At 45.8% G+C, this 71,064-nt stretch overlaps 4 protein-coding genes across 4 annotated transcripts; 1 reads left to right on the top strand and 3 right to left on the bottom strand.

Annotated features, from left to right (window-relative positions):
• Positions 1–14,920: 14,920 nt before the first annotated feature.
• LOC100846375 (acetyl-CoA carboxylase 2) lies at positions 14,921–29,180 on the bottom strand. Its single transcript, XM_003581327.4, has 34 exons — positions 29,023–29,180; positions 27,793–28,098; positions 27,223–27,286; positions 26,100–26,457; positions 25,806–26,012; positions 25,562–25,723; positions 25,362–25,454; positions 25,104–25,199; positions 24,821–24,994; positions 24,652–24,745; positions 24,391–24,578; positions 24,259–24,309; positions 24,081–24,120; positions 23,874–23,998; positions 23,639–23,755; positions 23,466–23,540; positions 23,334–23,390; positions 23,144–23,248; positions 22,934–23,020; positions 22,172–22,363; positions 21,894–22,082; positions 21,412–21,522; positions 20,850–20,939; positions 20,600–20,776; positions 20,306–20,383; positions 20,101–20,223; positions 19,742–20,011; positions 19,278–19,558; positions 18,950–19,187; positions 18,491–18,843; positions 18,194–18,407; positions 17,883–18,062; positions 15,656–17,800; positions 14,921–15,520 (listed from the first exon to the last, which is right to left on the bottom strand). The coding sequence occupies exons 2-34, from the start codon at positions 28,007–28,009 to the stop codon at positions 15,464–15,466; spliced, it is 7,008 nt and encodes a 2,335-aa protein (XP_003581375.1). The 5' UTR covers positions 28,010–28,098; positions 29,023–29,180; the 3' UTR covers positions 14,921–15,463.
• Positions 29,181–42,676: 13,496 nt separating this feature from the next.
• Positions 42,677–47,133, top strand: LOC100844240 (INO80 complex subunit C). The gene is made up of 3 exons (XM_003581323.4): positions 42,677–43,172; positions 43,845–43,912; positions 46,776–47,133. The coding sequence occupies exons 1-3, from the start codon at positions 42,998–43,000 to the stop codon at positions 46,905–46,907; spliced, it is 375 nt and encodes a 124-aa protein (XP_003581371.1). The 5' UTR covers positions 42,677–42,997; the 3' UTR covers positions 46,908–47,133.
• A 2,416-nt stretch (positions 47,134–49,549) lies between these two features.
• LOC100843025 lies at positions 49,550–52,718 on the bottom strand. The gene is made up of 2 exons (XM_003581321.4): positions 50,797–52,718; positions 49,550–49,927 (listed from the first exon to the last, which is right to left on the bottom strand). Exon 1 carries the CDS (start codon positions 51,946–51,948, stop codon positions 50,821–50,823), a length of 1,128 nt encoding a protein of 375 aa, XP_003581369.1. The 5' UTR covers positions 51,949–52,718; the 3' UTR covers positions 49,550–49,927; positions 50,797–50,820.
• A 12,236-nt stretch (positions 52,719–64,954) lies between these two features.
• Positions 64,955–67,600, bottom strand: LOC104585521 (skin secretory protein xP2-like). The gene is made up of 5 exons (XM_010242443.1): positions 67,320–67,600; positions 66,174–66,590; positions 65,917–66,095; positions 65,346–65,692; positions 64,955–65,239 (listed from the first exon to the last, which is right to left on the bottom strand). The coding sequence occupies exons 1-5, from the start codon at positions 67,598–67,600 to the stop codon at positions 64,955–64,957; spliced, it is 1,509 nt and encodes a 502-aa protein (XP_010240745.1).
• Positions 67,601–71,064: the final 3,464 nt, after the last annotated feature.

Genomic DNA, 71,064 nt, shown 5'->3' with positions numbered 1-71,064 from the left:
TTTGTTGTAACAAGTATTGGTTCAGTTCTTATGAGTCTGTGCAGACTGGAGATTTTGTGCGTGTGGGCAATGATAATCCTTGTCATATTGTTGGTGTTGGGTCCGTTCAGATCAAGACCCATGATGGCATGACACGCACGTTGAAAGAGGTGAAGCACATACCAAGCATGGCAAGAAATTTGATCTCGCTGAGTACCATGGACTGTGACGGGTACAAGTACGCCGGTGGGCGTAGACTTCTGAAGGTATCTAGAGGTTCTCTCATTCATATGATAGGTGATATGAATTCTGCCAAATTATATGTTCTTAGAGGTAGCACTTTGCCTGGTTTTGCTGCTGCCGTTACACCTAATGATTCTGATGACTGTGCAAAAACGAATCTGTGGCATGGGCGTCTTGGGCATATGAGTGAACATGGGATGGCTGAGTTGGTCAAGAGAGAGCTCATCGATGGCTGCAACTTGAGTAAGCTTGAGTTTTGTGAGCACTGCGTTTATGGTAAGCACAAAAGGGTTAAGTTCATTTTTTTTCCATTCATACCACCAAAGGCATATTAGATTATGTGCATGCTGATGTTTGGGGACCCTCCCGTAAGACTTCTATTGGTGGTGCTAATTACATGCTTACCATTATTGATGATTACTCAAGAAAAGTTTGGCCTTATTTTCTGAAACATAAATCTGATGTTTTTGGTGCATTCAAGAAGTGGAAAACTATGGTAGAAAAGCAAACTGAAAGGAAGGTGAAAATTTTGCGTACTGATAATGGTGGTGAATTTATTTCTAATGAATTTAAGGAGTTTTGCAGCAATGATGGTGTGGTTAGGCACTACACGGTTGCCCGTACTCCACAGCAAAATGGCGTGGCTGAGCGCATGAACAGAACCATCATATCGAGGGCCCGTTGCATGTTGTCCAATGCAGGTTTGGGTAGGCGTTTTTGGGCCGAGGCAGCTTCCACCGCATGCTACGTCATAAACAGGTCACCTTCTAATCCACTTGACAAGAAAACTCCCATTGAGGTATGGTCTGGTAAACCTGCTGATTATTCACAGTTGAGAGTTTTTGGTTGCACCGCTTATACTCACGTTAATAATGGAAAGCTAGAGCCTAGAGCTGTTAAGTGCAATTTTCTTGTCTATGGTTCATGAGAGTGAACCGGCCACATATAATGATGCTTTGGTTTCCGGCGACCGTGTGAAGTGGTTGTCTGCCATGCAAGAGGAGATGCAATCTCTTGAGAAAAATGGCACATGGGATGTTGTGCCCTTACCTAAACAGAAGAAGGCCGTTCGCTGCAAATGGATTTTCAAGAGAAAGGAGGGTCTGTCTCCTAATGAGCCTATGAGGTTTAAGGCATGGTTAGTGGCAAAAGGTTTCAGTCAAATACCAGGTATTGATTACAATGATGTGTTATCTCTAGTGGTAAAGCATAGTTCCATCCGTACTTTCTTTGGTATTGTTGCTATGCATGATCTTGAGATTGAGCAGTTAGATGTGAAGACTGCATTTTTGCATGGAGAGCTTGAGGAGGAAATATACATGGACCAACCTGAAGGGTTCATAGTTCCTGGTAAAGATGAGTTTGTGTGTAAATTGAAGAAGTCCTTTATGTTTTGAAGCAATCTCCTAGACAGTGGTATAAAAGGTTTGATTCATTTATGATCTCACGTGGCTTTAGTAGATCTCAGTACGACAGTTGTGTCTACATTAAATTTATTGATGGATTACCTATATACTTGCTGTTATATGTTGATGATATGTTAATTGCTGCCAAGTGCTTGAAAGTAATCACTACTTTGAAGGCACAGGCACATCATGCGCATCCTCTGTCTCCACAAGATTTCCCATTCTTGGAGCGAGGTCCTTTAGTTTTTCCGCGCCGATGTGTGAGCTCACATCTCCGCTGGGTGCTTTCACTGTTGGAAGGTTAAAGACCAGAATTCCTTGCGCCAGAGATTCCGTACTTGTGCCAGGTCTCAATTGGCTCCCCTCACTCTCTCGGGGCTTTTTAGTAACCAAGTGTGATAAATCACCCTTGTCCTTTTTCGCCGGGTGTCCCTGAGTACTTGGGATTTGAGGAACCAGATTTCTCGTCCTTTTAGGCCTTTGGACTCGAACAGGTAGACCCACAGGATCCTTGGGTATCTCTACCCTTTCCGGTACATTGCGCGCAGGCACATGTGATTTTGTCACACTTCTCAAGTCACTAAAGTGATGATGCAGTTGATTCGCTAAAGCATGCAAATCTATTATCTATGTGTCTCACTTGTGCGTGGGTCATTTGCGTGGATCCCCGTGGCTTGCCACGTCAATTCTCGACTTTTCTCATCAAGAGGTCGATTTCCTCCCCCTAAAGTCGGGAAGAGATCCTCGTCAAAAATGCAGTCAGCAAAGCGGGCCGTATGACAGTCTCCTGTCATGGGGTCCAGATACCTGATTATGGACACAGTCTCATAACCAACGTATATCCCCGACTTATGGAACGGTCCCATTGCTGATCGCTGAGGGGGTGGTATCAGTACATATACGTGGCAACCGAACCTACGAAGGTGGGAAATTTTCGGTGCCGACCCTTGCGCTAGTTGGACATGTGAATGGACGTTGTAGGCCGTGGGTCTATAGTGGATGAGATTTGCGGCGTGCAACACTGCATGCCCCCAACACATGGTTGGTAAATTACAACCCCGAAGGAGTGGTCTGGCAATGAATTTAATCCGCTTAATCAATACCTCTGCTAGTCCATTTTGCGTGTGGACATGCAGTACAGAGTGCTCAACCTTAATGTCAAGTGCCATACAATAATCATCGAACGCTTTTGAAGAAAATTTTCCAGCGTTGTCCATTCGAATAGACTTTATACGATGATCCGGGAAATTATTCCTCATTTGTATGATTTGCGACATCAACTTGGCAAAGGCATGGTTCCGTGTAGACAACAAGTTAAGACAGGACCATTTAGACGAAGCATCTATGAGCACCATGAAGTATCGAAAGGGCCCCGAAAGGGGCTGAATCGGACCACATATATCCCCTTGGATGCGTTTCAAAAACGCAGGGATTTCATCCCTCACTTTCAATGGTGATGGTCGAATGATTAATTTCCCCGTCGCGCATGCCGAGCACACGAAATCATCATTATTCGGGAAATTTTTAACATTCACCCCATGCCCATTTGAGTTGTTAATTATATTTCTCATCATTCTAATACCCGGGTGGCCTAATCTATCATGCCATAAGCAAAATAGTTCAGAACTTCTAAATATAGTCTTTAAGGTAGTGTACACGGGCGGCGCTACAATCTTAGTGTAGTAAAGCCTCGTGTCAAATGAAGGGAATTTTTCAACAATATGCTTACCGTGGGCATCGCGCTTTGTGATAAGTAGGCACTCTTTGCCATTATCATCATCGGTCTCCACATGGAGGCCGTTTGCACGGATGTCCCTAAAACTCAAGAGAGTTCGAGTCGACTCTAGGTACAATAATGCTTCCTCAACGAGCAAAGTTGTTCCCATGGGGAGTATGATAGTAGCTCGTCCAGAGCCTACTATTTTTGACTCGCCCCCTGCGATAGTCATGATACTCCCCGGAGTCTTTTTAATGGACTCGAAATAACGAGTTTCTCTCAAGATGGTGTTTGTGGTACAACTATCCACAAGGCACGTTTCCTCCATTTGAGCGCCACGTGTTCTAAAATATAGCATCTAATTAATTAATGAAGTGAGGAAGTAGCAACATAATTAAGTAAATGCGACATACATTTCAGAACATAACAAGCCATCAATATTAATAAAGAAATTAATGAATGAATTTAACATCCAATAGCCATAAAACAAATATGTTTTGCTCTCGTAGAGCTTACAATAAACCAATTATTCAAATGTATCAAATGTATGGAAACACACCACCATGCAAATATAAAGGAATAAAGCAAGCTAGGTAGACTCTTCCATGAGACCGTTGACCTCAAGCGCAATGTCATTTGCGGTCACGTCATCCATGGTGAAAAGTGCTGCAGCGTCCCCCAAGTCCAGACCAGATGGAGGATTCCTCGAAGGCTCAACATCCATCGATGTGGTGGTGTCAGTAGTGGATGCCTGTAACATTGCCAAGGATGGTGGCGTAGGGATCATCTGTGGCGGCGCCACTTGGGGTGCCACAGATCCCCCCCTCCGTAGATGGTGAGGTTGGCCTCATGTGCCTTCCTCGCCTTATAAGCATCCGCTACGTGCTGAGGTGCACGAGGTTCGCGGGAATAATGAGACTTCCCGCCGCACCTGAAACACACTTGGGGCCCCTTTGGCACCTTGGCCTCCTTCTTGTCCTTCCCTACCTTCTTCCCCTCTTCTTCTTGAGGGGCTTGCGGATTTTGAAAGCGTTGGCCTGCACTATTGGACATGCACTAGCCCCCAGTGGTTGCACGACAAAGTTCTTTTTGAGAACCTCGTCATGCGCCTCAGCCACTTGGAGGATGTCGATCAGCTCAGAATATTCCTTGTAGTTCGCCTGCCGGTAGCTCCGGGAGGACTGCACGTCATCCGGATGAAAGGTTGAGAGAGTCTTCTCAATCTTCTGGCTATCGGTGACTGTAACACCGCATAGCTAAAGACGAGTACGAATTCGGTGTAAAGCCGAGTTGTACTCACCAACGGACCGGAAATCCGCAAACCTCAACCGGGCCCATTCCGCCTCTGCCTGGGGCTGGGTGGAGTACTTCAGTCATTCGAACCGGCGTTTGAGGGCGGTCCATAAGGCTAAGGCACTCCGCTCAGCCATGTACTCAATCTTGAGTGTGGCGCAGAGGTGGTGGCGTAGGAAGTGCAAAGCCTGGGCATTCTCAGCCGACGTGGCGGCAGGGGCACCCTTGCCGCCCAAGCCAATCAGGCTCAAGAGTTGTTTACCCTCGAGCCAGATTTCCAGATCAGTTGCCCATGCAAGGTAGTTACCACCATGCTATGCAAGTTCGTCAAACTCGTGCTTGGTGATTGCCAACGTCTGCAAATATGCATGATTCCATTTAGATTCCAATGCATAATTGCGATGAAAAATACATTTGTGATTTAATGTGGCGTTCCAATATTAAAAACATGTGATTCTATGCTTCATAATACGATTAAAAATGTTTGAACAATTAATCTACAGCATCAAAAAGCACTAAATCAAAACATGCTAATATTAATGGCATGTTAAGCAAGTGAACTGATGGAGAGGTTGTATGAATGGAACTTGGATAGGAAAATCTGTTGTCTTGTCCTTGATAATTGCTCAGTTAATGATGTTGTCATTCGGGAAGTTCAGAAAGTTCTAAAGCCTAAGAAAGCACTTTTGCTGAATGGTGATATGCCATTGTGTTCCTAGTTGTTTTAAACACCCTTTTTCTGCTCTATTATGTTCCTAGTTGATTTAAACATCCAAGGATATGATTCTCAAGCTGAACTCCCACCTCCACTTAACTGAACTTTGCGAAGAACCCCTCCTACCCAGGCTTCTCTTTTGTGAAAACCCACTGCCATCGATCGGTCTTCTTCTCCAAACAGATCGTGTCTTCTCTGTGTCGATCTTCCTGACAACTAATTTGTCTCTTCTTCTCCATTGATGCATCTAAGAGAAGAACGATTTCTTTTTCTTTTTTGCAAAAAGAGAAGAACGATTTCAGATGCAAGCAACAAGTTTGAAGCTCTAATTCAAATGGCTAAGAACTCTGACGAAGGCATGAACTTCCTGACAACTAATTTGTCTCTGGAACAAGTGCACCAGAGGAACCGTGATCCTCTTAACTACTGTTCTATGCACTGGAAAGTACTACTACTACTGACACTGTTCGGCAACAAGCCAAAATAGTGAAACAGTTGATTTATAATGCGTGTTCAGCCATGATAATCTGAAAATTTTGTTCTTTGATATGTAGAGAGAGAAAGGGAGGTAATTTTTTAACTGAAACAAAAGAAGAACATGAGCTTCAGAGACGTCAGAAGTGTCATAATCTTGAAGTTAGTCTCGTAGTACTTGTTGGTGATCAGTTCCTACAATTTCTTATGAACCTTGATCAGTCAGCTGAACCATGTCAGTTCAGATCATTCCAAGGCCTACTTTGGAACATATTTCTTATCTTAAAGTCTGCATGCACTGATCATTGTATTGCTCATCCCTATGGAGAGAGAGAGATATATATAGACAGAGGGAGAGTTTTTGTGTTAATTCAAAGTACTGTAGTGCACAGTTTTGAAGTACTGTAGTGCACAGTTTTTTGCCTTTGTGTTGTTTTGAAATCTCTCTCCCAACTATTGAAATATATTTTACTTGTTACTGGAGGACAGAGCCAAATGGGACTTAACCATTGATTTGCTAGACTGCTAGAACCACATTTATCAGTTTTGTAGCACACAATCATTATTGGTAGGCCTGCTTATGCCAGAACCTTTTATTTCTTAAGTCTGCCTTCTTTGTTAATTCCTCATGATAAAACATGATTTTCTTTGGCAGGTTTAATGTGCGAGACCCATGATCGTTTTTGCGGAAGTGTTATGGAGCCTTCAGAGTAGCAAAACCCAGACCAAGATGTTACTGGATGTTCGTTCGTTTGGAGGCCAGACCTGAAATAGTGTATTTTGAGAGCTTTTGTGTTAATTATGTGACTCGCCTAGCTAGCGGCTAGCCTACGTACTGAGAGCTTTTGTGTTAATTCGTACTGTCCTGAATTTCTGAAACTACTGAGAGCATCTTATTGCTCTTTTTGTTGCATCTCTCTCCAGGATCCATAGTGTATTTTGAGGAGATTGTTTCACTGTCAAGTATCGGACTGAACTTAGCTTGTTCATTGTGTTACTTCAGTTGAGCAAATTGTAAAGCTCAATTGCATTTTTTTTAACGATATGAGATTGTTGTTTGGTTGCTTTTAATGTTCCATCGTTGACAATGAAAGAGATCTGATGTATAGTTGTTTGGGAGATAACTGTTTCTTTAGTACACAATGAAAAATAGGCTTTTGCCCAATATTGCCCAATTACCCAATGGATATGGGTAAAATGGTTAATGGGCAATATGGGGAGGGCAGACATGGACAAATTGTTTTATGGGTATGGGGAGGGTAACAGGCGGGTAAACCCATACCCTCCCCAACGGCATGCTGACCTTGACGTGAGTCCGCGGCCGACTTGCCTGCTGGCGCAGATCGTCGAGATGGTGCCGGCAGATCGTGGCACCATCTCGACGCCTAGAGGTTCCCTGCCTACTCCCCTTTCTGTGCTGTCCTCCTTCCCCATTACAGCTCTTGTGCTCTTCCTCCGCCGCTGACGTCCGCTGTCTCGTGACGCGCACCGTCTGCTGTCGACCTCTGTCCCACGAAACTGCCACCACCTGCAGATCACCGTGCTCTCACACACGACATCTGCCGACCCTGGTTATACCTCGTGTGATCGGTAACACCACATCAACGATGATTATGCGCCGGCAAACATGAAAAGGCAAGCAGTCAACGGCAACCCAGGGGACAGGACCGGCATGAAGCGACCAAGGGCAGCCATGTTGATTTTTTTTCTTCGACAGAATCCTGTCAGGCCCCAATCTTCAGCAAGTTCAGTTAACAATGTCAAGCTTTTCAGTTCATATCGACAGCTCAAGCCACTTCAAGACTGAAGCGGTATCTGCACTTATCGACCATCTGATGGCCATTGTACAGTCTACATTCAATTACCGAAGCGGGATATCACGGTCGCAATAACCTTTCGCCGGATCTACCTTATAGCTACTGTTGCTTTTACCTTCTTCCTTTTTACCAGCTCCTAGGCTATATAAGCCTTGTAATCGCTCGAGATCGAGCATCCAATTCCTGTGTAAACCTAGCCGCCAAGATTGCGAGCTAAGACATATTCATAAAATACCAAAAACATCAGAAAATCCCCAAAATACCAAAAATAGTCCATGTGTGTTGTTGTTGTTGTTCTCAATCTATTGTTGGGCATCTTGATTTGATCTTGAGTCCGAACAGTGGTATCAGAGCCACACGAATCCGTGGCCTTGGATCCGTTCTTGCGGTTGAATTCAGTAGGGGTTTGGGGCACGAGTTCCTGTAAAATTCTGGAGCCCCTTCAATGCAAGGAAGATTTAAGGGTGTTTGGCCTGGAAAACCAAACTTCGGGTTGGTCTAGCTCTCTGCTTTTCCGGTAAAATCCCCAAATTTTGTAACCCACCCTCCCTCCTCTATGACGAACACTAGCAATCCCAAGGAGGTGGTGACTGAAGCATTGGAAAATCTGAACAAATCCATCGATATGGTGAAGACTCAACAAGACAAAGTGATCAACGTTATGAGGCGAATCTTCAGGTACAACAGCCATTCAATCACTTAATCACTGATACTTTCAAGCATCATCAGGAGAATTTTAACATGATTACTGCTAGACTTGATAACCTTACTGTCAATCCTATTGAGACTTAAATCCTACTGCCCAACCCCAACCCCAATCCCATGATCAACCCAGCCACTCCACCACCAAACCAAAACCCCAACCCACTACACCCAAAAAAAACCACACCACCACCACCAAAAAAAAATAGCACCCGTTGATACATCTACCCTACAGGATAGCCAAGGCCAATTCATCAATCTTGATGGTACACCCATTCCCATCAAACCAACCAACCAACAACTCACTGCCAAAGCACAGGCGCACAGCCCTTTTTCCCTCGAAATTATGTCACTGTGGATAATGCCTCATTAGATGGTGAACTAGAACACAATCCATACCAGCACTATGGCAAAAATACTAGGAATTATCATCATCAGCAGGATGTATCTAGACTGCAGACAGTGCTGAAGGCCCCTAAGTTGAATGTGCCAGAATTTGAAGGTGATGATGTTGATAACTGGATTCAGATCTTAGAGCAGTACTTTGATGCAGCTAATCTTCCTATAGGCCAAAGAACTGAGCTTGCCACTACCTACCTCAATGGCAGAGCAGCTCAATGGTGGAGAGGATCTGGATTTAGAGCACATAGACTCCCCTAGCACAGATTTTGTTGACTCTTAGGTGACAGATTTGCATAAGCATACATCTATGACAATGTCAGAAGTTTTCATGGACTTCGTCAGACCACCACAGTAACTGCTTACATTGATCACTTTGAAGCAGTCATGGGACTCATGAGAAGGGACAACCCTGCACTGCCAGATGATTATTATGTTAGCACTTTTGTAGCTGGCCTGCAGGATTATAATCAATACATCTCTTTTTTTCGAAAATGGAAGCTTTTATTGATCTCGACGGCATATCGATTCAATCAATACATCTCTAGTGCCACAAGCCACAAAACATGCAGGAGGCCATGTGGATGACAAGGAGAATTGAGCAATCAAACCCCATTAAAAGAATTCCTTATGGCAACCCACAATACCAGCAGAGGAGAGCTCCACAAAATCCTACAGACAGTACCACACATACTGCACAAAATCCTCTAGTCAATCAACAGTTTCAAAAATCTAAACTAAAAGGGGTTTGTTACAAGTGCCAATTACCCTGAGAACCTGGTCACAAGAAAGTGTGCAAGTTCCAAAAACAGATACATGCTCTTGTCATTGGTGAAGATGATCTGGGCAATGCAGAAGTGATATATACTGATGAATAGTTTGAGCATCTGCACCAGGATCCTAAACCAGAACAAGAACTTCAGCTATATATGTATGCTACAGCAGGAGTTAATGTGGCTAATGACACATTCACACTTATAGTCAAGATTGGAACATGTTTCTTTACTACCCTAGTTGACATCGGCAGTTGTGGTATTTTCCTTCATACAAAAGCAGCAAAGAAAGCTAGATGCAAATTGAGCAGCTATAAACCTGCTAAAGTGAAAGTGACTAATGGTGATATTTTATGGAGTACTAACAAAGCCTTAAACTGTCCATATACCATCCAAGGAACTTCTTTCACAGAAGACTTCAGAATACCCACACCCACTGGGCATGATATTAGATTGGGTGCTGACTGGTTGAAGAGGACAATCCCATTTGAATGGATTACAACATCGGACAGATGACAGTTACTGTGCCAAATGGAGAATTTGTGAAATTCAATGATGAAACCACTCCTGGCAAGAATTGTCTGATACTTGCAGTAAGTTACTAAAAATGCTTCAGAAAGGAGCAAATGGAGCATTGTTCTATGTTCAATCTGTTGCCACTAATGCAGCTCTACTGCCACCAGTACCACCTGCATTAACTGAACTCCTTCAAAAGTTCAAATCATTGTTTGAGAAAACAACTGACTTACCGCCTGCTAGAGCTATTGATCCCACTATTCCACTAGTCCTAATCATAAAGTGGTTAATCAGAGGGGGTACAGATTACCACATCATCAAAAGAATGCCATGGAGACTATTGTTGAACAACTTCTGCACTCCAAACTCATCAGACCAAGTGTCGGTCAATTTTCTTCACCTACAATTTTGGTGAAAAAGGAAGATGGGACATGGAGGATGTGTATTGATTACAGACAACTCAACAATCAAACAATCAAGAACAAATATCCTATACCAGTTATTGAAGATCTCTTGGATGAGCTACATGGAGCAAAAAAAAATCTGCAAAATTAACTCAAGGTCAGGTTATCATCAGATCAGGATGTTCAATGATGATATACAGAAAACTGCTTCCAATACTCACAAGGGACATTATGAGTTTGCTGTCATGCCTTTTGGTCTCACAAATGCTCCTGCCACATTTCAAGCGTTGATGAACACTATGTTGGAGTCTTTCCTAAAAAAATGTGCTTTAGTGTTCTTTGATGACATCTTGATCTACAACACTTCCATGGAAGATCACATTATTCATCTTCAGAGCATATTCACTTTATTACTGCAGAAAAAGCTTTTTGCTAAGGAGATCAAATGTATTTTTGGTCAAACACAAATTGAGTATTTGGGCCATATCATTTCAATAAAGGAGTCTCCACAGATCCTCTGAAAATACAGGCAATTAGTCAGTGGCCAACTCCAACAAATCAAACTGAATTAAGGAGTTTCTTGGGTCTCTCTAATTATTATAAGAGGTTCATCAAGAATTATGGTGTCATTTGCAGAGAAATGTTTGATGCTCTCAAAAAGGATGGATTTCTCAGGCAACAACCCAAGCAACAAGCTTTTGATCACATTAAACTCACCATAAGCACTGCACCAGTGCTAGCCCTGCCTGACTACACCAAACCTTTGGTACTAGAGGCTAATGCACCAGGCTATGGAATTGGAGCTGTGTTAATGCAACAAGGGCAACCTCTCTCTTTCATGAGTAAAGCTATTGGTCCCAAAGCTGCTGCTATGTCTACTTATTACAAAGAGGCTTTAGCTATTTTGGAAGCTTTAAATAAATGCAAACACTATTTTGTTGCTAGCACCTTGAACATCAGGACACATCAACAAAGTTTGAAATACATTGATGAACAAAGGGTGACACGGGGCATTCAGCAGAAACTACTCATCAAGTTATTTGGGTTTGATTATACAATTGAGTACAAGAAGGGCAAAGATAACAGAGTAGCTGATGCATTATCTAGAGTAGTTCCACACCAAAATCTCTCTGCAATTACAATGGTTGTTCCTACATGGATCACCACAGTTACAACTATTTATGCTACTGACACTAAGTGCCAAACTCATATTGTTGTACTCACAGTGGACAGTACAACACACCCTGATTATACTTATACAAATGGCATACTCAGATACAAGGGCAGAGTTTATATTGGCCAAGATTATGCACTTCAAACCAAGCTTATTACAGCATTCCATCGATCAGAATTAGGTGGCCATTCCTGGGGGGGGGGGGGGGGGGGGCAACCTATCAGAGAATGCACCTTCTGTTCCACTAGCCCAACATGAAACTGACAGTTCCAGAATTAATTAAAGTGCCAACTGAACAAAGCAGAGCATTGCCAATATCCTGGTCTGCTGCAACCCCTTCCGATTCCCACCACCCACCACTCCCTGGAAAGAAATCCCAATGGACTTTATTGAAGGACTGCCCAATTCTGAAAACAGAAACATGACCTTGGTGGTAGTTGACAGAAGAACCAAATATGCTCATTTTATTTCCATGAAGCATCCCATCACTGTCAAACAGGTTGTTCAAGCTTTTGCTTACAACATCATCAAACTACATGGACTTCCAAATGTCATTGTCACTGACACGGAAAGAATTTTCACAAGTCATCTTTCGCAAGATCTGTTCAAAGCTCTGGGCATCACTCTCAGCCTCAGCACATCCTACCACCCACAAACAGATGGTCAAACTGAGAGAGTTAACCGATGTTTGGAAAAATTACTTGAGATGCATGGCTTTCACTTCTCCTAAGAAATGGCATCACTATATGTCAGACGGTGAGTGGTGGTACAATACTAGTTTCCACACTTCAATGGGCATGACACCATTCCAAGCATTAAATGGAATTCCACCACCTATGGTTGCTGAAGCAGCACTTCCTAACCGTCCTAATGAAGAGGTTCAAGGCATGCTAAAGAGGAAACAAGCTACCTTGCAACTGCTCAAAGACAATCTGCTGAGAGCACATGAGCGTATGAAGCACTTTGCTGACAAGAAGAACTGAGGAGCACTTCAATGTGGGCACCATGGTTTACTTGAAACTTCAACCTTACAGACACACTTCTCTCAGTATCCACCACTCCTTGAAGTTACACTCCAAATTCTATGGTCCTTTTCGCATAGCGGAATGAATTGGTGTTGTGGCTTACAGGTTACTCGTTCCTGATGGTTGTCAATTACATCCGGTGTTTCATGTCAATCAACTGAAGCAGCAGATTGGCAAGAAGGCAGTACCAACTCCACATCTTCCTCTTGTGGACACTCACGGCAATATCCAAGTAGCGCCAGAAGCTGTCCTGTAGCGACGCATGGTACCTCGTCCATCCCCAGGAAACATTAATGTTGCAGTCGTCCAATGGTTTGTTAAATGGATCAATTTACCAATCGAACCAGCTAAGCCTTCATCAAGAAGATCTTCCCATCTTTCAATCCTTGAGGTCAAGAATTGTCTTCAGTGCAGGGTATTGTCAGGCCCCGATCTTCAATAAGTTCAATTAACACTGTCAAGTTCTTAAGTTCAGATCGATAGCTCAAGCCACTTAAAGACTGAAGCGGTATCTGCACTTATCGACCGTCCGATGGCCATCGTTCGGTCTACATTCCCGTCCAATTCCTGTGTAAACCCTAGCCGCCAAGATCATAGCAGTCGGGAACGCGGAACGACGCGACATTCCTCGAATCGAAAACGGCGTCTGAATCGAAGGCCGGGGTCGACGGGCGGGACGGAAGGATCGATGGCCGGGACGCTGACTCGTGACAACCTGGCAATTAAGCCCGTTTCCTAATCTTAGACCTAGAAATAAAGGCCCGTTTTAAATCGTAGATGGAATCATGCTACATAAATTAGACAACTAAAATTTAGGCCCGATTTCCAATTGTAGTTGTAATCAATCCAATCAATGAAATTAGGCAACTATATCAATTAAGGCCCGAGCAATGTAATTTGGCAATCGCTAATTAGTGCTTGTTTCCTAATCGTTCTTGAGTCATCGTCCCCAAATTATATGGATCGCGTCCCCCTATCGAACGGTCCATCCACAGATGTGTACGTACCCTGATCGATCCCTAGTTTTGGCCAACATCGATTCTCATTCCTCGTTCCCGTTCCTCGACCCATTCAACTAGGAAACTTGGCAGCTATGGCCAAGATTGCGAGCCAAGACATATTCATAGAATACCAAAAACATCCAAAAATCCCCGAAATACCAAAAATAGTCCATGTGTGTCGTTGTTCTGAATCTATTGCTGGGCCTTTCGATTTGATCTTGAGTCCTACCAGATCCACGGTCCAGTGAGCCGGAGATAAAGGCTGGGGCTTCCATGGATTGGAAAAATTGTTTCATAGTTCCGCTTCTGCAGGAAGGTTGCCCCCCTTTATATTTGAATAAACTCTGCTCAATTTTAAGAGGCGTATGAGATTAGCAATTCTTTAGAGCAAACAATGGGGTCGGCCAACAGCTTGAAGAATTCAGAATGCGCTAAGTGTGCGGTTCATAACACTCATTTCTTTATTTCTATACTGATACTAGTAGATTTCATGGATCTTTTTGTAATCTCAAACTTAAAGCATTTACGGATATTTTCCCTAAAACAGCACGTTAGAATTACGGTCTTGTCTATTCATGGAACATGTTGTCTTCTTATTTTCTACTACTCTTTCCGACCCATATTACTTGTCGAAATATTACATGTATCTAAACGCTTTTAAAACATCAATATTTGGGTAAATTTGATACAAGTAATATGCGAACATGGGTCGGAGTCTCGGAGAGAGTGGCACAACTATTTCGAGGTTGTCCAGTCCATGTCGTAAACGGTCCCTCTCCCGGAGTTGTGCCCCACAAAAGACGACACACTAATAAATCTAAATTTGCGACTCTCACCACACAGACAGAGATCTCGTGTAACAGAAGCATAAACTCAACAAATGTAACCCCATAACAGCACTGGTCACACGTAAATCTCAGCTGAATTGGCTCAGGGTGGACTCAAGGCGTGATACCAGGAAAGTCTGCAGAACTCCAAGCATTCCACCAATACCACCACGCCACATGAAGCACCTCAAATGCAGAGCAGCGAATAAACTAAGGCCTTACGTTGGATCCTACTGTTCTCCACGTCATGGTCGAGGCTATCCCCCTGCCAGTTCTGCTGCGTGAACGGCGATCTGTCGCCCAGGAGCCTCACAACAGAGAAAAAAAAAACACTTAGTTTCGAAATCAAATCTCAGAAATTCTTTCAACTCACATGATGCACTGGCCTGGCAAAACCTGGGTTGATTACAAACTTGAACTACAAAATGAAATTTTGGTCGACAGAAGAATAGATGGGCCACTTGAGCTTGCTTAATTACAGTTGGAATTAAACTAGTCTCATCAAAAGTTCATGTTCAACACTAACTCAGCAAACATTTTATTTCACGTAGCGATACACATCAGCCTACAAAACATATTATTCAAGTTCAAAATTGAAGGAACGCCTAAATCCATACTCCACGACTCCATAAAATTACAGCATCGAACCAGGGATAGTACATCACACAACTACAGCAAATCAAGATTCCAACACAGGTGAAACTGGACCACCGCGGAACAAGAACCTAGATCACCAATGCTCTCGCCAGCGCTAACCAACTGCCTGTATGCTTCTCAGCAGAACTAACACATCCAGTTACACTAATCAACCATGGGAGTGGTTCCAAAAGCAAGTTGTGCCTCAAATAATAGAGAAGACCGCCAACAGGTTTTACAAAATAATGGTTGACTCAGATCAGCTGCGATCAGTTACAACCAAGCAGTATCGTTCTATATATGTACTTCAAGAAAAACAGGTATCACGCACATTCTGTGTTGGATGTGTTGGTATCATTAAATCAACCAAGGACCTTCCTGATTTCCTCAACAAAGTCGGCTCTCCTTGAGGGATCCATCTAGTACCAAGAGAAAAGCACCTCAGACATTATTTAATACAATAATATGCATATATAAGGGAGCAACATTATACCTACCCTCAATAAATTAATTACAGATGGAAAAGACGCAAGCAAAATGTTTAGTATGCTTACCTTATCTAGTAGCATGGAAAGACCTAGTGGCAAGGCTTGTAAATCCGAACTGGAGTCTCCGAGATCCAAGAGCACCTGAGATACCTTTTGAGCTCTAAGTTCTTTGATATACGCCTTATAATTTTCAGGGTTGTCCTTCCAGGCAACAAAAGCATCGTCATCATCCCATTCAGTGTTTCCTACCTCAGCTACCTGAGAAGCTAAATACCATTTCTTAATCAGCTCGAGTGCTGATTGGTGAGAAAACTGCTCACCAGTTACACCTCTAATTTCTTTTGCAATAACATCCTCAGATATCCTCCTTTGTAATCTCTTGTAGAAGAAAGACCGTGAATCTTCCCAGTCAACAACTTTCTTAATCACGCCTTTAGCAGCCATTCTGAGTGAAGTGTCATGCAATTCAGCGAACCTTATCGCGATTTGAGTGTACAAAGGCAGCAACTGTTTCTTCCGAGCTTCAATGCTCTTCTGAAGGGATTCTACATCAGGTAGAGTTCCATTTTCATGCTTTGCTGCTTGGAGTTTTGCTTTCAGATTAATCAATTCTGGGTCAAGCCTACCCATGCAGTCTTGGAGTTCCTCAGATCTGAACTTGATCTCAATCAACCCTTGAGGCTCAAGAACATTGCCTTTTGCAGTCCTCTCAGCATAGCACTCGATGCGGTCGGGATTTATCTTGCTATCAACCACGACCCAAGCCCCTCCCCGTAACTCTGCAGCCTTGGGAATATATACAAAGGCAGGCTGATTGTATGTCCTAAGGTTCTCAACGATTGTTGACCCAGCCTGAAGGATTCCTTCAAAAAGATCTCTTTGACCGCCAGAGAAGCCTCTCCAGTTAGCAAGGATGAACAGAGGTAATCCTTCACGGTTGAAGTCCAACAACGCCTGAGCTGTCTTAGTGGCAGAATCTGGAAACCAGACTTGCCCAGCACGAGGAACAGATCGCTCATGGGAATCAAGTTGGCCTGGATCAGCAGGGATGAGCTGCATCATGGTCTGTGTCTCCACAGCTATAACACCCACAGGAATCCCTCCAAGTTTTGCTCTGCCAGTAACAACTGTCTTAGCCCATCCTTCAAATGTCTCCACAAAACTGTCTTTGTCAAACATGCCACCCAACCATTTCCCGTGGCTATCTTCAATACCACTGATGGCCGCACGAGGATCACATGCATTTTCAGGAACGTATTCAACGGGTCTGTCTGGTGGGTCCAAAGGTTTTGTAATAGGAAGAGGTCCACCAATCTTGGCAGGAACAAAGCTGAGCCACCTCAATATGTTAGAAACTCCTTCAAGATCATCTGGAACAGTCAGATGGACAACACCATTTGTTGCCATGATTTTGGGACCACCCAACTGCATATGGGAACTGTACACTTCCCTCCCAAGAAGCTTGTTCAGGGCAGAAAACCCTGTTAGAATAATGGGCTGGTCGGTACGCTGTATACACCGTATGCCAAGTCGAGCAAGATAAGCTCCTATTCCAACAGTCCGTCCAGTCACAAATGTAAGCGTAAATGTCTCCTTGTACGCCCTAGAATAAGCACTGGCAATAGCAGCACTTCCATGTATATTCTCCACACCTAGCCCATCCTCCTTGCCCACAACAGAATCAATAACCCACCTACTTTCACCACTAGTTAGCTGTGTCTTGTGCGCTATAACAGAAGAGCTAATCCGAGCATAGTCTTCTTCAGTCAGATAAATGTACTGAAACCCTCGTTCCGGGCTGCCATCGTCAGACCAGCCAACACGGAAGCAAGATTTCACTTCATCTGCTATGCCAATCCGAGCACCAGAGTTTGCTGCCAAGTAGATAAGAGGAAGTTTCCTTTCACAAGCTAGGTTCGTAACAGATTCAAAAAATGCATCTTCCCTTGGGCCAAACGATCCTGCTCTAAAAGTAATATCATTTGCGATAACAATAATCTGCCTGCCATTGGGAAATTCAGGAGTGGACATGTCCAAGATCCAAGCTACCATAGCAATGTCATTGAGCCCAGCAGGACGATCCATAGGAATTAATGGAGTGCCCCACGACCCATTCTTGTCAGCAAATACCAGCTCCGTTGCTTTAACATAACACTGTTTATTTTCAGTGTTAATGTTATACCATGATTTTCGCACCGCAGTTTCAAATGCCTACAGTTTTGAGTTTTTGTCAGCTTTATGACGCATAATACAACTAGGAATCTACTAACACAATACATATATAGATACTCACCAGTGGAAAATCATAGCAGTATGTAGTTCTGTTGTTCCTAGCAGAGCAACGTTTTAGATCAATTACACTCAAAGGCTGATATGGATTATTCAGTGCCACACCATGCAAAGGAGCAGATAAAGATGTGGCAGAATGGTATACTAGTTTCTGTGCTTCTGTATCTTCAGCCTCCCGGTAGATCTAAAAGCAGGTGAAAATGACAATAAAACAAATAAAGATCAATAGTTCTATGTATAGGTACCATATGTTAACTTGTAGTTTTCCTTACTGTCACACAGAAACACAAGACGTCATGGGAAAAAAATACTTACATCCACAGTACATGTATGACTAGTAACATTAGTTGTTACGACTCTCCAGGTACCACTGGCAGGCCCATCGCTGTCCAATTTGAGTTTCACTTCCCATTGGCATACAGAAAGATGATGCATTCTTGCACCAACAAGTTCATGTATCTTTAGAGCCATTTCTTTCAAGAGCGAGCATGCAGTAGCTTCATCTTGGCCAACGTCCACAACAGTGCTCCTGTGTAAGATGAAAGGCTTATTAAGAAGGCCAAACACGATCAAGGCATATATGTTCCACAAAAGAATTATGTGCGGGCTTACCCTGAAACAGGAACAAGGTCAAGAAGCTTTTGTTCTCTCAATATGCACAAATACATATGGGAATGGCCAGTCCTAATCGCATGAAGCTCCAATTCTTCTATAGCAGTCATCAATGATCTTAATATGCTGCTCGATGTAAATGAAAGAGATTCCTCAGCATGTCCGGCTTCAATATCACTGGTACGGCCTGATGTAAACTTGTTGCCGGCAGTAGGCTGCCTGACAAGAGTTCGGAAAAATACCCTATGCAACATTTTGGGGTTTTCGGTATTTCTCAACGTATAAATATGCCACTGACGATCGCGAGATGGTGTATACTTCATCTCGTTGTATCCTTTCACTTTCAACTTATCCTGTATCCACACCAGGCCAAGTAAATACAAATAGCAGATAAAATTATCAAAGCATAAGAGGAAGTGAATAAAAACAACATGCGGTCATTTTGATGGAGTTGCATACCAACTCAAGGAGCGCAGAAAGGGGAGGCTCCACATGCCGGAGAATCGGCTCTTCCTCAAAACAAAGTTTTTCATCTGACAAAAGGAAGGTACGGCGCATAGGCATTCGTGCTCCATCTCTTTGAACAATGCAACTAACAACCTTTACACCAGCAGCACGGAGATCAGCTGTGACAATATTCTGCTTCAGTATCACGGAAAGCTTGTCTATCCTGTCTTGAGCTTGATCATTATCACCACTGAAAGAAATGGGTAAGGTTGATAAAGATTTACACCAAATACTGAATATAAGATATAAATCCTTGGCAGAAATGTTGCAATGAGCATACCTGTCTTCAGATTTATTAATTTGATTATCATCACCCAACAAAGCAATATGCATTATGTTACCCTCAGAGCTGGAATAGTGTGATGCATCTTTTAGCGCAACTCCAATGGCTGTTGACACAGATTCAAGTGACTTCAGAATAACCATGGCACCCCATCTCTTCTCAGGAAGAGTGGGCTTTTGTCCATTTCTTATATTAGCGTGCTCTTCAGCAAATTCCCATATGCCAATAACACCAGATTCCTTATATTTCAGCTGGACGCTATCCTTCACAAGATGAGGCTGAAAATATTATCGGCAAGTTAGCAAACGTATCAAGCGGCAACATATACCACTAGGAAGTTCTAAAACCAATTACACAGCAACAATATCCAGTTTTAAGGAAACACTTGCATTAGGAACCTTAGTGCATACTTCCCAGAATTGCCGAGCGAGAGCATAAAAAGTCCAAGGAGTGATTCATACCTGGTACAATCGAGATATGTATGTCTCAATCACTCTTTGCTGAAGAGTTTGATCAGTACAATCAAACAAAGAAATAAGTGCATCTTCAACTGGCAGTGGGGCAGTGACTAAATCCCCCATGCTCTCATCAATGGCCAATGTTCTCTCTTGCAGGGAGAGACCCACCCTTTCTTCAGTAAACATCTCCAGCTCTGAAAGGCTCCTTGCAATGCTAGTGCGGAGTTCACCAAGCTTGGTTTGTTCCAGAAGTTCGCTAGCTTTAAGTGCCAACTGCATTTATTAAGAAGTAATTCATTAGCCTAAGTTGTCAGAGGAAGAAGAAAACAAAAGGCTTTGCTTATTCACGATGGCATTGTCACCTTATAATATCTTTTATGATTGAGGGAAGAAAAGCGAATCAACTGATCCCTGTAGGCAGACGGGTTTGGATAAACCAGTTTCTCCATGAGTGTTAATATCAGCTTAGTTTTGTTTCTCACACCCTAGAACAAAATCAAACTATCAATAAAAGAGATTGCTTCAGTAATCAAGTGCAGTAAGTTAACAGGCCATAAAGAAATTTACCTGGTGAGACAGCACAATGTCTACAACCTTCTGGAGGTCTTTACTATGTTGTAGGCGCAGGCGTTCAATCACGTCAGACTACAAAATGGCACAGTTGTAGAAAAAAAATGAGTAGAGTGTTTTAAGGGAAAATCAGACTGAAGCCATGCAAAAATAAATTGCTAATCAATTAACCAAAATGTCCTGATGCAAACTAAAAGATGTGCATGACATCAGTTGATACATGTTTTGGAACTAAAGTAAGTTAAAACTGATGAGCCGGTAGATCTGCTCAGTTTTGAAATTTGAGATAACCTGAATGTCATCACTGAAAAGTTCCTCGACAGAGAGATACTCCTCGAAAAGGGACTTGACAATAAAGTGGGCATGGTTTTCTCTCCCACCCTCATAGGACTTCAGCAGACTCATAAGAGGCTCAACAAGCCTCTCATTTGTAGCCTTTTCCTTCTCAGAACAACATGCAAGATTTTCCTACAAGAAGATGTGTTACAAAGAATAGTAAACGATTTACACATGGAAATCTTAATATAAACCTAAAACTGACCTCGATTATCCCTCTTAGCGTCTTGGTAGGGAAATCCTTGTTCTTTCCATGGTCAACAGTTAACTTATAGTCACTGTATTTACCCTCTAGCTGGATCCATAAAAAGTAGAAACAGTTGAGATAGAAAGCAAAAAATGCAACAAAGGATCAACACTCGACAAAAAAATAGGTTAAATACAAAGCAGAACTTCTTGAAAGATTCCATTAGAGTGGCATATCAACTGAAGCAATTGTAAAATGCAAAGTACCAAAGTTTTGAGCTAACAAGAGTTAAAGTGAAATATTCTGAGTTTATATGTATTAGAATAAAGTAAGTTTAAAATTTACACAATATCAGCTATATACAGTAAATTACCAAGGTGATTGAACACTGTGCAATGCAAATTAGCAAGATGAAGTCATTATGTGTTTAGTCGAGTGATAAGACCCTTCTATCAAGAAGCCCACATCAGCAAATTAAAAAGTCTATCTTGTACAATGGATCAATATTCCTTTAAGCCACTGGTAAAAAAAAACCGTTCCTTTAAGCCAGACTCTACATACCACATCAGTTATCACATACCTCACTTTTAAGGTCTCTTGGAAGTCTAGTTGCTAAAACAGACATGAGCTCTTCCCATTGTAGGAAAGGAAGCTCAGGAGTATCTAGACAGCAAACCAAATCTTGTACAACCTGGAAAGGAAGCAGAGTAAAATGAAAAAAAAAAGAGTAATCAAATGCGATGCAGATACACTATGAACTGCAACAAATTAAAATGTATGATTGGAAATCATCAGGCTAAAGCATAGAAAGGCTGAAAGATTGAAAAATAGCACAAAGGTATATATGATCAATGAGTGAGCACAATTAACTTAAGAAACCGGCATCAGAATCAAGACTTTGCAAAGAAGAGCATCCGAACCATTTGGACGTGAAAAACAACCAAACCTCAATGAGGGGCTCAGGATTATCTAGAACTCATAGCAGACAAAAATGGTATTTGAAAACCAAAAAACATGAGACAAAAAGCAGAAATCCAATACTGTAGGAGTCTTGATGTTTACTTTGTTGATTGGGTGCTCATATCCTGCAAGGACCATGCGAGCAGCATTCAGGCTTGCAGCGCATCTTTTGTGAACTTGGCAAGAAGCAGCAATAGGAAGGCTCATTTCCGGAAAAAATCCGTCAAATGGCTCTGCTCTCTTCACAGCAGAAGGATCGTCAAGATCAAGCCTTGCTATCAGATCACCAGCCTAGAAAAAAAAAATCAAGTTCAAAACTTTACATGCAGTGGTTATGTGCAGCCTGTACAGCATAAATCATGGAAATGTAGCAATCTAACCTGCATCGCCTGGCCCTCAGACAACAAAACATGAATGACACCAGCAGCAGGGGACAAGAGGGGCATGCACATCTTCATAACCTCGACTTCCGCATATGGTACATCCGCATCAACATGAGCACCATCGGCAACCAAGAAACGAAGAAGTTTGCACGGTGTCTCAGCTAACAACCTTGACGGATCGTGATCATTCTGCAAGAAAACGCTGTATTATTTATTTGTTTGTTTGAGGATGCAATAAAGTGTGGTCAAGAAAGTATTAAATTTCCTTTTTATATCGCTAAAGGTGGTTTGCTCGCAAGCTGTCTAGGATGTTTGATAACAGTGTTAAGACGCCATCTAACTTCTCTATGCACCTTGATTACTTATGATAAAAGTAATTGTTAGAAACACCAAGGATCTAAAGTTGAGAAAAAGAAGAAGCAATATAACAGTACTGAAACCCTATTAGTTATATTACAGCACTGTAAGACTACATCACAAGATCAGTATGAACTGGTGTGTTTGGCTGCAATGGCACTCATATCTACACAGGATAAATATCGACCACTAGCATGGATTAATTGTCAGTTTAACAAGGATTTAGTTACCACTTTCTAATGGCACATCCCTTGTACAAGTAGACATCATAATTCATCTTTTCAAAATAAAAAAGATAATTGCCAACAAGTTAATGCAGTAACAAGTCACAAATAGGACTGTAAAAGTGTCCAAATCAAACGCAATGATTAAAAATGAAAGGAAAAAACAGACTATTCTTACCTGTAACAAACAGGTCTTTCCATCAATAAGAAGCCGTGTACCACCTGCCTCTTCTTCAGCATAAATTACATGGCTGTTTCCATCCAGCTGGAGACATTATAACTAAAGAATCAGAACATTTTTCACCTACTTCACAACCTTACAGAATCTTTATGAGCTAGTATAAAAGCAAGAACTTTTCTCAAAAAAATAAAAGCAAGAACATATTACCTGCATTAACAGGCCACCATCACAGAGTGTTTGTACATTTGCTTCAATAACTGATCCATTCATCCGCAATCTGTAGCTACCATGTCCACTCCTTATAGTCTCAATCTGCAACATGATGTAGATGAGCCTCACGGATAGCTATTATTTCACCAGAACAGCTACATTTTTTCTTTAGGAATGTGACACTTACTGCATATTTGCTTTCCTCTATATTCAAAGAAACAGTTGAATTGACAAGGGATATATGCTGCAGAGAAAAAATATTGGTCAATAATTTTCACCTTTAAGCAATATCAGGAGTTTAAACCCATCACAACACTACCTTTGGTGGAATCTGGCCCTTGATGAGATAGCTAACATAATCAGAAACAGTGGCTGTATTGGTAGTTATTGTTTTCTGCAGCACAAAACAATGATTTAAATGACACACTGATTATGATGATCACCATAATTTACTTAACAAAAGCTGCAGTAAGAGTGCCAATAGTTTCTTACATATAGAGCACCTCCAACCACTGAAATATACCAAGGAGGTCTCTCAGCTTGAACACGCATGGCTATTCTGGTATCCAGCCAACCAGTATGAATCTTATTTTCTCTGAAATCCGAGGCCTGAATTAAAGACACGAGATTATTTTAAAGGAGCCAGATGTATTGACACGGGATTATTTGCATGGTTACATCATATCAAAACAAAAGTAGGATTCTGCAAGCAGGTAATGTATCTTACATTCAAGAGATCAACTGTATAATCAACATTTGAATGAATTTCTCCACGAATTTGAATCTCTTTTAATGCAAGAGCCATGCTAGTTATTGCTGCTGATCTAGACACTCCATAAGCAAATACATGCCCTGTGATGAAAGGAGCAATATTTCAAACATTGCAACCAAATAAAATAAGAAAGGGATATTCACTGGGACAAATTTTACATACCAAACTGAGAGTCAGCAAATTCATGAATGCCTCCACCGGACTGAAAATGTATGTTGATTGGGTTAATACTTGACCGAATTCCAAATGAGAACAAGTTCTAATAACAAAGTCTTGCAGCCCAAATTTCCAAGCAACTAAAAATAATGTGATGCCGTAACAAGCTTTGAACAACTTATACCTTGACTGAGAAATAGGCCCAAACATTTGGCTTGCTTTTAAAACTTATCTCCTGAAACATTAGAAAATCAATATACAGCCAGTTTTAACTGTAATGTGTTTGAACCACAGATATGACATCAAGAAATCACACCTTTACTTTTCCACCAGTAGGCTTGAATCCATCATCTGGATCCTCACTAGTTATCCTAACAGCTACACAATGACCCTTGGGCCATTGAGAATCTACTTCATCAAAGTTAAACGGAGTAGCAAGAGCTGCTGTTTTCCTCCAAATATCATAGCCACCTCCATGGTCCATTCCATAAAAGCGTCTGATCTCTGTATAGGGATACAGTTAGATACAGAAATAATAAGAACCATAATCTAAAACTTACTATAGTATAATTATTACCTGGAACCTGCCAAAGTGGTATACCCATTCCAACTGCAACTTGAGCAGCAGGCAAATTTACTTCCGCTATCCACTCAGTGACTGGATGCTCAACCTGAATGAAGGCCATTTAACAATGTAAACGGTTGCCCGTAACAAAAAGTCCTGAGGATAGTTGGAAAGAGCAAACCTGCAACCGTGGATTAAGCTCCAGAAAATAGTATTCGCCAGTGTCCATGCTGTACAGATATTCAACCGTAGCAGCACCAACATAACCCACAGCCTTAGCAAGCCTCCTTGCAGCCTGCTCTAGCTCTTTTACTGTCTCACGAGGAGCCACTGTAACTGGACCTTCCTCAATAATCTGTTACAAACACACACCAAAAAACCGCAATTAATCCTTTTGATCAAAACTGCATGCATGACATAGACCCTGTATTACAAGAAATCATTTTAGATCTGGAGTGGCATACCTTTTGGTGTCGCCGTTGTACACTGCAATCACGACTATGAAGTGCTGCAACATTTCCATATTGATCGCAAAGCAATTGAACTTCAAGATGTCGACTCTAAAAAAGGGATGGGGGTTAAAATGAAATATACCATACAAATGCAGATTACAGAATAAATTTCTAACCTGTCAGGAAAAGCAAAAAGAGCTTCAGCCATATTATAATATATTGCTCAGAAACAACATGCTTGGAAAAATACAACTTCCAGGAAAGTCTAACCTGAGATGCAAGCCGCATGATAAATATTGGGGAGCCGGGAACTTCTCCTTGGACTTGCTTAAACAAGGCTCTGACCTCATCGTCATTATTAACCTGGAAAAAAATTGAGTTAATATGTCAAAAAAGGTTGGAGATAACTCCAAATATCACAACAGCCTGCAAAATCTCTCGAAGATAGTGTAATCAAATGAATAATGTACCTTTCTTATCCCTTTACCACCACCACCCCAGGATGCCTTAATCATGGCAGGATAACCAATCATCTGACAACTTGAAACTGCTTCCTCTGCGGTAGTAACGCAAGCTTTCCTATACATCTCCTCAGGTATCGAGTCCAAGCAAAGTTCTAATGGAATTTCCACCTATATAATTTTAGTGCCATTAGGTCACTACATCCACCGAAAAGATCATACAAGAAGTTGTCACTGGGAATGTGAGGCTCACCTGTGATCCACTCCAAGGAAGAGTAGGAACACCTGCTGCTTGAGCAATGAGAGCTGAACCGACCTTGTCACCTAGTGCATTCATTGATGATGCTGGTGGCCCAAGAAAAACAATTCCTTTTGCAGTTAGTGCATCTGGAAGTTCGGGATTCTCAGATGCATGGCCCCAACCCGGCCAAACAGCAGAAACACCTGTTCTCTCTGCTATCTGCAATACCAAAGTTGTCATATTATGCTAAAAGAACAAACAGTAGCTAGTGCATCAATTGCAGACGAAGGGATGAAAAGTACTAACCTCCACTATGAGTTGAACATTTGCATAGTTGTTATTGTTTGTTCCACCAGGTACTTCAACAAATTGATCAGCAATTCTAATGTGTTCTGCATTGATCCTCATGTCTTCCGGCGTAGCCATAGCTATCAACTGAATCGCTTTCTCTGATCCAAATGTGTCATTAGCCCATGTTCGGATACTGCGCATGAACTTCGCTGCTGCCATTCCATTGTTGGCAACTAATACACTGTGAATTGGTGTTTTGCCACCCAATGCCATACAAAAGTCGACAACCTTAGACAGTGAAGCATGCCTCCCATTGTGTGCTTCATTCAATATTCCATTCATTTGGTAGGAGCCCCTGGGGTCTTCAGACCCACTATAAAAATAAAAATAAATCATTACCCTGGTAACCAAAACATGTATGACAGAACAAATGCCTAGTATGGATCAGAAACTTCAAATGCACATTTCATCCAGCATACAGGTACAGGTTTCAGTGTGCAGTTAAACTTTAACAAGTTTATATACAAAACGATTTCTAGTGAAAGAAATCCGTGGCTAAAGCCAAAGCATTTTCTAAGTGCCCAACAATACGCCAAACAGTGCAATGGCAATGTCCAATGTGTCATTGTGTCTGAGCTGTAACCACTTAGATGAGGAAAACATACGCACAAGCAGCAGAGTATTCCTAATTCCTATCTTGTGTTCGTGGTAGCATTAAAAGAAAACAAGTAACAATGTGGTAACATATTTTGGAGGAAGTTTCTTTTATAAAGTTGAACAAAGGAGCTGCAAGTTATCTAGGAACCGATTTTACCCGATAAAATCACTATATATTATCAGAACAGGAGTGAATAATGCTATAAAAGGACATAGGTTGTACACAATGTGTAACTGAAGTAAATTAAAAAAACTTACAGTAACATCGTGTACCACATGGCAATGATTCAAGTGTATAATTGTGATGTATTCTAATATAAATCTAAGGAAAATAACAAATTACCACTTTCAACATTTCAGCATACGCCAATAGTAAGACAAGTGAAATCCAGGAATAGCTATAATGAGCTATACGATCTTTTCCCAAACTCTTTTTTGAATAAGAGATGTCACTGTAATTTTAAAATGCTCAAGTACTCACTGTGAAATATCCACTTCTGGAGCTGATGTCCCCTCCTTTGGCAAGTCAATGATGCCAGCAATACCTATATCAAGATACACATTTGGAACTGAGCAAGCCTATATGATAGGTAAGACAAAATAATGGTTTGCTAAATTTTCAAAAGCAATCGTTCTTCATACAACTGAAATGATTAGAAAACGTATCTACACATCCTTTTATATATGGAAAATCATCCAATCATATATACTTGCAATGCGACACAAATGTAAAGCTTATATATACAGGTGTACTATCATGTTCTTTTCCATTAAGAAAGCATAATAATATGGATATTAACATGGCAACCCAACCACTAAAGCCATGTAACCAAAAACAATTAGGCATTCTTCATTACACAAATGTACAAGTATATCAAATAAAAATTAATATGTGAAGATTTATGCAGTTGTGTGCCTAGATAAGTTCATTAACTCACAATTTGTGATACAGTATTAAGATATCCTACACTAAAACAAATATGCTCTCCATCAAAACAAAGTATGTACAAAAGTTTCAGTACAAATGAAAGGAAATGGTTCTCAGGTTTACCTTGGCGAATAGACTTGTTATGTCCTGCGGGATCTGACACGCCTCCATCACCATCCTCCCTTATTGACTGAACACGACGACTTTTCTTCTTCGGGGAGGTTCTTGAAGGGGCAGATGACTGGAATGCAGTGCCAGCCGAATTTAGCTGGCGAAGGGTGGATAGTGATGGCGTTGTCGACGCATTAAATCCAACGATGGGCAGATGTGTGGACCCCATTTTCCACCCTTTGGACAGACAGCACAGTTGCAGTGCTTTTCAAAGGCAAAGTGCCATAAAAGGAGAGTGTAAACCCCAGGTTGGGAAACCTGACAGATGTGTATGAATAGGAATCATTAGTTCATAGACATGGCAAAAGAAATTTATGAACTAATTCGTGACCTCTCATAGTAAGTTCAAACATCCAAAATTGAAATGTTCATAGAGACATAGCACAAGAAATGTATGAAATAATGCACGACCTAATCCAGGATTCCATGTTGTGATACACCAGTTAGTAGCATCAATAGGGTCCCGACAGAAACCAAAGGACCGGCACCTAACATTCAGAGTGCAATATCACAGTAGGTAGTACCAACAGTTCAACACCATCTAGACGACAGGAGAATTCCCCTAGCATTAACACAATCCAAACGACACACAGCCATTCACTCACACAAAGAACTGGAGATTAATTAAAGGGCAGAAGGAGAGGGAAAAAAAACATGCGTAATCACTGCAATACCAGCCATCCACCATCCTGGCACGATGCAACGACGCCGCACCTTACACACTTAGCATGAGCATGTTCGACGGAAGCACAGTCAATGCTAAGCGCCGAACACCTTCAAAGCGCCACAACGGCGATAATCACTACCGTGCGTGCATACAGTACCTTGCTACATTGCAGCATTATCATGGCCAGCGGAAGCTCCGAGCAATTGAAGCCCAAGCTCAACCCAGTTTCAATCAAACCCCAGCAACAGTAACCATGTCGCGCTCAGTATTAGTAGTACCACCCTTAAACCCTCTCTGTCCCACCACCCGACGACGAACTAGCCGTGAGGAACGAACCGCCCAACTTCCCCGAACTAAGCCCGCACAAAACAAAGCCCAGAAGCAGCTGCTGCGGCGAGCGAGCGAGCGAGAGGCCTCACCTCCCGGAGCGCAGGCAGATCGGCGGCGGATCTGGGGGCGCGACAGAGGAGCGGAGGACAGGGGAGGGCATAAATAACGAGGAGGAGGGGGCGCACCTCGGGAGGCGGACAGGTCGACGATGCCGCGGCTTCGAGAGTGACGGGCTGGGGGTTGGATCTTGCGGCGGCGTTGCCGGAGGCGGGCGGCGAGAGTGTGGAGCGCGGGGCGGATATCCCGAGGGGGTGAGGCGAGGCGAGGCGAGATTGGGGCTGTGCGGCCTAAAATAATAAATTTCCCGGCTTTGGGGACTCCGCCCGTGCGCTGCTGTGTGCTGCTGAATTGGGGCCGGGCTCGGGCTCGGGCACGTGACAGGCGAGCGTGATGGACGACCCAGATTGGATCCACCGGGATCGCGTCGCCGTGCCGTGGACGGTCCGGATTTAGCTTCCCGAGTCCGTTTGCTGCAGGAGGTGGTTTTGCGATGGGATGTGAATCCCAGTTCCTTGTCCTGCTCGGTTCGCTCTCTCTTGGCGTGTCCCTGTTTTGGGCGGTTGACTGCGCGTACACGGATTGAGAATGAATGAAAGTTCTCTGATTCAAACTGCGCAACTGTTCGATTAAGTCTAGTGGTTGGGCCGACCATGCTGCCCCCGATTGTGACCTTCACGTCCCTCGTGTAAAATGAAAATACATAAACTTGTTCCAAGAGAAAATTATACACATATTTTAATCCTTGTAATGCATTAGGTGAGTAGCTAGAGGTCATATTCACGCCACTCTCAGCTATGACTACTTGCCGATGTTTCCATGGTTGTCATGTTTACATGGGTATGTTTGTAACCATCAACTAAAGAGAGCAAATAGGAATTATTTTTTTACCTTTCCATGTACTCCCTATGTCCATGTTTACCAAGTGCACATTTTTCTGCATGCAGTCCGGCAGCATTAGGCGTATTTCTCATGCGAACCCACATCAATCCACCCATGCCCAAACAAACGAAGCCAGCATGCAGCCGCTCCAGGATAAACACAAACCTAGAAAACTTCCTTGATACGTGAGCTAGCAAGTTTCACGCCCAGAAAGAAAGGACGGAGGGAGTATGAGTTAACGGGGCATTAAAGTATTAATCGTTTTATTTTTTATAGTGTATATCAATCTCTATGAAACAATCATAAACCTTACGATATGAATTTGTAAAATTCCAAGAATTAAGTATAGAGGTAAAGCATGTAAACAAGTAACAATAACTTGGAAATGAGTTGCCAAAATTTGGACCCTTCGGTGGGTCTTGCTCCGACAGGAAAATTGGATCCAAAAGGTAGCCAACACTGATGTGCTCTTCACCACACGACACGCGATATCTAGCTTTACACCATCATACGAAAGACCCTTTTGTTGGTAGGTCTTCACTTGGCGATAGGCAAACTATCGCTTTACACCATCATCTGAGATAGCATGTGATGTACTTATCGTCACGGTTTCACAAACTACGACCCCAATATCGGAGAAAGCTTTTGGAGTAGGAGTCTAACTAAGTGTGGCATTTTTCAAGTCCTGTGTGTGACTTAGGATGTCACTTTTAGAAAAAGTTTAAACACTTTGTAGAGGTTTTGCAGCTTTTCCCAACAAATGAGAAAGCCTTTTTGTTGTCTGGGCTCAATTGGCACACTTTGAGGCACGGCATCCTAACGATATTTTCACCCCAATCCTAAAGAGTCATAATTCCATGGCTAACTTTATCCAAAATATAGTATAGTGGAAGCAAGCCCCGGCACCCTCACACCCCATATTTTGTGTAGGGCTCTTTTGATCTACTTGCAGATGCTAGTCCTAAACACGGAGTAATACGTCAAGCCCTTTCCATTATAGCAGGTCTACGTGTGGTTGGATCTTGGTTCAACAACAAGGAAAAATGTAATTAGCTGACTTATAGGCAAGACTATCATTCTCCACACCAACGTGTAAATATAGTTTTTTTTTTATGTAGATCAAAGGTTATCTTTCTTTCCATCGTCCACCGCTTCAATGAGGTTTCCACAACACCTTATTTCATTTGAAAACAACCATCTTGGGATCATAAATGTCCTCCAAACAGTCATGATTCGATAATAGCAATAAAAGCTCTTGGAATTACTTCGACCACATGGAACAAAAGTAAAATCTTTGGAGGACATTTTCACAAATTGCTTTAATAACAACAGGTAAGTGGTCTTATGATGATGAAAGTAACAAGTGAGATTTACGAAGGGCCCACAAAAGAGTTGGGCCTACACCTCCCAAATGTGACTTGACTAGTTTGTACATCTACATATTCACTTACTCCCTCCTTCCACTACTACACAAACCCTTACCAATGGCGGTTAAAAAAAGAGGTTGGTGGCGGGTTTCTCACCCGCCACCAACCTTGCGCCACTGGTGCTCCGACCAGCACTAGCGGTGTTTTAACCCGCCATTGGTGCTCCGACCAGCACTAGCCGTTATTGTACCACCGTCACTAGTAACCATTTTCGGTATTAAAAAAAACAGGCTACGGGACTGCTTTTTTCACATTTTCATCGCCGTCAAACAAATCATAGATCCATAGAGAGGTAAAACATGCCTGATTGATCAATTAATTAGGGAGAACCAGAGAGAGGCAACGAAACAACACATCAAACCGAGTTACAATGCACAGAACCAAACTAGATTTAACAAGCACAAACACATCTGTCTGAATACAACACATAAAGGAAACTTCATCTGCAGCAGAATGTGTTCCCCTCGCCCATGATCTTGAGGTGCAGCAGGGAGAACACCTGCATCTGCAGCACGGAGAAGAAGACAACAACTTCATCAGCACGGAGGGAGGGTGAGGGAAATAGTGAGAGAAAGGGAAACGAGGGTGAGCGAGAGAGACAGTACCAGAGAGATGGAGACCGGATTCTCTGAGCTCCTCCATGTCACCGGCGTGGCCGGATCTGCAGCGGCCGAGGTTGCCCTTCTCCCGTCAGTGGCAATGGAGGAGGAGCCGAATCCACGGCCGGAGGAACCAGATCTGTGGTGCCCAAGGCCGTCCTCCTCCATAGCGGTGGTGACTCGGGGAGGAGAGGAGGGCATGCTAGGTGAGGAGGGAAGAAGGCTGACGGCTCGAGGAAGGGAGGAGGGGACGAGCAGGGGCGGAGGGCGCGCGGGGAGAGTAGCCGGAGGGGAAGGGAGAGAACAGATGGCCAGCGGCCAAAGGGGAGAGGAGACTGGATCGGGGAGAGAGGAGAGTATCAAGGAAAGCTGGAAAGGAGATAAGGGAGAAGAAGGGGATCGGGAGAGAGATGGAGAAAAGAGAGAGGGTGTCACAGGCTAGGGCCGAGGGGGAGATGGAGTCATGGGTAAGGAATGAAGGGCTGGGAGCAGGCCACCTCATCGATCCATGCCCCCCAGCTTCAGCCAATCAGGTGCGGCGGGAGCACATGGGCTGGATCGTGTGTTTTCTGGGCGCAAAAAAACCTGGGATCTCTCAAGTGGCGGGTATTAATACAAAACCATCACTGGAGGGTCTAAAATTTTGTGTGATTATTAGTATAATATAATTGCTTTATGGGTTATAACTAAATAGATTTATAAGCTTATAGAAATGGCCCATTTGTGTGAAATCTAGGTGCCATTTTGAGATATATTTGAACTACTTGCTTCACAAAATACTTTATTTTTTGCGTTTAGAAAATGAAAAACATTTTAGTAAAATTAAGAATTTGTAAGCTCTTTGGCAATATTGTTTGGCATGCAAAGACGCATCTCTGTGCCAAAATTGGATTCATTATCACGAACTATGATATAGAAATGGCCGTGCCTTTGGTCATTTGGCTTGAAACTCATAAACATTCATACTTGATAGTCCATTTTGTGAAGAATTTTTTTGAACATTTGTCAAATTTAAAATTTATCATTTTTCATGGCAACTAGTACACATAAAAGGACTCCATGCCAAAGAATTTACTTTTTTAACACTTTCTTTATATTACTAGAATTTTTGCTAGATAGAGTGAAAATTGTCGACACATATTTCCATAGAAAGGTGTTGCATATTTCAACATCCTTTATGAATCTTACAAAATTCTTACTTGTATACCTTAAAATGATTTTTAATTTTTTTTAGGAACAAACTATCATCATTTTCTAGTTCAAATTTGAATTACTTTTGGGAAATCGCACATTCATTTAAATGGGGAAAAGTATCAATATAGCTATAAAATTTAAAGGCTTTGGACACAGCCATTTAACTACGTTCTACTTTGTGTGAAAATTGTATAGGTGCCATTTTGAACCATAAATATTGTACTTGCTTCACAAAATACTTCATTTTTGCATTGAAAAAATGGAAAATCATTTATTTTGAGAAAGACCGTGTTATATTATTGTTTAAACATGTTAAGGAATAAAAATGAAGACTAGAGAAAAAAGAATCACATTGTTTGGATTTGTTTTGAATTAGTTATGATTTTTGCAGGTGCCAGCGGTCTCCGGGGGGTCACCAGTTACTACTAGAAATCACAGGTTTTCCTAGTACCAAATACTCTAGGGGAAAGCATAAAAACACTAGGTAAAGGCTTTACCTAGTGACCGCACTAAGGAAAGAACCCTAGGTATAGTATGGTGGGGAAAGAGGGCTTTACCTAGGGGCATTTGTGTTGGAGATATGCCCTAGAGGCAATCATGTGATGATGTTATTTCCTATGTATTCATGAGTTATTGTTATTGTCCTTGAACATCATCACTGATATGTATCAATAAATACGTAATTTGTTTATGAGACTATGTATTCTATGATGTTGTTCTAATGGTCCCTAGTCATTGAGGTTATGCGGACACATAATCTAGACTAGCAATGTGAATCAGTATGATGACTATGTTTCACAAGTCATAGGGCAAGGTGTTGCCGACTGATAGCATGGACTCGACAATGAGATTGTTGAGTCGGACAGACCCGCACTGAGACACAACGAGATGATTGTCATTTGTTAGTCTCAAGTACGATGTATATGCCAGTCCTAGACCTGAGGTCATATCATGAGCTTGGGATGTGAATCGGCCTACTTAGGGGTTGCCAAACGCTACTCCGTAACTGGGTGGTTATAAAGGTAGTTTTCGGGTTTGCTGAGAAGCATGCTGCGAGTCATGGTTGATCAAGATGGGATTTGCCCCTCCTGTTCGGAGAGATATCTCTGGGCCCTCTTGAGTGATCAGATTCGGAAAGCATGGCCATGCGACTTGGGTTAAGTGTTAACCCGTTCGGGAATCTGTATCACAGGAACGAGAAGAGACTCGAGCTATCCACAAGGATGACAAGCACTCGCCTTGAGCTCGACACACATATCGTGAGGCAAGAGGAATGTTGCATATGACACATTGTATGGTTCGTCAATATACCTTGTGGTTACTTGGGAGTTGGCATGTGCTGCTAGGCGCCGCTACCAACTATCGACTTGAGTCGGTGCCAGTGGACGAGTAAGGTGTTACTCGGGCCCGCAGTCCGAGCTCGTAGTCGTGTCCGACTGACCGCGAACCTGAAGGGTCACACGCTTAAGGGGTGGGAACCGAGTTGGATCGGATCCAACTCGTATCGGGCTTAGACTCCTAACGGGCCTCAAGTGTTGAGCCCACTAGGGACGTCTATATAAGTGGAGGAGACCAACCCGTCTAGGGTTACACCAATCGAGACGCGAGTTAGACTCGGCCGTCACACCTCCACGCCCAAAGCCTTGCGATCGGATCTAGCAGTCCGCCGCACGGAGTTTCTCCCTGTACGTGTGGATACCTCGGAGGCGTTGCACCTGCGGCGCTTGGACGAACTGTTCGTGGGATCGGCGAGGAGGAGCAGGCTGTTCGACTACTCGGCATCGACGCGCTACATCGACTCTACTTCCGCTACAGGTCTGCGCGTCTAGTGGTAATCTCGTGATCCATTATCTACAGCATTGATCCGGGCGGAAGCGGTAGAAATTTTATTTTGGGCTAGCGTAGCATACCGCGTTCCCCAACAATTTGTACAACTCTAGGTGAATATTTCTTTCCCTAGTGGCTGGAACTTTAGGTAAAGAGATCACATGGCAGCTATGTGCCAACGTGGAAAGTTATGATCCCTAGGGTCAATTTACCTCTAGGGAAAGGTGTGGGACCAATATTTGAATCAGATTTGCCACGTCATCATCTTTCCTTAGAGGACTTTACCTAGTAAGATCTAAACTACACTCTAGGAAACCATATGGAATTCATATTGACCATATATAAATTCATATTGACAATATTTGAATTTGAAATGACCGTAATTCAAATATATTCGAATGGGGCAGAAATTAATAACCAACAGAAACTTCACAAGACACATTATATTCACTCATTCTCAGTCTTCGTTCAAATAACATGTCTAATCAGATTACAGCCGTGATAGATCAGTACAGCAGATCAGTACATGCATGCTAGAGTTAGCTATGGCCAAAAAATATGACACGATATGTCTACTATTGTCCCATATCAACTATTGTCACATATCTATAAGTAGCTAGATTTTGCTACTCCAAAAAACTACATAAGCAAGACCTATTCAGTTGCTATGGCTACTCATGAGCAGCGATGAGAACGTAATTGCTGTTGGGTCCGTTGCATAGGAAACAAAAAATTTCCTACGAGAAGTGCGGAAGAAAACCCAAGAATATATATACTAGATGTATGTAACGAGAGGGATCATGAACACCATACCCTCGTAGACCGCTAAGCGTTACAATCACGAGATCGTTGTTGGTGTAGTGGAACTTTCAATGAGATCAATCTCAGTGCCGAACGGACAGCACCTCTTTGGTATCCACACGTTCAGCTTCACGTTGTCTCCTCCTTCCTCGATCCAGCAAGCGAGAGGGAGAGGTAGACGAGATCCCGGCAGCACGACGGCGTGGTGACTATGGTGAATATTCTCACGGGCAGGGCTACGCCGTGCACGTGAGAAGAGGAGGAGAGGAGGGCTCAGGGGAGAGAGATCCAACTGAAAGCTTGGGGTGTCTCTCTCCCTTGCCCCCCCTTCTATTTATATAAGGGTAGAGGAGGCGTGGCCGGCCAGGACTATCCCGTGGCCAGGACTCTCCGGCGGCCAGGACTCTCATGCGGCCAGGACTCTCCTCCTGGCCGCATGGGCCCTGTGGGCTAGCCCCTCGGCCCATTAAGGCCAGGGTGCTCCCTCACAGGCCCATTTAGCCCAGGGATAGGTGGGCCTCAAGGTGGAACCCTCCGGAACCTTCTAGAAGCTTCCCGGTCAAAACCGGGAAATATTCCAAACTTTCCAGAACCCTGAAAACAACTTTCCATATATAAATCTTTATCTCCAGAACATTCCGGAGCTCCTCGTTGCGTCTAGGATCCCATCCAAGACTCCGAATCATAATTCGATATCATCATCATTTATCTCATCTAACCCAAGCAACATGAAACGTTAAGTGTGTGACCCTACGGGTTCGAGAACATGTGGACATGATCAAATATCAATAACCAATAGCGGGAGCTGGATGTCCATAATAGTTCCCACATATTCCACGAAGATCTCATCGGTTGAACCACTATGTCGAGGATTCAATTAATCTAGTATCCAATTCTCTTTGTCTCGCGATATATTACTTGCCCGAGATTTGATCGTCGGTATCGCCATACCTAGTTTAATCTCGTTACCGGCAAGTTCTCTTTACTCGTTCCGTAATATAATACCCCCGCAACTAAACACATTAGTCGCATGCTTGCAAGCTCATTAGGATGTTATATTACCGAGAGGGCCCAGAGATATCTCTCCGTCACAAGGAGTGACAAATCCCAGTCTTGATCCATACAACCCAACAAGCACCTTCTGGGATACCTGAAAAACACCTTTATGATCACCCAGTTACGAGATGACGGTTGATGCCCACAAAGTATTCTTCCGGTACTAGGGAGTGGCATGATCTCATGGTTTAAAGAAATAATACTTGACATAATAAAACATAAGCAACTTAAACTTAAGTGACACGATCAAAAGCTATGTTTAGGTTTGGGTCTGTCCATCACATCATTCTCCTAATGATATGACCTCGTTATTAAATGACAACACATGTCTATGGTTAGGAAACCTTAACCATCTTTAATCAACGAGCTAATCTAGTAAAGGCGTATTAGGGACACGGTATTTGTTTATTTATCCACACATGTATTTGAGTTTCCAATCAATACAATTATAGCATGGGCAATAAACATTTATCAAGAACAATGAAATATGATAATAACAAATTTATTATTGCCTCTAGGGCATATTTCCAACAATTGCACCTGTTGCAATCTCATTGAAGAAACCTCCAAACGCATCTTGATCTGCAGCATGCGCAGGCTCGTCGGCAGAAACATTTGAGCTGGCATTGTGCTCCTGAAAATAAGACGACAATCATGTGGTAGCATCAATATATACAATGGTAGTAATTAACAACATCTCATTAGATATCTAGTCAGTATGTACCTTTAACTTAAAAGCAACTCTACATGTACTCACTCTGTTCATATGTTCGGATGCATTGGAGTAATTATATGGTAGCATCAATATATTCAGCATGCTCGTACTAAACTTATGTTCACATGAATTGGAGTAATTATGCTAAAAGGGATGCAATCTCTCAAGCTGTGCACACAGTTAATATGACATCCTAAAAAAGATAATAGCATTTCTCTATTGTGAGAAGAAAGCACAGGACAGTGTGTCGATCAGTGTATTGACAAACAAAACTCACGAGTGCAGATCTGGAAGAAGCCATCAAATTACATGACAACGAGATTCTAGTCTTTTGGGGGAGAAAAAGGAACAACCAGGATGGAATGTGTGTCCAATTGTGTGTGACATTATAACCAGCAAAGTTATTTTCCTTACATTCATTCATGTAAGCAAAGACTTGTTCCCCGTTAACTTATGTGGAGCTACATCATGTACTGTTGTATCTTTGAAAAAGGCATGTCTCTGGGTTCGAAACATGTGGTCAGATGGCAGAAATCTGCGATGGCTATCAAACCATGTCCATTTGTGTCCATCATCAAGCCAAGTTGTTTGTGGATCTGCCCCACATTCATAACAAGCCAAACCACCATGGGTAGACCACCCGACAAACATTCCAAATGCAGGACGGTCATGCACAGATGTATGGAAGGCTGCCCTCATATTGAAATTTTCCTTGCGAAAACTATCCCAGGTTTGTACCCCCCCCCCCCTCCACGCCTTTTTCATCTCATCAACTAGAGGCCGCATGTACACATTGAAGTTTTTGCCAGGACCCTTTGGTCCAGGGATCATCATGCTAAGAAATATGTTTTCCGTTTTCAAGCAAAGACTGGGGGGTTAAGTTAAGAGGAGCAACAAATACAGGCCAGCAAGAGTATGTTGTTGCCCCGAAACTAAATGGATTGAAGCCATCCATACACATTACCAACCTCACATTCCTGGGATCATCTGCAAATCCATCCTCATTGAAACCTTTCCATGATTCACTATCCGCTGGGTGAACCATGATGTTAGCATTTTCCCTCATGCCTTCCATGTGCCACCTCATATGCTTTGCAGTTTCTGGCTCCATGAACAATCTTTGCAATCTTGGAATCAATGGAAGGTAACGAAAGACAGCCCTTGGGATTGGTTTACGCTTCCTTTGAGTGACATCAGATGGAACTACTTTATACCTTGGTTCCTTACAGAAATCACACGCTACCTTTTTCTCATCTTCTTTTCTTTTTAGTATAACATACAATGGTTAATGCATGCATCTATTTTAACATACGGCATTTTCAGACCACTTAACAAAGACTTGCAATCATACAAAGAAGATGGCAATGTGTGGCCCTCGGGCAGAATGCCCCCTACTAGGTTTAGTATTCTATTGATGCATTCTCCTGAAAGGTTGAAGTCTGACTTGATGCCCATCAATTCTGTTACTGCTCTAAAGCGTGATAGTTTTGTTACATTATGCAGGGGGTCTTGAACAGCAGCTAACATTGCATAAAAGGCTTTGGCATCAGGTGTAGGCTCGGCTTCTACATTATCATCATTATCGACATGCATAGAATCCCCAAAGTCACACAACATTTCCTCTAAAGTGTTCGCAGGGTCTGTATTGTGATTTAAAGGTTCACTTCTAGGCTACTCCCCATGAGATGTCCATCTATAGTAGTTGGGCATAAAACCCCATTGGCAGAGGTGAGAGGTCATCGAAGTTTTTGTTCTTCTAATATCATTGCAACATTTTGCACAAGGACAGCGAATTCCATACTTGGCACTAAGAACCCCATCAAAAGCATGATTCACAAATTCATTGGTGTTTCTAATCCATTCCTGAGAATGCCTTCCACTTTCATCCCAACCATTGTACATCCAGTCACGAAAATGTTCAGAAGACATGGAATGCTTACTTGATTGCTTTGTAGAACAGAAGACCAGTTTGTTATTTATTCCTTCAATCTGGCCAGCAAAAACTTGTATTTCTCTGAAAAGAATCGATGTACAAATTAATTAGACAAAGCAAAATAATGCTATAATTAGTACTGCACTTGGTCGTATCTATATTATACATACCTCTGAACAGCAAGCTTCAGAAACACCAACCTTTCAAAACATTTACTTCTGAACAGCAGGCTTCACACAATTGCTCCTTCAAAATACATACAAGAACATCAATAAATTAGTTATATACTTTAACCATTGAAATTTTGCCCCCGTCATGACCAAATTCTAGGTCTGCCACTGAGCATGTGCCACACAAACAACGCTCCTTCAATTTATAGGATATTTAGATAACACATGTAGCAGACGGAACTATATCAATTGATAAAAAACTTCATGATTTCACAAATCATGATATATCACAGCCAGCAAAAGCAAATCGTTGCTTCAGACAACCAAATCTATCGACTGAAATCATTACAAAGACACATAGATCATGACACATAGCAAATAAAATTAGAAATTAGAGAGGGAGGGAGAGAGCGCCGGAGAAAATTGAGATGAGAGAGCACGAACCAGAAGGGGGATGGTCAAGGGGCAGCCACCACAGGGAGCCCGCTGCTGCCAAGATTCCTCGGCGAATCCCTCCAGAAACGGTCACCGCGACCGCATCCTCGCAGGCGGCACGCCCATCTTGACAGCGGAGGAGGCAGTTCTCGGCGGCGCTGATATGGCGGGGAGGGGCGGAGACAGAGGGGAACAGCGGCGCAGCGCTGGTACGGCGGGCGGGGGAGGGCGGGGCTGGTCGGGGAGGGTGGGGCGGTGTGGGTATAGCAAGAGGAGGAGGGCGGCGCTGGCCAGGGAGGGTGGGGCGGCGTGGGTATAGCAAGAGGAGGAGGGCTGCGAGAGGGGAAAGAGAAGCAAATCGAGGGGAGAAGATTATCCCGAGCAGGTCCTTCTCCACATAACAGAAAATTTTCGCTCGACTCTCTCGCTGTCGACTGGGCCCGTGCAAAGCGTCGCGCGCCCCGTGCAAAGCATCGCGCGCGTGATAGGGAAAAAGAGCAGGATGGACCGGAAAAGAGAAGCAAATTGCCCGCCATGAGCTTTTTTTTCTCAGCCAGGAGGCATTCTTTACCTAGGGGTCAAATAAACTCAAGGTAAAGTTTACTTCATATTTATTTTTGGATCCAAATTTTCTTTACCTAGAGTTACACTATTTGCACCTTTACTTTACCTAGAGTAACTAAAATCGGATCTAGGGAAACACATCTACCCTAGGGAAATTTGTGATTTCTAGTAGTGAGTGGCGGGTTCAGGTTTAGGACAGCCACTGTTAGGTGGGGGGTCAACAGTGGCTGTTCTAAGAGGTCACTAGTGGCTGTGATTTTTTTTCATGAAAATGACCGCCACTGGTGACCTCACCAGTGGCGGTGATTTTTTGTGAGAGTTCATGGAAGGGGTATTGTGTAGTAGTGTTCCATAAACTATAAAGCTAACACGGAATCTTATGCCAAACTTTAACCAAGGATTAGATTAATAGTGTGAGGTTGTGACACAAAAGTGTTATCGCCAGATTTATATCAAAACTATCTTATAACGGTATAAGTTTTATGCACGCATGCTCTTATTTGTTTGTTAGTAGTTAAACTTTAGCATTTAATTTAAAGTTGGTCTCGTATATTTAGAAGGAACAAGTAACTAATGCATAAATACCATAATATTGATGCAAATGGGTTCAACGCACTCAAAGGGTAAAGCTTACCTAGTTTTTGTTCGAAGATGGTAAGATTTATATTCTTAAAAAATATCCAATAAAAGCAACTAAAAACAAGGCATAGGCACGGGCATTCGATTAAGCCGAACCGAATTGGGTAATAAGAAATTTATTTTATTGATTTTGTTGACTGGTCCGTTTTCTATAAAAGTCAAAAATCAAGAATTCGCTTCGGCAGAGTAGGAGAGGGAGAAAGGGGCCCGTCGGTCGCGAACTCAAGATTGTTGGATACATGTCTTATAGTGGGTAGCGGCTAGGGTTGAACTTGGAGGCAACGGGAGTCGGGTCGGGACAGAAGACTCTCGGTCGCGAACTCTGAGAGGAGTAATGTTAAGATACTAGGCGTTGCCAATGACTTTACCCCACCTTGCTAGTGGAAAGAGGCTACGTGTAGCTTGTAAGAAAGGGCATCCATCTTCTGATCAGGCCTCTCTCTTAGGCATTGAAAGATTGAAAGGGCTCTCCGCTTATGCACTGGCTCGATGCACCATAGTTGAACATGACACGAGTGTGTGAAACTGCGCTTGTGATGCTAATAAGGTTGCTGAAGTTGGCCTTTTTTCTACTATTATTTTCATTTTATATCGGTTTTTTTACCAAATAAAATACCTCCTTATTCATGGCCTATAATGGTTACGACGTGTAGGATATGAGATACAATACTACCAGGGGTTCTCCAACCAAACAAGCGGAGGAGATATAATCTAGCTAATTGAGCTAACTCATGGGCAACTACGTTAGCTTCACGGGCAATTACATTAGCTTCACAAGGAAAGTGGATAAATAAAATTTTAGTATAGTTAGCTGAGAGAAAATAGCAATCATCATATACCGTAGCACCAAACCTCGCCAATTTGCCACCTTTATTTACGACTTCCATCACCTCCATACTACTAGAACCAAGGATTAGATGATTGCATCCTGCAGTATTTGCCTCGGGTATCTGTGGATTAAAACCAAATTGATCAAGGTAAATTTGCCTTTTCAATGTTGATGAGCTAACCGAGATTGTCGATTTTTTAGAGCCAAAGGTCCTTCGCGCCGTTCCATTTCTCATGAAAATGAAACAACGTCTCGCTTACAATAGACGTCGAAGCATAAACGACAGTCGTTATCATCCTACGGGATGGCAAAAACAGAAAATAGCTAAAAAACCAAACAGCTCGACCACTATTACAAGACTGAGAATTCAGCCTGTTCTTGGAACCGATCAACAGCAAAATGAAACACATATCGACCAGGAAGCAACAGGTGTAAGTACCATGGGATCAGCACCCGGCGCAAGCCCGAAGCTTGAGGCGTTTCCGGACCAGCAGCAAGAAGCAGCCTCCGTTGATTGTCGATTTCATGGTTCCCGTAGTATAAATACGCCGACCCCTAGCAAGACGACTGGGTCTGGATAATCGGCGGACCACCAGTTGGCGATGACTGCGCGATTTGGAATCATACGGTTATGGTAAAAAATATCGGGCATACCGCAGCTGTGCTATCCGGAGCGACACTCTGCGAGAGGGACCAGGCGTCCTCGACGGTGCACAGGGCGGCCGGAGCCAATGCCGTCGGTACTCGGCCGGGGAAGGACAACACCAGAAAAGGGGCGATGCCCAGCCGTCCGATGTGGCTGGATCGATCGGACGGCCAAAAACGTTTACCACGAGGCCTGCTCTTCCCATGGACCATGGTGATGCCATTGCCCAGAGTCCCCCGACCGCAACTTCTGAAGAAGCCGCTGGCTGGCCGGTAAGGGGGCGCCGTCTCGAACTCTCGATTCGAACCCTAGAGCCCATCGGCGTAGGCGCGCAAGCCGGCAAGTCCGAGCCCCTCCGAATCGTGGAGTAGAAGCGAGGGGAGATCATGGAGTCGGAGATACAGCGGACTGAGATGCTGCTGGCGCCGACGCTGGCGTTCAAGAAGGTGCAGACGGCGGACAAGTACCCCAAGGGCCAGTCCCGTGGCCGCCAGTGGAAGCACCTCCGCCACCTCCTCCAGGCCGCCGACGGCTCCTCGCTTCCTCCGGACCGCCCCAACTGTGAGCGCCTCTTCCTGCCGCTTAATTCCTGCTCTCTTCCAGCTCTGTTGATGTCTATGAGGGTAATCTTGCCTGCAAATTAATTAATTGTAGATGTCTATGAGGGCAATCCCCCTTTAGGCCTAGAAGATTTTGTTGGCTAGCTATTGAGAATTGGAAATATATTTCCCATCAAATTTTTTTTTGGAAATATATTGTTGACAACGCCACCCTAGGGTTCCCCTCTGGGCATATTCCTGAACATTGTGCTGCTTGTTGGTGCTAACAAATACTGTAGCAGTGATTGGACTGCCCCTTCTTCTTAAAAATAAAATACAAACCTACAATTCGGGTTAGATACACAAACTTATTCTCGAAACATATTTTGTTTTTCAATTTGTAGAGTAATTTCTGTAGAATAAGAGTGTGCACTTGTGCTTGATAGAATGCCATGCTAATAGAAATGATAGGCTGCTGGTTATGTGTTTGATATTACTGCCTTTTAAATTACTTAGCATTCACCTCTTATCTCGTTACAAGTATAAATCTGGATAGTAAAAAACTAACGAGGCATTAGTGAAAATAAGTTGTTAGTGTGTCCAGTTGTCTACATGTAATTTCATTTAGTCTGCACTGTAGTTTTTAGAGCAAATTGTGCCAAATATAATGTTTACAGTATTGTGTTTTATGCAGATTTGAATATTCAGTCACCCCCATCCATTTATCCACCAAAGAGATACTGTGACATTACAGGTTTTGAGGTAAGTTCACCTCTGTATAAATTCCCCCTGTCGACTTACATATCCTTGAATGTTTCTAAATGGTTAGTTGAAAGTCGAAGCTAGTTATTATGTTCAAAAGAACTAGGCCACAATACGCTGTTCTGTATTTGCTGCAATTATGGGGTTTACTGAAACTTGATCGTATTTGGTGAATTGAAACACTGTAAAACAATTGCTGCCCAAAGAATTTAAGCATGGCTGGTAGTATAGATTATCCACTGGGAGCTCTAAGTCAACATTGTTTCTACCCACGTCACTCCATTTTTCTTTTTTAACTTCTTTTGTGGGAGTTTGCTGCATTGTTCAGAACTATTGACTAAACTACTTTTGTAATGTTTCTCAGATTTGATTTTGTGCTGATCAGTTAAAATTCTGATTATTGTTACCATTGGATTGTACTGGCGATACAAATGCGTTTTGACTCAACTTGCTGGAATTGCAGATATTCAATAGCATTGGTTTGGAATTAAAATCCAGCTTGCATGATTGCTTTTCTTATGGCCTATTTTGAAAATGTTGAGTAAATATTTCATTATCAAACTATTTTTTCCTTCTGTTTTTTGTATTCACATAGGTAACTACAGTTTGTGCTGCTGTAACAGAATACTATACAAATGAGTTCAACTTGTGAATTAAATAAGCTACTGTAAATAAATAATAAATACCTATAAGGTAACATGTTGCTAGCCCTAGGTAAAAACAGCCTGACCCTCATCTAGTCATCTCTGTAGCACACGTACAACTTAATAAAGCCAAATCTAAATTAGAGTTGATCATTGCAAGCTAGATATGGACTAGTTCACGAGTGTAATACACCATAGGTTCACAAACTCGGATGAAATGAACACTTTAAGTCCACGAGCTCAAAAAACATACGCTTAATAACACCATAAACTCGTTTAAGTGATACACTTTGGTCAAAAAAATGCTTCGTAAAGGACATTCCCCACCCAATCCCTAACCCTAGCCTGTGTTGCATGTGGCTGCCACTGCAGCTTCCACTGCTGCAAGCCGGTGGTCATCGTTTCCACTGGTTTGCCATTGGCCATCACCTTCCCCATCCTCCGTCATGGTGCCCCCGCCGTTGGGCAGTGGAAAGTGGCAACTCCTCCCTGCTCAGGCATCTGCTCTCGGCCCCGTCTGCATGCAGAAGTGCCCAGTCATGCTCATCCTGAAGTCGTTGCTGTTGTCCGCCCTTGCCGCGTTGACCAGGTTATCAAGCTAGGAGCTGTACCCGCCGCAGCAGACCCTCCACCGCACGCATAGGCGGCATACTCAGTTCCATCAGCCCCGGGGAAGAAGCGGTTACGTACCATGTTCACGCTGGAGCAGAAGGACCGCATGCTGGAGTTCGCGCACCACGTGGGGTGGCACATCCACAAGCCCGGCGCTGCCTGTTTCTCGCCGATGTCGAACCCCACATGGTGGAATCTGTCCCTTTCAAAGCGTTTTTGGGCCAAAGTGCATCACTTAAATGTGTTTATGGCGTTAAGTATGTGTTTCTTGAGTTTGTGGGCTACTTGATCCCCAAAGCATGAACTCAGTTAGATCTAGAATCTCAATGCACAACATGTGATGGATGCCTATAGGGCTGTCCGGGGGTAGCAAATACCAGTCTCATGGGTCATAAGCTCCACTTGACGTCTAGAACTCTATGCTGTTAATAACGCATGAACAATTTGAACATCAATCTGCTGACATCTATATTCACTTTTTTTTTGCCCAAGTCAAGCTATCCTAAATAAATGAACCAACTTAATGGTCTCATTTTTCAAGATCATCCAGCCCTAGTTGTCCAGTTGTCCTATTGGTTGGACTCAGGCCTTGCAGACAGCGAAAGTGACAAAAAATGAACGAGGGCCCTCCACTAGCCATCCTTATCAGCCTGGATTTTCCTAGAGTACTGTAATCTAGATGATGTAGGTGTTGGCAAGAAATAGAAAAAGAAATGGAACTAGAGAAGACAAAACAAGTCGCTCAAACTTGTGTTTATAAAATTTGTGTCCCTAGTAAGAACTGCATGCATTTTTTTTTGAGGAAAATGGCAGGAGCTCTGCTGTTCAATTAAGAAGAGAAAGAGTACATCAAGCTTTGGTTAAATGGTCAAAGCAAGAAGAAACCCCATACAACATGTACTACTCACTCAATCGCTTGCGCAACAACAACTTTCGGCCTCGTGGCCGCCCTAAACTCTTGAAATTTCTCACGACAGGCAAAAGCAACACTCTCCTCATCCTTAGCTTGATGTTGAAAAATACGACGATTTCTCTCTTTCCACACGCTCCAGAAGGTATAAATGATAAGGCCGTCAAAATCTCGCTTCCTGGTTTCACTGAGCGTAGCTCTATCAAGCTCCCACCATTCGTCGATGGAGGAGGCAGTGCTGATTCTGGATGGAGGATCCCCAAACCAGAGCCTAACCCAATCCCAAAACTTCCTAGTGAAAGGGCAGGTTCTGCAAAGATGATCAATGGGGCTTCATTACAGAGCACACAAAGGTCCTCATGATCCCAGCCTCTTGCAGCAAGATTATCGGCCGTGAGCATTTTCCCATGGAGCATCATCCACACGAAGAATTTGCACTTTCGCTCCGCATGAGCTTTCCAAATTTAAGCATGCATTTCATAACCAGTTTAAGCATGTTTGCTGTCTGCCCATGACTTGATTATTGCTGCACACATGTCATCGCTGCTTACATATACAGAGCAGCACTAGCCCGTAGTGGCACTAGCTGATGTATTGTCCGACAAAGCACTTTGGTGGCTGATTGTACATTTGGTGCTATCTCTTGTGCTTCTGTCAAGGAGTTCTGATCTTTTACCTCTAATAAATCTCCATGCAGGCACCATATGCAGATCCAAGGACAAAACTGCGTTATTCTGATCCAGAGGTGTTCAAGCAAATCAGAATGCTTCCTGACGAATATGTCCAGAGATATCTGGCCTTGAGAAATGCAGCAGTTGTGCTACGATAATAAACTCTACCACAAGCCAATATATATCCGTGCTATAGTCTGATGGAATTTATTTCCGTCCTGATTGTGTTGTTGGCTCAAATGAATATTCTGAATGTAGACCTTAGGGTACTGAATCCTTTTATATTTGCGAAGAGATTACCTTTCCCCTGCAAATTGTCCGTTGTTGTGCGCTCTGTGCTCAGATACTCTGCTATGATATGTCAGTTATCGGTGTTCTGACTTCTGAGAACTCTCTTCCGCCTGAACTCTGGACTCCTTTAGACCATTTCATCTATTCTTCACACCAAGAGCCGATCTAGTGATCTACTACCTCTAGGCTCTAGAAGTCCAGGTACAAGCAAAGTTCGACCTGATTGTACAGGCGAACGTCATTCATTGGTAACGCACAATCTTGGTTGGTACTTCCGTCAGCTTGGGAATTCATGGTTAAATTTGTTCTTAGTTGGCGATAGGCTGTCATTTCCCTAGCACGGGAGCTGGTGTTGTCACAAGTTGCAACCAGCATGATTTGTCGGAAGTGAATTCCTAATGGTCGATGCAGGTTTCAATTGATCTCCGATATTCATTAAATACAACAGCCTGTACGGCGTAAAATAATTGGAAATGGAATCCCTATGACCAAGACAGAGTTTGTGGCTGCTGTCAGACAAAGAGAGTTTGTAGCTGCTGTTGTTCGATGCTACTCCGTACCTCCTATCAAAATATACAAATATTTTGGTCAGTCCAGTTAAATTTGGTTGTATTTACTGTGTGTAAATTTTTGATAATAGTAATTGGAACGCAACTTTGTGGAATTGCTTTAAGTTGAACCTGCTCATCAATTTTGTGTAACACTAGCAAAATGCACGTGCGTTGCGAGTTGTTTTAAATACTTATGTGTGCTCATATTTTTTAATTTTATGCTAAATAAGAATTATCTCAAAATATTTATTTGAGACAACAATTAGTATCTTAAAAGTATACCTCAAACCAAATCAACTACAAAACGAGATCTTGATACATAGCTACATCACATTGAATGGGCTACAATCAAGTGATTATCTAACAAACTAGGGTGTAGTCTCCATAGATGAATTGACGATCACCAACTCGAATCTTTATAAGTGTAAAGATAAAGATAAGTACTTCCTTCATTTCATAATTCTTGTCGAAATATTACATGTATCTAAACGTTTTTTAGGAACAGATACATCCATTTTGAACAAATTTGGGACAAGAATTATGAAAAGGAGAAAGTACATACTTCCTCCGTCCAACAAAAGATGTCTCAAGTTTGTCAAAATTTGGATGTATCTAAACATGACTTAGTGTATAGATGCATTCAAATTTAATCAAAGTTAAGACATCCTTGGTTGGACCGAGGAATACGAGTTTTCCGCCGAAATAGAACCCCATCTGTCCTAGCTGCCCCCACTCTCTAGCGCGGGCCTCCAACTGGTTACCCACCTCCGATGGCCATTCTGGCACCAATGATGCTATGCATACCACACATTTTGTCCGGTTTTTATACACTCAGATCAAACCATTCATGTGCAGGCGCATAGCTAAGGCTGCCGTCAGATCACGAGTCGTACAGTCATCGGACACCTAAGGATCGTATGCGTAGTATAGTTTCGTTCTGGCACCATGAGGCAGGAGAAACATCATATCTATCCGTATTTTGAGGCGAATGGTCCTTTTTTTCGTTTTGGCTGTTGAGAAGACGATGACCTCATGGATGGTTCTGAATAAGTTCCTCCTGCCTCGGTTCCATCCCGAAGACGCTAATTCCAGTGATTTTGTTCTTGGTCTTCGACCCCGTCTCAGTGCCACATTCTAGAGCGTCGACGCAAACGGCGAAGATCTTATGCAGGTACATGACTGTGTGCCCGGCGGGCGGCAGGTGTTGTTCCTCCGAGCATTGGCATCAGGTTCGCGAGCTTCAAGCCACCTCGACGACGACTTCGTCTTCAGGATGTTGGTTCTCGTGAAACATGGTGTTGATGACTTTTTATCAGCAAACAACAACGTCAGGCTGTAGCAACGACGTGTCATCAACTCGTGCTGGTGGAAGAAGACAGATTTTCCCACAGATCTGATTGCCATGAATATATTTTCTTATTTTGTTAGGGGTTTTATGTAATGTTGTAATTGTTTAATGAAGATCCTTGTTCCTTCTACAGAAAATAAATATATAATCACATACAATTAGATTAATGAACTATTTATTGAGAAAATATATTTTCAATTTTGGATCACATATATATTCGAAGCAAAGATATTTTCAATTCAGTTGAATTTGGATGCCAGGGTAGTTTTTGTAGTTTTTGCCCTTGAGATCACAAAAGTCTAGTACTCGCACGTAGGAGCGAATAATTTAATTTGATGAACTAAGATTAGTAAGGAATATCTGGAGTTAAAGAATAATCTGGAAAGAACACATGCACCTGATTACATTATCTACTAAACTCGGATGATGGAAATATAGAAACCATATCGGAATGCAGATTTTTCATGCCCTATTTGAACACCACAAGAATATTGAAGAACTATTAGTGTGGAAAATCCATACCATGTTCACATCCAATGGAGTTTGGAAAACCGTTATCTATCACTGCTATAGTTGGTCAAGGTAAAGAACATGACTTGAGCTTACTCAATAAAGTGGGAAAAACATAAAATTAAACAAGTAGTTAAGCTGTAACAAACAATTTAACATAACATGAAAACATTATTAGTATAACCATTCTCCATCCTTGGAGGCAAATCAAAATCATCCCTAAAGTATATGTTGTGAAATAGCAATTCTAACAAGACCCAAAATCTCAAATGGAACATGATTCTTTAATGCATTGTCACTGAACCATGGCAATATGCAAGAACACCACTTCGGCTTCATAATAAGTTGTTGCTGGTAGCCACAGAGAACAGCTAACACCAGACTGCACTAATAAGTCCCTTGCCCAGTTATTTCTCAAATACTGCAAGGAAACAGCAAAAAAAGCTAATTGCAATGATTCTTTATTAAAATCAGGTTCCTGCAACAACAAAAAAGGTGGCATCAGTTCTATAAGTTTATTAAAAAACATTATATATTTCTCCCAGCAAACAACATTATTTTAATAACCGCGATTAATATACAGTTGTTGCATTTTTAGGCAATTGGAAAAGCCCCAAGCCTTGCATAGCATGCCTTGTTTATGTTAACAAGCTAAATACTAGTAGTAGAAGGAGAGAATGCATGTTGTTGCAAACTAGCAATTGTAGCAGACGACAGACAAAGCTGCGAGAGTACTGCCAATGCAGGTAATACATACTCCCTCCGATCCATAAAAGTGTCGCCCATTTTGTACTAAGTTAGTACAAATTTTGTACTAAGTGGACGACACTTTTTATGGATCGGAGGGAGTATTTGACAAGGGCATGAAACAATCACAGATTCAAAGTCATTCAGAGAAACTTAAAACAACCATTAGCGCATGGTAGGCTGTATTCTGCACCACCAATCTATTTCCTGCTATATGCATCAGCAAACAACGCAGTTTCTGATACCAGTTATATGTATGAAATCACCATTCCGATATGCTAGAATATAGAGTTATATATTGTCAATGGATGATAGATGGCTGTAGAATTGGTATTTTCGGGTGATTACTCTACGTACTTATTTATTTTTTCACAAATACACATGACAACTTTGTCACAAATACAGTTGCACACAACTTTGGATCTGGCACCTTCAGAGCAGCAAACTGAGGATATTCTTGACACTAGAGCAAACAGGATGCCTTGGCAATCAAACAACAAGTGCATACTATCTAAATGACATCAACAATAAAAAATTTATGACAGCTGAGCATATATGCTTTGCAAGTTCTGATGAAACCTTTCAAACAAGAATCATTACCTTTGTGCATGATTCCATTTAATCTCAGTTGCAGAACAAGCTTGGAAGCACCCAAGTCTGCGGCCTTCCAGAACCCACCCCTGGTTCACCTGGATACTTAGCAGTGATGCAGTTGAAGGTGCCATCGATTAGAGAATACTCGCTCCATCCCCCAGTCCATGGCAATGATGCATAAATACAGTCCTCTCGAGTCCCTGGGACACCTGGATCAAGGCAGGCGACGAAATCATCGTAGCCAATAAACAGCGTCCGTCCTCCGAGGCTCATTGTCCTCATCCAGACCGCCTCCATGGCATCCCACCGAAAAACTTTGTAAGCTGGATCGATGTTCCCCACCTTGCAAATAAGAACCAGCTCACCTCCGCAGTCCCCCAGCAGTATGCCACCTACGCTCTCCTGCAGAGCCTGCTGAACATGTTCGTTGAATTCACCTCCAAGCAGCCACAGTGCCATAGAGTTGTCCGGCTGACGCGAAGCAATCACAAGTCCGCAAGTGGGGAGGAGCGCATAGAGGGTTCCATTGACGATGCGCCAATCTCGAATCTGATGATCGCTGCCGTAGGACGAGACGCTCCACTGGGCATTCCACTTATAAATATTGAAGTACTGTATGTCAGTGCGGCCTGTGGCGGGGGCAAAGATGTATGCACCAGTGAGGATGACGCGGTCGGGCTGCAACGGGGGCTTGGGGAGGCGGACTTGCAGGCCGGTGAGCAGGTGGTTGACGAGGATCTCGCCGGTGGCGTCATCGACGGTGACGATGCGGACGCCGTCGGAGGCGAGGATGCCGCCGGCCCCGGCGAAGGGGAGGCGGGCGCGGAAGCGGAGGAGGCGGCGCTGGGGAAGGTGGAAGAGGGCCAGGGAGAAGGAAGGGCAGTTGGGCTGGAGAAGCTGGAAGAGGGAGAGCGGGTTGTTGGAGGGGGAGTGGGGCACGAGGAGGTGCGGCGGCTGGAGGGCGAGGAGGCCCCGGCACGGCGGCAGGGCGGCGCGGTAGGCGCGGCAGCCGGCGCGGAGGGCGAAGAAGTCGTGCAGGCTCGTCAGGTGCTTGGCGATGTTGGGGATCAGCTCCGCCGGGATGTAGGGCCCGTCGGTTTCGGCGGCGGCGGCGGCGGCGGAAGACGGATCCGGGCCGCCGTCGTCGTTCGTAGCCATCTTCTCACCTCTCCCCGCCGCGAATCCTCGCAATAGTAGGGATTAGGGAAACTGTCAAAAGCCTACCGAGTGAGGGACGAGTGAGCGAGGAGAAGCAGTCAAGCCGGCACTCTTTTAGCGGAGGTGAGGTTTGACTCGGTGATATAAGGTTTCTTTTTACATCTTTTACCCTCGTCACTTTCGTGGCACTTTTTGATCATTTGTCCTTTGTTAGCGTTTGGGTTCTCCTTGTCATACGACCTCCAAATATTAAGTGTATCTATTTTTTTTTAATATAGTTACATCATACATCCATATTTTTAAAAGAGTTTCAGACATTTCTTACGATAGACAGATGAGTAATTGAAAGTAGACACTACTTACGGGAAGGTATGTCCTCCCTCCTACCTCTTCAATCACCACGTACAAAATATTTAAAAAGATTAAAAAGAGTAACAATAAAGTTGACGAAAAACAACATGTCAATACACGCCGATAACAACACAGAGAACTAAAAATTCTTCCTTTTAGCAAAGCGCACTTAATCGTCTTGTGGTGTCTTACGTGACAAGAACTTGAGGAAATTATTTTGATTTGACAAATCTATGACAAAGTTTCCTCGACTCTCATAAAATCCGACAACTTTTCTTAAATTTGGTTACAACGAAGAAATAAGTAATAGGTAGGGATGACAGGATTTGAACCTGTGACATTTTTTACCCAAAACAAACGCGCTACCAAGCTGTGCTACGTCCCTTTTCCACAGGGGCGGAGGACCCAGTATGGCAAGCTAGGGCTAATGCCAATACCTTAATCTAATCTTCTGCTAGTTCATTTAATACCTTATATGTTTTCCTTCTCCGATGCCTACATGCGGCAGGGACTCGTTAAGCTTCCATTGCTTCTTAAATGTTATGCATACTATTTGAACTAGCTGAAATGATGATTACTTGAAAGCTTAATTCTCTACATGTAAATTACGTAATTTGTTTTATTATTACTTCGTACTTTTACAGTAATTCATTTTACGCGTAGATGAGCACACCACTCAGGCAGAGAGAACCACTCGCTGTTCACTCGATACAACTGTCACAATTGTCAAAACATGACCTTCTATTAAGTATAAATTTTGCTATGCATTATATATGAAATTTATTGGTTGCATTCTTTTTTGCATAATGATCCTTTGAACTAAGCAGTATAAAATTTTAGTCCGTCCTCCACCACTGCTTTTCCAAATTGTTGTACAATGCCATTGTACACAATTCTTGTCTTTTTTTTTCCATATCGTAATTTTCTTCTTCTTTCTCTATCTATCTAAAACCCTCCCTGTCATTTCTTCTTTTTAGTCTCATCTCATATAATCAATGAATGATATACATCTAAAATCCAATCGAATTTCGCCTATAAAAGAAAGATTACTATGGTAATGTGTAGGAAGAAGGGTGTCATCTTTTTCTTTTTAGGGATAGGGAAATTTCGTCTATATGGTTCATTTTATATATAGCATAACGTTCTTGGGCAAGAGTGCCGTCCATGGATCAAATTATTTCGTGGATTGGATTTCACTTGCCTGTCTACGGTTCCCTTGCGTGTACTCGAGATAGGTGTTTTGTATAAATGTTTCGCCGTATTATTAAGTATTCTCCTTTAGTTTTTTTCTCTATTTGGAAGTGGAATAGAATAGCCCGGTTGAAGGGTAATGATCATACGTCTGTAATGCATTGTATGTCCCAGAATAGGTCCTATTCTTCTACCCTTTCCGGGTAGTCGATGGCTATTCACAGCTACTACCTTAACACCAAAGAAGAGTTCAACCCAATGCTTTATTTCTGTCTTAGTGAATCCTGATCTGACATTAAAAGTATATTGATTCTTTCCCAATAAACGAAGACTTTTTCTGTAAATACTGCGTATTTGATTCCATCCATAAATCGACTTTCCCTCCTATGCTCTGAGTTTCAGTATCATAAGAATTCGAGTTTTTATTGTTCTTATGTTATGGTATGAATATAACATAACAATTCGTTATGTATGGATGATGGATGAGATTCCATGGATAGAGAGCCAGTTCCAATAGACTTATGGAACTTCCCGTTCGCGTGCATCCAGCAGGAATTGAACCCGCAAATTTACCAATTATGAGTTGGGCGCTTTAACCATTCAGCCATGGATGCTTAACAGGGATCATCCTAAATCGTAAATAACCAATTTTCATATAGAAAGACATATCATAAAAATTGAAATCAAAAATATTCGGAGATGGCAAATATTCGGAGATGACTATGAAAACACCTCTCTGGATCCTCGAATTGAAAGAGAGATTGAGAGGGATCAAGAGTCCTAATTCTCTCTATTTGGAATGGATCCAATTCTATTGAGTCTGACTCATAGTGATCATTTCTCTTTAGCAAAGAATCCAAAGGATTGAATAACCGGGATCCATTTACTTATGATACCTAGTTGGCATTGATAACAAGGATCTAGGGGACCAGGGGTCCCCGCAGCGACAGCAGCAACCGCAGTTGCTACCTCCACCTCCTCGTGCGTCGACGTACAACCGTTCGAGGGGGCCTGCGGCGCCTAGCGCCGGAGCCAGCCGCACGAGCGACCTCAGCATCGCATGTGCCAGCCAGCGAGCTCACTCGCAGGCTGAGGACGCGCAGCGACAGCTGCGCCACGACCATAGCGCGTCGCGTTGACGCCAACGGAGTCTCGGCCCTCGCATCCGAGGGCACCGGGTGACCGGGCGGCCGGCAGCCGGTCGGAGAACCGGTAGCCCCCGCCCAAACCCTGGCAGAAGCCATCATTGCTGCGCGTGTCATGGTGTGCTATGAGCCACCGCAAGGCACGCCAGGTCACGACGCGTGGAGCGCGGAGCTGGATGCGCTCCTCGCACTCGCTGCCCAACAGCCGCATGGTGAGGGCGGCCCTGCCGGTTCGGGCTGGGGACAGAACCCGGGACGCGGCGACGCGCCTCGCGTCTCAGGGCATGGGGAGCATCCTCCACCGTCGGGAGGACAAGGTGACGAGGATCCCGAGGACTACTCAGACTCGTCGTCGACCGTCACGCCAGGTGACGCTGGGGCGTCCTGAACGCCCGCCAGCAAGAAGATCTCTGCTAGCATTTCTCGCGCTAGCGCCGGCGCGAGGTGGAGCGCCAGCGTCCAGAGGAGCAGGAAGACGCTCCCATGGGCGCCGATGACGGCTGCGTCGCGTTCTCTCGCAAGCTGCGCCGGGTGACATGGCCCCGCAAGTGCCGAGCGCCAGCGCTTGGGACGTACGACGGGGCCGTGAATCCCAAAGACTTCCTCATGACCTACACGTTGGGCATGCACACTATCGGTGCCGACGACAAGGTCAGGGCCAACTAGTTCCCGATGGTCCTGAAAGGATCAGCGAGAACCAGGTTGCTCAACCTGCCCGCCGGGTCCATCGCCACCTGGGCTGACTTGCGCGAGCGCGAGCAGTCCGTGAACGCATTCCAGGGTGGCTACAAGCACCCGGGAACCATGGCGGAGCTGCACACGGTGGTGCAGAAACCGGGGGAGACGCTGCGGGACTTCACCAACAGGTTTTCCAACCTCTCCTACTCCATCCGAGAGGCGGAGTCGGCCGCCATCATCAACACTTACGCCATCAACGTCCGTGACCCGAAGATGCATGAGAAGTTAAACACGCACCGGATCCGTACCACGAGGGATCTCTACGCTCTCGCGCACAAGTGCGCAATGGCCGAGGAAAGGCGCTTAGCGCCTGAGCTTGCCGCCAAGGCGGCGGCAAACCCACCCGAGGGCTCCGGGAAGAAGGGCTCCTGGAAGCACGGCCGGAAGCAAGTGCTTGCCGCGGAACCGGGGGCTCCCTAGAGGCCCACCAAGAAGGTGGCGTCGGCGGGAGCATCGGGTAGCAAGCCGGCAGCGGCCGCGCGCTGCCTCATCCACACCAACGCCACCCACAACGCGCAGGACTGCCGCACTCTCCGGACCATCAAGGAGAAGCGCGAGCAGCGCCACGAGGATCGCCGTGCTGCCGGGGCTTGCTTCAACTGCGGGGATATCGGGCACCTCTCCCGAGATTGCCCGAACGACCCCTGCAACGGAGCAGGCCAGGACGCAGCAGGCGGCGACAAGGGAGAACCCGCGGTGGCAAGAACCGGTTTCCCCGGGGATGCGGCAAGCGGCGCGAGGGTGACTGCAGTGACGTCGTCGACGAACCCGGCTTCCAGGAGCCACGCGATGTCGCCTGCATACACGGGGGAGCATACGCTCGCACGTCTCACGCCGCCGTGAAGCGGCTCACGCGTGAGGTTGCGCCCTCCTCCCCAGCATGTAGGCGCAGCAGCCGTTGAGGTGGTCGCACGTGCTGATTACCTTCAACTCAGACGATCATTCGATTCGTTCCTTGGGATCAGGGGTACTGCCCCTCGTGGTGTCACAGATCATAAACAATGTGACGGTGACCAAGGTTCTGGTGGACAACGGGGCGAGCCTTAACCTCCTGTCCGCCAAGCTGGTGGAGAAGCTTCAGCTGCCTCTGGAGCAAATGAAGCCCACCGACCCGTTCCGGGGAATCAACCCCGAAGTGGTGCAGCCCATGGGGAGAATCATGCTCCCGGTGACCTTTGGGTCTCGGGAGGCGTTCTGAACTGAGCACGTCATTTTCGACGTGGCTCACACCCTGTTGCTGTACAACGGGATTATTGGTCGGCCGGCGCTGATCAAGTTCATGGCGACAACCCATTGCGCCTATGGCGTGATGAAGATGCCGTCAACGTACGGTGTGCTCTCCATCAAGTGTGACATGAAGGATGCCGCTTGGTGCGTGGGCGAGGTCGTAAAGGCCTTCGAAGTGGCGGATTCCGACGACTACGACGTTGCCGAGAACGAGGATCCACTTGCGGGTGAACAGCCCGCAGAGAAGAAGGCATGAGCCGCTCTCGGACAGGACACCGGGGGTAGCTCCAGCTCCAGCCTGCGCATTAGCAAGGGCATGAAGCTGAAGGAGGAGGGCGCCAAGGTCAAGAAGGTGCCCCTGCATGCCGGCAACGAGGCACGTACCGTCTCCATCGGTGCGAGCCTCGGTGACAAATAGGAAAACACCCTCGTCGCCTTCCTCCGGGAGAATTCTGACGTGTTCGCTTGGGAGCCGTCAGATCTTCCCGGAGTCCCCAGGGAGGTGATCAAGCATCGGCTGGCGGTGCGGCTGAACGCGCGGCCCGTCAAGCAGAAGGTTCGCCGGCAAGCACAGGAACGCAAGGACTTCATCCTACAAGAAGTGGAGAAGCTCAAGAACGCCATGGCGATCAGGGAAGTGCTATACCCTACTTGGTTAGCAAATCCTGTTGTAGTCCCTAAAGCTGGGAATAAATTGCGCACGTGTGTAGATTTCACTTATCTTAATCGTGCATGTCCTAAGGACCCCTTCCCTATACCCCGGATCGATCAAATAGTAGATTCCACGGCAGGTTGTGAGTCTTTATGCTTTCTGGATGCCTTCTCCGGCTACCATCAGATTAAGATGGCAGTCGAGGATGAGGAGAAAACATCTTTTATCACCTCGATTGGCTGCTACTGTTATACGTGCATGCCTTTTGGGTTGAAGAACGCGGGGTCAACATTTCAGCGCGCTTTGCGTGAGTGTCTGGGACCCTAGCTAGGCCAGAATATCGAGGCCTACATGGACGATATCGTCGTCAAGTCGCGGCGCAGGGACTCGCTCATCGGCGACCTGCAGGAGACATTCGATAATCTCCGCAGGATCAAGCTCAAGCTTAACCCCAAGAAGTGCACGTTCGGCGTGGACTCGGGGCACTTGCTGGGCTTCTTGGTGTCTCACCAGGGGATCGAAGCCAATCGATAGAAGATCGAGGCGATCGAGAAGATGGAGGCTCCCTGCAAGGTTAGAGACGTCCAACGCCTCAACGGTTGTGTTGGGGCGCTCGGGTGTTTCATCTCAAGGCTGGGCGAGCGAGCCCTGCCTTTCTTCAAGTTGATGAAGAAGAAGGGCCCAATCAATTGGACCCTCGAGGCGGAAGCAGCGTTCCAGGACTTGAAGCAGTACCTGAAATCGCCACCGGTCCTCGTTGCCCCCAAGCCAGGCGAGCCGTTGCTGCTATACTTGGCAGCAACGGACCGGGTAGTGAGCTCCGTGCTCGTTGCCGAGAGGGAAGAACAAGTCCCAGCGAGCCGGAGGAACCCCCGGCGACCACCTCTGCCTCGGGAGCCGAGGGGCAGTCCACTCAGGCTGCCCCCCGCAAGCGGCTAGCGCAGCATCCCCTGTACTTCGTCAGCACGGTGTTGCGAGATGCCCGGGTACGGTACCCGCAGGTCCAGAAGCTTTTTCTTGGGATCCTTCTCGCTTCACGGAAGCTGCGCCATTACTTTCAGGCGCTCATCATCACGGTGGTGTCGGGGTTCTGCCTGGAGCGGGCCCTCGTCAACCGTGAAGCCACTGGGAGGGTGGCCGATTGGAGAATGGAGCTGGCGGAGTTCGGGCTGCATTTCGCGAATACCAAAAGCATCTAGAGCGCCGCTCTCGCTGACTTTGTCGCGGAGTGGACGTCAACGGGCATAGAGGAAGAAGAACTGGAAGCAAGCCTTCCCGGAAAGTTGGACGAGGGGTACTGGGTCATGTACTTCGACGCCGCCTTCTGCCTGTAGGGCGCCGGGGCCGGAGTGGTGATCGAGTCGCCCACTGGAGATCAAGTCAAATTCGTGATACAACTCGACTTCGCCGGGGCCGGAGTGGTGATCGAGTCGCCCACTGGAGATCAACTCAAATTCGTGATACACATCAGAGTATGAGGGGCTACTGGCCGGGCTACGCGCGGCAATCGCCCTCGACATCAAGTGCCTGGTTGTTCGCGGTGACTCACAAGTCGTGATAAACTAGGTGAACAAGGACTACGACTGCCCCCAAATAGCTGTGTACGTGGAAGAAGTGCGAAAACGGGAGTCCAAGTTCAAGGGGCTGCGGTTTGAGCACGTGAAGCGCATGGACAACTTTGTTGCAGATGAATTGTCCAAGTGGGTAGCGGAACGCAGCAAGGTGCCTCCTGGGGTGTTCGTACAGAGGCAGTCAAAGCCCTCTGTCGATCCCAAGACGGTTGCCGGGGAAGCTCCTCCGGCAACCCAAGGAGACCCGCAGCTGCGGGGCACCATGCCACCAAGCTTGTGGCATGCGCGAGCCAGGAACAACCACCCTGGGGGGCAGATATTGTTCGCTACCTCAGGGACGGGACCTTCCCGGAGAAAGACGTTGCCGCGGAACGAGTGGCCTGGCAAGCTAAAATGTACGCTCTGGTGGATGGCGATCTCTACCGGAGGCGTCCTAACGGAGTTATGCTCCTCTGCGTGCCCCAAGAAGATGGGCGCATGCTGCTAGAGGATATCCATTGAGACACATGCTCGCACCATGTGGCCTCCAGGGCGCTCGCTGGGAAAGCATTCCGCACGGCTTCTACTGGCCAACAGCATTAGCTGATGCCGAGTAACTAGTCAAGACCTGTGAAGCGTGCCAGTTTCACGCCAAGAAGAGCAACCAGCCAGCGCAAGCCCTGCAAATCATCCTGTCCTCGTGGCCGTTTGTGGTCTCGGGGCTGGATATCGTCAGGAAGTTGCCGAGAGCCGTTGGCGGCTACAAGGACTTACTCGTGGCCATCGACAAGTTCTCGAAGTGGATTGAAATGGAGCCCGTCCGAGCCGTCACAGCACAGGCGACCATCAAGTTTTTCAAGAGCATTGTGCCAGTTTGGTGTGCCTAATGGCATCATCACCGATAATGGCACACAATTCACTAGTGCGGTGTTCCAAGCTTACTGCGAGGACATGGGCACTAAAATTCACTTTGCCTCCGTCGCTCATCCGAGGAGCAACGGGCAAGTGGAGCCAGCCAACGCGGAAGTGCCGCGAGAGCTCAAAACGAGAACCTTTGACAAGATCAAGGGCCACTGGAAACACTGGGTTGAAGAACTCTAGCCCGTGCTGTGGTCTGTACGGACCACACCAAGTCGGGCGATGAGCCAAACTCCGTTTGCCCTCGTCTACGGGGCAGAAGCTGTGCTGCCCGCGAGCTCAAGCATGGGTCACCTTGGGTACGCGTGTACGACGACAAGAGCCAACACGCGCAGAGGATAGATGACATTACCTTCATCGAGGAGATTCGATGCCGGACTGCTGTGCGAGCTGCAGGCTACTAGGAGGGGCTCCGTCGTTATCACGACAGGAGAGTCCGTCCCCGGGGGCTCGATGTTGGAGACCTCGTCCTGCGGCGGATACAAGGAACGAAGGCCGGGAACAAGTTGACTCCAAACGGGGAAGGCCCTTTCCGGGTAGTGCAGGTGACCAGACCGGGGGCTGTCTGGCTGGAAACCGAAGAAGGCTTGCCGGTGCCCAATAGTTGGAACATTGAGTACCTCCGCAAGTTCTACCTGTGAAACGATGGTGCCTTACCCACGGGTGACGCTGCGGCAGCGTGCCTCTTTAAGCTAGTGTAGCCGGGCAAGGCACGATTGTAATCCACTAGCACAAAGTTGAATAAAAATAAGTGGTTCTTCAGTAAGTATTGTACTTTACTGTTAATGCGTGCTTTTGTCTCCTGCTCTAAGTGCACATAATTGTCCTCAGGGTAGAGTAGCAACGGCATCGATTACAGGAATTTTCAGAACATATTTCCCCAAACCACCTGAGGGACGCGTTCAGACCTACACTGCTACATACCGATGTCACCTCGGATCCAGGTTCATATTTCTTACGTCCATCCTGGCAGAGCCATAGCACCATGTGGTTGTATTGGAAGCTACTAAACAGGAAACTAGTCCATTCTCTGGTTACCCCGGGTGGCATCCCACATTTGCGACGCAGGCGCTCCCATAGAAATGGCGAGACGACTCATAGAAATGGACCTGACGTCGCATACATCTCAAATACTCAAAGCAGCCCACCCAGGACGGTCATTAAAGTTGTTTTTGCCAGGTTTCCAAAATACTTCATAATAACAGTTTCATGGTAATTGAGATTCCCTCCCACGTATACTAACATAGCGTAGCAAATCAACTACTTACGATGGCAATTGGTGGAAGGGTAATGGCAAAAGTAATCCTATCACTAATAGGTCAAGTCATAGCTAGCATAAGTACGAGTAATAGTTCTATCAATGCATTTCCACAAACAACTCTAATGCATAAGTATTTTAAAAACAAAAGTAATAGGATATGATCAAAGTGAACTTGCCTTGATAGCAGTTGGTGTTCAAACACTCGTCACAATCACAAGGTTCGCTCTCCGAGAAAACTATACGAAACAAACAATATACACACACATAAACACACAATTCAAATCATGACAAAAGAACGTATGCTATGATGCAATGCAAACATGTGACATGATTGGGTTTATTTTATTCGGGTGATGAACTGATCCTAAGCATTAGTAATTAAAACAAATGCATTAGGGTTTTAACAAAAAGGCAAAAACAAATGATTTAAAACCCTAAATTAGGTTTTATTGGCATCAGCCAAACAATTTAATTAAAAATATTTATTTCTCTGTTCCAATGGACAGAGGACATCAAAACAAAATTTTGGGCACTGGTTTCACTTAAAAAGGATTTCTAATTAATTAGTTATGAATTAAATGGTATTAAACCCTATTCTGTAAATTGACTGTGATTCAAATTTTCTAATTTAAATTTAAACAGTGCCAAAAGTTTCTACAGGGCGAGAGCTTTCCAAAAAGTTAAAGTTTGTCAAATTTGGCCAAAGGGTTTAAAAGTTATAAGCATTTGAAGTTACTGGGGCTTTTCTGCAAAAGTGCCATTTAATTAAACTGGGGGATTAAAATTACATTTTTATTTTTCTATCAAAGTGCCACGTGTCAGCTTCTAATTGGACGGTACCGGTTCGATTAAAAATAAAACCCGGGATCTAATCTTGACCGTTGGCCAAGATCGGACGGCTGAGATGCGCTAGGGTTTACCTGGCGGTGGTGGCGCTCGTCGGAGACGGGGAAGACGACGGCCCGGCACAGGAGGCGGCGGCGCGGGCGACTCGGGGAAGCGCGGCGCGTCGAGGCGGAGTCGGGAACGGGGTCAGCGCGGCTTGGGGGGGGGGGTCGGATGCCACGCCTAGGACGACAATGGCGACGGCGAGCCAAGGCGGAGCTCCGGCGACGACGGCGACGGGCTGCGGTTCATGAAAACAAAGATGGCGTGCGTCAAAAGAAGCGCACGGAGAAGTAGAAGAAGAGGGGGCAGAAGATGGGGGTTCGAACCTCTTGGTTCGCCGGCGACGAAGGAAAACGGCGGCGGGCGGCGCTAGGGTTTCGGCGAGCAATCGCGGCGGCGTGGGCGCGTAAGAGAGAGAGCGAGCAGAGGGGAAAGAGAGAGGAGGAGCGGGGCTTTATACGGACGCGAGCGGCAAGTTTCGGGAAGGCCGGGAATGGCGGATCCCGGAGATTGTGGCGGCGGGAATCTAGCGCGGACATGGCGGGCGGCGCAGGCGCTTTCCATCGGGGACGAAGACCCTGACAGGTGGGCCCCACCTATCAGTGGCTGCGGGCGCGCGCGGACCCAGCGGGATCGGTTCGGCTCGGGCGTGGTCGGGACGGGGCCGGTTCGGCCCAAAACGGCCGGGCCGGTCCGGTTTCTTCCTTTTTTTTTTCTTTTAGCCTTTTCTTTTTCACTTTTTCTCATTTCTTTGATATCTTTTGATTTTGAACTCCAAATTGATCCAAATAAATTCTAGAATTTTTTTAAAATCATGTTTTCATGATTCAACTTTTGGGAGTAATTTCCCCTCAAAATAAAATATATAAAAATACATTTGCCCTATAAATGCCTTTAGGGCTATATAACTATTTAAATAAAATAGTTTTTCAACTCCAAATAATTATCCAAAAAATTATGGGATTGTCTATTTATGCAATAAACCCCTTTTATAGATAAACCCTATTGGTTTGAAGATCCAAAGATCAAATGGGTGAAAACCCTAGGGTTTAAATTGAAATAAAATCTTTTAAAGCCTTTTGAGATTCAAATTTGAATTAAAAAATGCAATTGTGGCATGATGCTCATGAATGCAATGCAGATGTAAGAATTTGAAATTTTGGGATGTTACACGTTCACAACGTGCTGGGTGTCAGCGTGGCACCATGGCGTACAAAAGATGCTGACATCCAAGCCTGAGGTCGACTCTTCTGTTCCCGGTGGCTGGGAGGCAAGAGGTTATCCAATCAGTGTTGTCTTTTTCGTGCATTTCAAAAAAAAATCCGGGCATTGCAAAGATCTACCATGCAGGAGCAGTCACGGGTGTCGTCGTCTTGCAGGTAAGTTGTACGTATATGGCAATTACTTTGAGGCTTGATGCAGGACTCTGAGATAGGGCCAGTGCCTCCACGCGTCAATTGGTGGTCCCGTGCGTGTGGCGGCAAGGGCAGTACTCTGGCTATTTAATGACCGGAGCAAGCGATGCAAAAACAACGGGCAAGAAAGCAAGAGATGTCGCAGAGAGGCGATGGTGGTGCATCCCTCTGCGCCTGTCGCTGAGGGTATTCCCACCATCGCGGCCCTGCCACATCTCTTATGGAGGGACACTAGAAATGGCGATGCAAGAGGCGAGAGGCGTCTCGAAGACGCTGTGGTGGTGCATGCCTCCGCTCATGCCGCTAGAGGGTGCACTGCCACAGCGTCCTTGCCACGGCTCTCCACGGCTAAGTACTTTTTTTGAGTCCTTCGTTCTTCCTTTAGTGATACTGGTTTGCTGAGGTAAGCTCAGTCCCCGTGTAGCCGGAGTGTAGGAAGGACGCTTGCGGGGAGCTCCGTCCCGGAGGCGTGCGCGCTGGGGTAGTTAACCCGCAGGCGGAGTGGCTAGCCGCTGCTGTTTGGCCCTAGGTTGGCACCGCGGGTACGTCCCGGGTCCCTAGTCTGGCCAAGCATCTAGCTGGTGAGCCCCCGGATACATAAGGTTAAAGCACGGGAGAGACAAAGCCTCTCCCCGGCAAGCTAGTCATAAGCGGAAAAGCAAATAAAATGGCATTGGATATGATAAAACTCAAACGAACGAGTTCACGGATAGCATTCAGAATGACAAAAAGGCTAGCACAAAGTAAGTTTCAAGGCGCCTTGCGCCACTTGCAGGAAAGTAAATACAAAAGAAGAACGAGCAGATAACTATGCAGGAGGTGCTTCCGGGGCAGTTGCGTCGGCGTCAGATGCCTCCTCGACGCCGGGGGCTCCTCCGGCGGCTTCTTCGTTGGCAGCTTCAGCTTCATCAGCCTTGCTCTGCATCCGCGCCACCATCTCGTCCACCCCTCCTTGCACCGCTTCCCGATGGGTCTTGGCCTCTTCTTCGTCTGACCAGGCGTCGAAGACCGACTCGAACGAAAAGTCGGGGTGGGCGGAGTGGACCCGGATAAGAATTTGCCCAGCGACTTGCTCGGCTGCGAGGCCGACCTGCCGGTCCCCGAAAGCCGTGACACAATTCTGCAGGCTGTGTAGCCGGCCAACGAAATCTGCAAAAAAGGAGGTGAAGCTGCCGATGTTCGCCTCATCGAAGGAGGTCACCGGGATGTCGAACCCCTGCAGCGCCTCCACCGCCGAGTCCGCCAGCTTCTTCAGCCTGGCTACCTCCCCCATCCTGCAGGCCCGCAGCTCGGTGCATGCACCACGAGCTTCCGGGGCCTGCAGCTTGTGCTCGCGGCATTCGGACTTCAGCTTGCCGATCTCGGACGCCTTTTTGGTGTTGTCCTCGTCAACGAGCCGGAGCTCCTGCCGCGCCATGTCAAGCTCGCCCTGAAGCATCCTGAGCAGCCTTGAGTTGCCCCGCAAGCTCGCGCTCCCGGGAGCGAGCCTGGTCTTGCAGCTCCTTCTCTCGGCGCGCCGAGGCTTCAGCTGCCGTCACAGCCGTCGTCTCCAGCTCTACGACCTCACGACGGAGGTGCTGGATCTCCAGGGAGTAGTTGGATAGCAAGTCCGTCTTCTCCCGTAGACGCCCCTGGAACGAGTCCAGGGCCGCCTGGTGCTCCTCTTCACTCTAGGTGTGCGCGGCCTTCACTAGGTCGAGCTCCCGCTGGTGCTCTTGCTGCAGGTCCCACAGTTGCTGGAGGACTTCAGCCTCCGGCACTCCTTGCACGGCAGGCGCCGCCCTAGCTTGCTGCGCCTGCTGGAGCTCCCCTCGCAGCCGTTGTAGCTCAGTGTGCTGCTCCTCTGTCTCCCGTAGCGCGGCGCCCAGTTCCGCCACCACGCGAGCATGGTGCTGCTGCGCATCATTGAAGAAATCAACGAACATACGCTGTTGCTGCTGGATGTTGTCGATTACCTGGTGTCCATGTTGACAAAGTGATCCGACCCGATGACTGCCCGATGAGCTCCCCTGCTCCCAAGCTGAAGGCGGATCCGGCGGAGGAGGAGGACCCCGCCGCAACCGTCTGTGACCCCGAGGCCGCGTCAGGGTTCGGTGACGCGCCTCCGGCTTGGCTGAGTCCCGCCACTCCTTGCCCGTCCAAAGTGGCAGGCTGGGGGCTCGAGGGCTTCTCCAGGGCATCGCTGTTTGCCCTGGCTGGCAGAGGCTGCCGCATGTCACCCACCGCAGACGGTGCCGTCTGCGTGGCGTCACCTGCGGCAGCAGTCGCGTCCCCGGCAAGCTTCAGGGCAGGTTGTTGAAGGGTTCCGGCGGAGGCAACCTCCTCCGGAGCATCATCATCGGCCTCGCCAGTAAGGTCGATTACCTGCACCTCGGTGGGCGCGGGTGTAGCTGGGACATCCCCGGCTACTGCATGAAGAACACCCACGTTAGTCTAGAAGATGTCGCAGATGAGTGAAAGAAGGCTGTACCTTGCCGTGTCTCGTCAGCGGCTTGGTGTGCGGCCTCGCCAGCCGCCTCCCCGCCCGCCGCCGGGACGCTTCCGACGGACGTCATGGGCCCTGCGGGGGGCTCCGTGTGAGAAGGCAGTGGAAAAAATAAATTAGAAAAAGAAGTACTTGAGCTTGCGCTACCTGCTGCCGGGCCGGTGCCCTGCAAGCTCGGGTCGGGGACCCTTGTGTCCCCAGCGGCAGCTGCCGTCGCAGTAACAGCCGCATCAGCGGCGTCCTTGTCACCACCACCCGACGCCGGGCGGGGTTTCTTGGCTGGGGCCGCCGGCAAAGTACTGGCCTGCCCCCTCTTCCTCGAAGACCTAGGAAGTGCAGAAGTAAGCTAGCAAGATATGTAAAATCCGTGAAAACCAAAATGTTTAGAACAACGTCAAACTTACCCTGGTGGGTTGAGCTTGAGCACCCTGTTCGGCAGAATGCTCCTCGCTGGGGGGGTGCTTCGTGCGGGGGGAATTGGCGGAGCCGCCAGGGTAGCCGGGATGGCTGCTGCAGCCGCCCCGCTGTTGGCAGAGGCCACAGTCCCTGCATTGACAAGAGGCGCCTGAGGCTGCGGGCTGGCCTCCCGCCTGCCTGCCCGCTCTGCCGCGGACCGCCTCACGACGGGGATGTCGTCGTCGTCATCGTCCTCCTCCAACGCGACCCCGCCAGCTTCCAAGGGAGCGTCATCGTCGTCGTCGTCCGAGTCTCCTCCGATGCCCAGCGAGGAATCGTCGGAGTCCAAGTCCTCTGGCCTGGCGGAGCCCCGGTCCTGGCCACCCTTCCCCGACTCTGCAGCCGGCTCCTTGCCTTTGTGGGGCCTGGGTTGTGGGGGGAGAGCTGCGACGAGGGGTCTTCCACGATCCCCCACTCGTCGCAGAGGGGGAGATCCCGGGCTCCCGGGTTCGGGATCCCGGCGTGGAGCGGGTGCGCTCCAAGCGGCGGCAACCAGAAGGCTTCATCCTCGCCAGTGATGCCTTTCATCCAGAACTGTATCTCGTCCGGAGAGAGTTCTGTGCGCTGCAGCCGGGTCCGGTCACCCGGCCCAGTGTACATCCATGCCAGATGTGAGCGCCGCTGCAGGGGAGCCACGCGCCTTCCGATGAAGTGGCGTGCCACGTCCGTGTCCGTAAGCCCAGCCTCGCGGAGCACCTTGATCTTGGCGCAGATCGGGGCCAGCTCCTCGTCATTCTGGTCGCGGGGTGTCCAGTCGTCAGAACCCTTTGGAAATCCTGGAGCTCGTCGGTGTGCACCCAGCACCAGTCGCGGCGCCACTCGCTCTCAATCTTCCTCTTTCCCAGCTGGATGAACTCCGACTTGAGCTTGTTGCGGAACCGGAACACCACTCCTGAGGATAGGGGAGCCTTCGCCTCCACCCTCAGGTAGTAGTAGTGGCGAAACAGAGCCACCGACGGCATCACCCCACGAATGCTTCACAAAGGTGTTGGAAGACAGCCAATGTGAAGAATGACGTGGGGTGAATTTGAGCCATGATGAGCCCGTAGGTCTCCTTGATAGCAGAAATAAAAAACGAATGCGGCGGCACGAACCCGGCTAGGATGAACCTCCCGAAAATCCTGAAGTACTGCGGGTCGCGCTCTGCGCCGACGGGGAGAACTTGCGTCAGCCCGTGCTCATTGTGCTTGGTGGCGAGCGCCAAGACCAGCTTCTCCACACCCTCACCGTTGTACCTGGGAGAGAAGAAGGCGAACTTGGCCTGCATCTCTGCATCCTTCCGTGCTCGCTCCGACAGCTCCTTCTTGCCGGCCTTCTCGTGCTTCTCTCCCTTGCTGGTGCTCCCGTTGGGTCGGTTCTGGCCCTTGGAAGACATCGGCGGGAGTGGGGGAGTGACTTTGGCTGGAGTTGGGGCGCGGAGAGCTTGGGAGGCAATGGCAGAAGCAGGAAACAGTGGGGGGTGCCCGCCGCCAGCCTCGGGTATTTATCGGGATGGCGGGCCTCAACGGACACCCCCACGATTAGCAATAAAGTGCCCTAAAGAATCAGGAATTAAGATGGGGGTGCACGACGTGGCCTTAACTCCTTGGTGATTATGGGGGATAAGGTAAGAGATCGTGCGCCCGACCGTTTCGCTCAGGAGAGGGGAACTATGAATGCGGCCCACAAGGCCGGGTACCGGGATACTCCCCCCGGGACCCACGCGTCGGATAGGGCGTAGCCCGGCAACCGACCAAGGATAGCACTAACCGGGGCCTCAAGGCTGTCGGCCCACGCCCGGGGACGACTGTCGTACCAGTGGCCCACGGGGTCTCACTAATACGGGACGTGTGGGTCGCAAGTACCAGCGGGCGTTCCAAGTGCAGAACTGATACGTTCGGCATGAGAACAGGCAGCTAAGTGCATTATCCTAGGCGCCTACCTTTCTAATACTCAACACTGGCTCGTTGGTGTGGGTCGGGTCTTGCGTGTGGCTGGAGTGTGAGAAGGACATTCGCGGGGGGGGGGGGGGGGGGGTGTGCGACTCCGGGACCGAATTTATGCAATTTAGCCCCAAATGCTAACTCGCGCATAGATTGAGCCACTGTGCCTCCCTACGATGAACACTTCACAACATACACGCAATGTGTTCACCGCAGGTTGGAACAAAAATGATATCATGACATCACTCTACGACACAAGATGAAGTTAAGCTCATACAAGGAGCGAAATAACAAGTTCTTACAACTCACGGACACATGTCCACAATCATCATTACACCAGCGGAAGCAAATTAGGCCTGAGTACGGACAAGTTTGCATTTATTGCCTAAGAGGCTGAAACTGAAAAGAAAGCCTGCCACAAGTTCACAGAACCCTGCTCTGGAATCTGCTCGCTAAACGTCAAAACTGTCGTCGTTGAACTCCACGAAGTAACCACTCACCTGCTCCGAAAGATTTATCCCTGCAGGGTGCACCAATTGACCCATACACGTTCGTCCAACCCTTATTGCCACTCGAGAAAGAACACACGAAGGCGTGTGTCGGCAGGATTGGGCAACACGGCGTTTCCAAGCCCCACAACTAATCCAGGGAACCACCCAACCGAGTCTATCCGAAACAAGAGCCCGGCCGAAGCATCGTACGGACTCAAGAGTTGCGAGGATAGCTAGTAGCGGTTCATAGCCCGCAGGATGACCACTCCAGACTAGTGCCCCAAGTCCTATATGAATGCACGGTCACTAACAAGTCTCCAACACAACACCAGTGTATATGCGATATGCCAAATGGAACGCCCGAACTATGTGGTCCCTGGAAGAGCTATGAAATGAGTACTCGGCCGAAGGGGAAGCCATATCTTCTCCCACGAGCGGTTAGGCGAAGTTTCTTGGATCGACGAAAACGAGAACTCAGTTCTTAGGTCGGCGCAAATGGAACAAATCACCAATGCGTGAGCACGGCCTCCCATCGTTGCCTTGTTGCAGGTAATAACATGTCATCGTTTAATAATTGCAATTTAAATACAGGAAGTAGCATGTGCATGTAGCAATTGTATAACCCCAAGAAAGGACACTAGACTAGCAATCTAAGCAAGACTTCTAATGACCAAGTAGGGTAATAAACAAGCATGTGACATGGTAATAGGACAAGTAACAAGACAAAAGGCAATTGAGTAGAGCTGACTAAAAGCTATGCAACCCTAGAGGCATCGTGACAAGACTGAGAACGTAACTTCGTGCAAGAATGAGAGAGAGACATTGGGTATAAACAACATGGTCAAGAAATGGCTGCTTGCCTGGATCCTCGGTCGCTGGGCACCGAGAGAGGGGGTCCGAGTGGGTGTGGGAACCCGGTTCGTCGACGGAATGTGGCGTAGACGCTAACGATAAGATCCAAACACACAAGGTACGTATAAATAAGCATACATAGAGTGCGATGCGCAAACAAGATGCATGGCATGTGAAAAGACGATGCATTCAACTTAAACAAGAGTTCTAGACATTTGGTGAAATAGATTATCCATTAGCTAGCAAGATAGATGATAACAGTGGCTACACTTTGCCCAAACATACTAAACAGTGACATGGTCATAAAGTACAAGTTTCTAGGAATATTTTACATCTTTGTAGAAAGTTCAAAAGCATTACATCTTTATTGAAAACAAAAACAGATCCGACGCGTGGACTCGGTTCACCGGGCGCAGCAGTGCACCAGGTAGCTGACAGGTGGGTCTTGTCAGTGACCGGTGAATACCCAAAAAAAATGGGGTTTAATCTTGTGCCGGCGGGGATTTGAACCCGCGTCTCCGTTCGGGCCAGAAAACGGACGGAACAGGTTGCCGGTTGGGCTGAGCGTTCGGATCTTAACAGATCCAGGTGCTTGGCTGTTTTAAACCAAAGGAAAGCGGCGGCTTGCGAGCGTGCGCGGCGGCCACGGCAGAGGCTCGTCGGCGGCGACCACACAGCACGGCGGAGCAAAAAGGCTCGGCCTTTCTCGTCCCAAGACTCAATAGAGGCAAGGTGGCTCGATGGCCACCACGCAAGCCTCCCCGAAGCACCGGCACGACATGGAGCAGAAGCTCGCCGGCAGCGTCTCGGGCACGGTCGAAGGAACCTAGCGCTACAGGGAGCTAAAGAGAGGGAGAAAAGGGGGCATGAGAGCGCTAGGACATGGCGAAGCTCATCGAGCAAGAGTTGGCCGGTGAAGAGGAGGGAGCTCGCCGGAATTTGAAGAAAGCCCGTCGGTGGCCAAGGACGAAGAAGAGGAACTTGGCGTGGATGTCGTCGATCTTTGCGGAATTCCTCGCGCCCCAAGGAAGTAGTCGATGCAGGGGATCCCGTGACACGGTCAGCCGTGCTTGAAGACGACGGAGACAGCGGCTTGACGCGGAGGCGCTCATGGCTCGAAAAAGAAAGAGGCAACGGCGGCGTGCAGAAAGGGAGGGAGGAGGACCCGTCTAGGGTTTCCTTGCGCTAGGGTTGAGAGGAGGCGCGGCGGCGCTAAGTAGGCGGCGCGGAGGCCCTCCTGTCGCTGTCGATGAGGACGTGGCGCTGGGTGCCCCCACTGCTCGGAGAAGAAAAGCAGAGGAAGAAGAAGCCCTAGCGCCCCCAATTTATATTTGAATCTTCTAGCAAACTCTAACAACAAGGTGATGTTGACAACACCTAACAAGGACAGATTTAGAAATCCAAAACCCAAATTAACATGTGACTAACCAACAACAAGATTTAAACAACAAGTTGAAGTGGTGATCTTAACTTCAATGTGAAGCAAAGGTAGACATGACATGGCATGGATGCAAATGTAAATGTCATGGCAACATTAATTAAATTACAAACAGGTCCAACTAGGGCTTAAAAGT

The sequence above is a fragment of the Brachypodium distachyon genome, chromosome 5 (assembly GCF_000005505.3).
Source record: "Brachypodium distachyon strain Bd21 chromosome 5, Brachypodium_distachyon_v3.0, whole genome shotgun sequence".
Classification (NCBI taxonomy): domain Eukaryota; kingdom Viridiplantae; phylum Streptophyta; class Magnoliopsida; order Poales; family Poaceae; genus Brachypodium; species Brachypodium distachyon.
The sequence above is the reverse complement of the archived record's forward strand: the minus strand, read 5'-3'. Positions and strand labels throughout refer to the sequence as shown.

Excerpts from the sequence above, each read along its gene's own strand:
- LOC100846375 (XM_003581327.4), bottom strand. The coding sequence starts at position 28,009 with ATGGGGTCCACACATCTGCCCATCGTTGGATTTAATGCGTCGACAACG. Across the intron at positions 23,249-23,333 it reads TAGAGGAAAGCAAATATGCA|ATTGAGACTATAAGGAGTGG; the intron begins GTAAGTGTCACA and ends ATCATGTTGCAG. Across the intron at positions 20,384-20,599 it reads TTTTCAGTGATGACATTCAG|TCTGACGTGATTGAACGCCT; the intron begins GTTATCTCAAAT and ends GCCATTTTGTAG.
- LOC100844240 (XM_003581323.4), top strand. The coding sequence starts at position 42,998 with ATGGAGTCGGAGATACAGCGGACTGAGATGCTGCTGGCGCCGACGCTG. Across the intron at positions 43,173-43,844 it reads TCCTCCGGACCGCCCCAACT|ATTTGAATATTCAGTCACCC; the intron begins GTGAGCGCCTCT and ends TGTTTTATGCAG. Across the intron at positions 43,913-46,775 it reads GTGACATTACAGGTTTTGAG|GCACCATATGCAGATCCAAG; the intron begins GTAAGTTCACCT and ends ATCTCCATGCAG.
- LOC100843025 (XM_003581321.4), bottom strand. The coding sequence starts at position 51,948 with ATGGCTACGAACGACGACGGCGGCCCGGATCCGTCTTCCGCCGCCGCC.
- LOC104585521 (XM_010242443.1), bottom strand. The coding sequence starts at position 67,600 with ATGTCTTCCAAGGGCCAGAACCGACCCAACGGGAGCACCAGCAAGGGA. Across the intron at positions 66,096-66,173 it reads CTCAAGCTCAACCCACCAGG|GTCTTCGAGGAAGAGGGGGC; the intron begins GTAAGTTTGACG and ends TGCACTTCCTAG. Across the intron at positions 65,240-65,345 it reads CGGCCTCGGGGTCACAGACG|GTAATCGACAACATCCAGCA; the intron begins GTTGCGGCGGGG and ends CATGGACACCAG.